Here is a 72,089-nt window from a genome sequence, read left to right as displayed (position 1 = left end):
CTCATTCTTCTGTTACTTACAGCATTTTTGTAAGTGGAAAAAGTTTCTAAGTCCAAAAAAATGCTGGTGTATTTTCCTTTTTTAGAGTGATAGGCTGCAAAAGTCCTTAAACATTTTTTTGGGTAACCATTTCCCCCCATACATTTTCTAACATATAGAACATAAACTATACACTGGGCTCATGTGTAGGGCAATATAACAAATTTATTTTCTTTATTAAGGTTCCCTGGATTTGCTGCAACATACACGTCCATTCAACTTTATGGGGCTGATTCACTAACTTCGAGTGAAGGATTCGAAGGTAAAAAACTTCGAATTTCGAAGTTTTTTTTGGGCTACTTCGACCATCGAATGGGCTACTTCGACCTTCAACTACGACTACGACTTACTTCGAAGTAAAAATCGTTCGACCATTCGATAGTCGAAGTACTGTCTCTTTAAAAAAAACTTCGACCCCCTAGTTCGCCATCTAAAAGCTACCGAACTCAATGTTAGCCTATGGGGAAGGTCCCCATAGGCTTGGCTAACTTTTTTTGATCAAGGAATATTCCTTCAATCGTTGGATTAAAATCCTTCGAATCGTTCGATTCGAAGGATTTTATCGTTCGATCGAAGGAATTATCCTTTGATCGTTCGATCGAACTATCTGCGCTAAATCCTTCGACTTCGATATTCGAAGTCGAAGGATTTTAATTCCTAGTTGAATATCGAGGGTTAATTCGTGAATCGGCCCCTATATTTCCCGCCCTATGCAAATTAGCCTGAGCGAAGACCTCTAACGAAGTTGCACTAGGCAGAATTGATCGATAACGCTTTGATTTGCTCTCATTTCCGATGTAATGCTAGCGAAAATTCGCCAGCGTTTTGCGCCCTGGATGCAACGTCGCATTTTAGTAAATTAGTGTTGTCTGAATGAATTTTCGCCTGGCAAAGTGTTGCGATGGCTGTGAAGTTTTGCAACTTTATGCAAATTTACCCCATAATTTATAACACCAAAGACACAGAACATGATTCTGGTCACTGGCACACTTTCACATCCTGTTAAAGGAGAACTAAACCCTAAAAAAGAATATGGCTAAAAATGCCATATTTTATACAGTGAACTTATTGCACGAGGCTAAAGTTTGAGCTTGTCAATAGCAGCAATGATCCAGGACTTCAAACTTGTCACAGGGGGTCACCATCTTGGAAAGTGTCTGTGACACTCACATGCTCAGTGGGCTCTGATTGGCTGTTGAGAAGCTAATCTTAGGGCTTGTCACTAATTATCCAGCAGAAAATGAGCTTCCCTGGCTGTAATATAAGCTGATGCTACAGGTTTGCTGATTATTCAATTCTGATGCTAATTGCACTGGTTTCTGTGCTGAAATGTAGTAATTATCTGTATTAATTACTAATCAGCCTTATATTGTGACATTTCTATTCTATGTGTACTGTATATTGTGAGTGGCTCCCTAAGCTCAGTAAGTGACAGCAGCACAGAGCATGTGCAGTGAATCAGCAGAAAAGAAGATGGGGAGCTACTGGGGCATCTTTGTAAACACAGATCTTTACTGCTAAAGGGCTGTGGTTGCCTTGGGCTGGTACAGAAGCACAAAACATCATGTACAACATTTCTAGCTACTTCTTTAGTTGCTGCTATTGACAAGCTGAAACTTTAGGCTGGTGCAATAAGTTCAGTATATAAAATATGGCATTTTTAGCCACATTCATTTTTAGGGTTTAGTTCTCCTTTAAAGCAGGCTATTTAAGGGCTGCTGTTGCCTTGGGCTGGTACTGAAGCCTCAAAACATAACGTACAACATTTATAGCCTACGGCTTTAATTCTCCTGTAACACCTTCAAGCTTGGATCACAGCAGGCCACAATATTTTCCCACCGAGTATCCTCTACAGCTAGAAACACTACTTTCTCTCTGCTGAAAAGGAAAAGGTTAGAGAAGACTCTCAAGACAAACGATTTACTAAAGATTTACCTTTCAGACTATCACTGTCTGGCTCTATAGATCCATTTATAATGGGACAATTGTTTTTTTTTTTTAATAGGGAACTGTCTGCCAGGAAATTTTGCAAAAATACCAAATGGGACAAATAAACAATATGCGCAAGAAAGGACTTAAAACACAACTGTTCTCACTTAGGAAAGTCCCTGGTGCCATATACGGATAAATACGATTTTCTGGCAGTGAATAGAGTCCCGCCAACACACTGGCAAGATTCTGCCATTATTGAAGCTGAAGGGAAAAATTAATCACACATAAAATGCAACTAAGCAAGTTATTGCTGATTCCCGTGCATTTTACTCGTTGCACTTTGTAGGCTGCAACCAACAGGACCTGCTTCACAGCTCTGGAAGTTGATGCTGCAGAATATATGGATGATACACAGATATGGGACTTGTTATCCAGAAAGCATAGGACCTGTGGTTTTCTGGATAAGAGGTCATCCCTTAATTTGGATCTCCATATAGGGTAAGACTACATGGACGTTTTCGGCACGATCAACGCGCCGTGACAAATCGCATGTGACGGAAATAAAGTAAGAAATAGAAATGTTGGATGAAGTCCCGGGGTTGATCCGACGCGTCACGACTGTCGGATGCAGACACAGCGTACAGCGTATGCATCCGACATTCGTGTCGCGTCGGCTCAACCCCGCGATTTCATCCGACATTCCTATTTCTTACTTTATTTCCGTCGCAATCGATTTGTCACATCACATACGTTTTGTCACAGAGCGTCGGATCGCGCTGAAAACATCTGTGTAGTCCTACCCTAAAGCTACAAAAAATAAAATTAAACTTTAAGTGGCAGAAGGTCAAATTTCGACGTTACTGTTTGTGAAATTTTTTTAACTTTAATAAATTTGAATGTACTCACAAGTCTATTTATGAAAACGTACGTCTAATATTTGATGCAATTTCCCAGTGCTCCGCCGCCCTAGTCCGACCCTGTTTAATGTACTGTTTTATTAATACAGAGAAAAAGAAAGAAAGTAAGGTTTACAAACAATCATTTTTTGCTTAAAATGGACTCAATGGGGCAAATTTACTAACCTCCGAAAATTCGCCAGCGACGGCTTAGCTCACATCGCAACACTTTGCCAGGCGTAGATTCGCCAGGACAACGCTAATTCACTAAAACCCGAAGTCGTGTCCAGGGCGCCGAATGGTGACGAAGCTGCGCTAGTGTTACTGCCCAAGCAAAGCGAATTAGCGCTAGTGTTGGCTAATTTGCATACAGTGTATAGTTTATGTGCCATATGTTAGCGGAAGCGGGTTACCCCAAAAATATTTTACACTCTTTTGCAGCCTGTCACCCTGAGAAAATAAAAAGACGGGCAGTGTTTTCTGGGACTTAGAACACTTTTCAACTAAATTTTGAGGACGTCCTATCGACTCCAGTGCACTTCGCCTGGTCTGAGGTGGTGAAGGCAAGTCTGGCGCAAGAGGTAACGTTCAGTAAAATCCGCATCGTAGTGAATTTGCGTAGTTACGTCCATTCACCAGAGCGCAAATTCGCCAGGCGTTAGTTTGTGTGAAGTAGTGCTAGAGTCTATCTCCTTCGCTAGCGAAGTTACGCCAGAGACCGTTAGTAAATCAGTTAAGTATCTAAATTACATTACGCTGGCAAATTTTCGCCAGCCCTTTAGTTAATTTGCCCCTATGGGAGATGGCATTCCCATACATACTGGGTTTCAAGTAGTGATGTGTGGGCCGACCCGATATCCGTGGGACTCGTGTGTTTAACTGCAGGTCGGTCAGGCTCGGGCCGACGCCTCAACCCCCCTTTTTGGGGTGTGTGTGGGTCCAGGTCGAGCTCTTCCTCCTGCTCTCCCCGCCCACCACCTTCAACTGCCAGCTTCCTTCTTTTAAGCCGCATGCCTGCTTGCCCTGCCCCTTTTGTGACATCATTGGTGGGGTCTCTTTGAATATTTTCACAAAGAATTTTCTTTTTTTTGCTTGAAAAATTTCGATTTCTTAGTGAATAAATGAAATACATCTGTTGAATTGAGGTGAATTTAGGGTAAAGTTAGAGGTGGAGATTTCAATGTGAAAATGGATAGAATAGCTCATTCTAAGCAACTTTTTAGTTGCCCTACATTTTTTCTTTCTTATCCTTTTTGCCTTCTTCTTCTGACTCTTTGCAGCCTTCAAAAATGGGGGGTCACTGACCAATTTAAAAAAAAAACGAATGCTCTGCCAGGCTACAAATTTATTGTTATTGCTATTTTTTACTGCTATTCAGGCCTTTCCTATTCATATTCCACTCTCTTTTTCCAACCAATGCATGGTTTCAACGGTAACTTAGACCCTAGAAACCAGATTGCTGAAATTGCAAAAAAAAAAGAAAAAAAAAAAGCTAAATAACTCAAAAACCACAAATAATAAAAACCAATTACAAATTGTCTCAGGAAATCACTCTCGATATCAACTTAAAAGTTAATTTAAAGGTGAATAACCCCTTTTTAACAAACATTGAAAAGTTCAGAATCAGAACACTGACCTGCAGGAATTCCTGATTTGGGAATGATTGCGTCTGCTGTTCTAGGTTCTAACCACATGGGGGTGGAAGAAGTTTTTACAGAATATCTTTCAGCAATAAACTACCCCGCAAATACAAGCCCCTTATAACATAAGACTGGGTTAATGGATACATTGTATTAAATGCTATATTCTTGCAGATCATAGAGCTATGGTGCACATGTGATGCTCACTTGACCCTGAGGAAGTGCCGATGCTATAGGCACGAAACGCGTAGGTTTGGAGCTTGCACACCCACTGTAACTATGTTGCCGCACTGTGTGAATGAATAAAGCCGAATTTTACTACTAAATATAACGTCTCCTTTGTGGACTGGTCAGCGCGGACAGTGAGTACTTATTTTTGCTTACAAGGTTTTTTGATATAGGCATTTTGACCTCCACTGTTCTCTGCTGCAAGGCAGTGTCTTTATGCTCTCAGACTAGAACATTTGTTCTATTAGTACTAACCAGGTATGCCCTTGTGGAGTTCCAGCACTTGTACCCCTGCCCAAAGTGAAGGGCCCTCGTCAGGGCAGGAACCAGGGGTAGACAAAAGAGGGACCTTTCTAGGGTACAACGTTGGGGGGAGACGCTAGCTGCTAGGCATGTACCCAGTGTTTATAAATGAGGCCCAACTGAGTCTAAAATCTCTTTAATGTCACTGAGATCATTTAAAGGGTTGGATCATCTTAAATTTTAAGTTTTAATTTTAAGATATTTTGATCTTTTTGACCACGCCCCTTTTATGACCACACCCTCTAACGGCAGTGTCCATTTTGCTAAATTTGGCAGGTTATGAAAGTTTGAACAAACTTCTGAAAGTTCTAAGTACATGTTTTAGGTGTACCTGACCTGTATCAACTCCTCGCACGCAGCCCTTCACTCAGCAGGTCTGTTTAAACTTCTTTTGCAACAGCGCCCTCTGGCTTTATGACCAGGTAGGATAAGGTAACGTTTCATAAGTGAAACTTGTCGGGCTGCACGGATTCTATTTTGCCTGCATGTCAGAGATTTTGGGGCTATTGACAAATCCTGATCTGATCATGCTAAAAGACCCGTGGCACAGAAGGGTTAAATTAAATGCAATCTGTGCAGTGTCCTTGGTTTTTCACATGATCTGGTAACCTTAAAGGTTGAGTAAACCTTTAAAATAAGTGATTTTCTTTTGTAATGTACATTCATTATTTGTTTATTTTTCATTTCAAGATATTAAGGGATACATGTACTGTTAATATGAAATGGTAGAACAGCGCCACCTGCTGATCAGTTTCCCTCCAGTCTGACCACCAAGTAGTCAAGGAAGTTGTCAGGAGAAAGAAAGAGGCTGCTCTGATGTTCTTCTGCTTAGGAAAGATGTGAGAAAGGTTTCTAATTTTATTCCTAAGCAGAAGAACATCAGAGCAGCCTCTTTCTTTCTCCTGACAACTTCCTTGACAACTTGGTGGTCAGACTGGTGGGAAACTGACAGCAGGTGGCGCTGTTGTAACAAAATTCATTCATATTAACAGTACATGTATCCCTTAATATCATGGAATAAAAACAAAATAAATAATGAATGTACATTGCAGAAGTTCTTAGAACAGCCCCCGCATCAATTTTACATTCACTTGTTTTAAAGGTTTTCTTATCCTTTAAAGGAGAACCAAACCCTTTATATTAAAATCCCCTACCCCCTACCCTACATAGACCCCCTCCCTGCTCCCCCCCAGACTAGGTGCTCCTTCGGGAAATGCCACTTACTCTTTACTTACCCCTCATTGCAGATTCAGAGGATCGGAGTTTATGGGCACCATCTTCTTCTCTTCGGTAATCTTTGTGAAGTACTGTAAGTGCCGCATCGGAGCATGCGCAGTTGGAGCAGTCTGCAGGTTTTTTAACAACCGCGAATGCGCTGAAAGTCGATGAAATTGCTGAAACACCGGAAGAATACCCAAAGATTACCGAAGAGAAGAAGATGATGCCTGCGAACTCCGATGCACTGAATTTGCAACTATATGAACATGAGTAAAGAGGGGCACCTAGGCTGGGGGCCTATGTAGGGTAGAGGGGTAGGGGATTTTAATATAAAGGGTTTGGTTCTTGTTTAAGATGTGAGTCACAGTTCTCCCAAAAGACTTCATTTTCTTAAATGGTCACAAGTCACATGACTGGGGCAGCTGGGAAATTGACAATATGTCTAGCCCCATGTCATATTTCAAAATTGAATATAAAAAAATCTGTTTGCTCTTTTGAGAAATGGATTTCAGTGCAGAATTCTGCTGGAGCAGCACTATTAACTGATTCATTTAAAAAAGAATTTTTCCCATGACAGTATCCCTTTAACTTTCAGAAACGTTGTGCATTTTTCTGGAATCAGTGCAGGAGATCAAAGAGAAACTTGGGAAGTTTCGGTAACAAAGCAGGACAGCGGTGACTGTCCCTCAGAAAGCAGGACAGTTGGGAGGTATGTTCAATGTCTAAATCATACTAAAACTTAATTCAAAGATGAATGATGCTTAAATGAACCTGAAAGGAGGAAAAACACATATGTACTGTAAGGGGGTTATTTGTTATGGAGCGATTTTTTCATGTCATCCGTTGTGAAAAAGTTGCGGTAAAAAAAGACGCCATTTTTTTTCGAGATTTATTATGTGCTGAAGCTGTTCCAACTCTAAATCTGAAGATCTAAATCCGGACGTATTCATGTAAAAGTCAATGGCAGATGTCCCCTTAACCATTTGAAGATATTTTAACCCTCACAAAAGTAGTTTTTGGGGTTTGACGCTGGTTTTTCTGCGAAAATGAAAATCTTTCGTCATTTTCTGGCATCAAACATGAAAAATGTGGTGTTTTTTTTGCACAACAACCCAAAAAAAGTCAATCTTTTTTATATATAAGTGCAAATCGTGGTTTTTAGTTTGATCTGGCTTTTTTTATTTAAAAAATCTGATTTTGATAAATAACCCCCAATGTGTTCTCTGAAGCAAATAGTGATGAAGTCATGGAGTCTGTGCAACATTGTCTGAAACCAAATAGTGGAAAGAGAAGCCAGAAGTAACCCAGATCTCTCTGTAGCCTTGTAATGCTGATCTTCAGTGACAGAAACGTAAATAAATATAGAGCTGTCTCGTTTAATTAAACTGTAATTGGAGAATTGGAGAACTGGTCATCACTAAATAAAAATGCTGCAGAGGTCAGGTTCACTGGCTACCAATTCCCTGAAAGAACTTGCTTCCACCCACTCATCCCACATAGAAATCTTGATTGTGCAGGCATGATGCTATCACTGGGTGAAGTCTTTAGTTATTGACTTCTGAGGTTGCTTTTTGGTTTCTCTTTTTTCCTATTTGAAGGGAAAATAATCAACACAGGACTGGAACAGTCAACTTCCCAAAGGACAAGAAACCAGTGCTTTGCAGTTGAGTTCATCCTATCCTATATAATAAAGTCCAAGCGTCTCTGCGTCCAGTCCCAGTCCCTGTGTCCGTGGAAATGCGCTACTGCGCATGTGCCCCACGGGTCCGAAGTCTCGCGAGAGTTTGCTGCAGCCCAGCCCAGCCGCCATCTTTATTTTACTGACGCGGGTCACGAGGTGAGGCGAGATGTCGTCTTTGTGCTGGATGGAGGGGAGAAGATAGTAGGGAGTAGAAAGCAGGTAACAGGGGGATGTGAAGTGTTCAGGGCTATGCTGCTAACCCCCCTGGCCACCAATGTTAACCCCCCCTGGCCACCAATGTTAACCCCCCCGGCCACCAATGTTAACCCCCTAGCCACCAATGTTAACCCCCCTGGCCACCAATGTTAACCCCCCTGCCCACCAATGTTAACCCCCCTAGCCACCAATGTTAACACCCCCTGGGCACCAGCATTAACCCCCTGGCCACCAGTGCTACAAAGGGGGCCCTGCCTACTAATGTTACCCAATCTGAAATGTTGGGAGATATGTGACGACATATGTTCTAGCGCCCGTTAATTTAACGGGCTTAATGTCTAGTAAAGTATAAATTTAAGGGAGCGATATATCTTCCTTGATCTTCCAACACTACCTAGAGCAATACTGCTGAACTCTCAGGTACCAAGTCACCATGAAGACAAAGGTCACCTCGACATTTACTAGAACACGGAGATACAGGGAACTACATGGAACCGGCAGTGTCATTTTATTGTTTTTCTTCTGTAGCACCTGCTTGAATTGCCTACTGATATCTGCAATGGGCCTGTTAGAGGTCACATTCATAACTGCAAGAGAAAACTCTATAATAAAAATAGCTACAATGTAATGATTGACAGCACTTAATGGGGCCAGCTTATTGGCTGATGAAAATTACACATCTAAAGTCGGAAATAATTAAAGACTTTTCAATGCCAATATGTGAAATGTTTCATAGGGATTAAAAATGCATATACCCTGACGCAAGCTTAAAGCCAAACACTGAATAAAAAGGACTAATTAATATATATGAGTAGGTTAAAATATATATGGTTTGATACTAAACGACTTCTAAATTGTACATCGCAGATATAATCTGGCAAAGTATCAGTGAAGGAGAAGCGGAGAAACGAAACTACTTCCACAAATGGGAAAGTTGGCAACACTTTGTCATGTTTTAATGATGGGCATTTTTAATTATTCAAGAACTGAGAAGCGTAATAAGAGTCACGGTACAGATAAACGATATTATCTTGGCTTCTTCCTTCTTATATGCCATAGGAAAAGTAACTTCCACCTTGACATCTTCTGAGAATAGAACAATTGGCCGAGCAGAGTTTTATCTGGCTGTAGCTGTAGGGTTTGTAATATTGATAATTTCATGAATCCTGATCTTTTTCCTATTCTGGCTACACTACTATCCATCAGTAGGACCTTTAGGAGATGTATCCAAGCTAGATTCCTTGTACCATTACTCCATACCATCATGTTTTTCCCAGCATGAACTTGCCGTATCGTGTAGCTGAAACAGTGATGTAAGTAAAAGTGTATAAATCTAATATTATATCCAAAAACTTCACCTCTCGGACTTTCATTAGATACAGAAGTTACGTAGTTGAAGTCCATCAAGTTCAACCCCTCCAAATGAAAACACAGCCTCATACACACACCCCTCCCTACTGTCACATAAATTCTATATCCCCATATCTATACTAACTATAGAGTTTAGTATAACAATAGCCTTTGATATTATGTCTGTCCAAGAAATCATCCAAGTCCCTCTTATAGTCATTAACTGAATCAGCATCACAACATCACCCGGCAGTGCATTCCCCAACCTCACTGTCCTCACCGTGAAGAACCCCCTACGTTGCTTCAAATGAAAGTTTTTTTCCTCTAGTTTAAAGGAGTCGCCTCTGGTGCGGTGATTAGGGATGTGCGGGTCGAGAATTTCTTGACCCACACCCAACCTTAACCGCACTCGGCCTGGCCCGCTGCTGCCCCTCTTATTATAGACCCGCGTCCGACCCACTCCGCAGGGATGTCACAAAAGGGGCAGGGCAGGCGCAAGTCTATAAATTTTGGAGCCGGAAGTGCTAGGTCACGGGCGGGGAGAGCAGGAGAAGAGTTCAACCCGCAACCCAAAGATTTTGTGCAGGAGTTGGGCCGAACCCGCTCAACTCTGTTCCACGGGTTTTGGTCTGGCCGCACATCACTAGCAGTGATCCTCTTTATGGGTATCCTCCCCTGCTATTTGTCTATAATGTCCTCTAATGTACTTGTAAAGTCTAATCATGTCCCCTCGCAAGCGCCTTTTTTCCAGAGAAAACAACCCCAACCTTGACAGTCTCCCCTCATAATTTAACTCTTCCCTCCCTCTAACCAGTTTAGTTGCACTTAGGGGCAAATTCACTAAGCGCCGAAGCGCCGAACGCTAGCGTTACTTCGCTAGCGTTACTTCGCTAGCGTTTGTCATTTTCGTTACTGCGCAAATTCACTAACGAACGCTGGCGTAGTTTCGCTAGTGTTACTTCGCACCCTTACGCCTGGCGAAGTTTCGCTAGCGACGTAACTACGCAAATTCACTAACTTGCGCAGTGTACTGAACGCTACCTTTTACGCTAGACTTCCTTCGCCACCTCCGACCTGGCGAAGCGCAATAGAGTAGATAGGGATTGCTTCAAAAAAAGTCAAAAATTTTTCTAAGTCCCAAAAAACGCTGGCGTGTTTTCTACATTATGCGTGATAGGCTGAAAAAGATCGAAAATTTTTAGGGGCTCCCCTCCTTCCCCCCTACATTTCCTGACTCGTGGCAACTTACCTAGACAGTGGGCACATGTGTAGGGCAAAAAAAAATTTTTATTTGCTGATTTGAAGGTTTCCCAGGCATTTGTAGTGCTGATACGTATTTCTCCATGGAAATTTGAATTTCGCGCCGTATGCAAATTAGCCTTCGCTAGGGTAACTTCACTTTACTTAGAGAATCAACGCTAGCGCAACTTCGCAACCTTACGCTACCCCTGAGCGCAACTTCGGATTTTAGTGAATTTGCGAAGCGCTGGCGAAACTACGGCTGGCGAAGTGTGGCGAAGTGCGGCGAAGTTACGCCTGGCGCAACTACGAACCTTAGTGAATTTGCCCCTTAGTCTCTGCACTCTCTCCAGCTCATTTATATCCCTCTTAAGGACTGGAGTCAAAAACTGCCCCCATACTCCAGATGAGGCCTCACCAGGGACCTATAAAGAGACAGAATTAGGTTTTCATCCCTTGAGTTAATGTCCTTTTTATACAAGAACTTTATTTGCTTTAGTAGCCACAGAATGACACTGCCCAGAATTAGACAATTTATTATCCACAGAAACCCCTAGAAACCTTTCTCAGTTAAGGAAACTCCCAAACACACTGCCATTTAGTGTGTAATTTGCATTTAGATTATTTTTGCCAAAGTGCATAACCTTGTTTTTATCAACATGGAACCTCAATTCCCAGATTGCTGCCTAATTTAAGATAAATAAAAACATTATGTGGCACATTTTGATTAGTACAGGGTTGCTGGAAGATCATCATCCAGCAATCCCCTACTCTTCAAAATAATCATAAGCAGGGCTGGAACTAGGGGTAGTCAGTAGAGGCACCTGCCTAGGGCACAATGTTGGGGGCGCTGGGCAGGTACCTGTTAAAGGGTCTTCTGTCTACCCCTAGTGTTTGTTTGCTCCCATCCCCTCTGTCACTTTCTCCTCTCTCCCCTCTGTTGCTGTCCCCTTCCTACCCTGCCCTCTGCCCTCCTCGACACATGTGCGCACACATAGGGGCGGTGGTTTTGGTGGAATATTGGTGTTGTGTGGGGAGTGTGGTGACCCGGTCCTGATCAAAAGGATAAACGTATAAAACTATTTGTTCCTCTGGTTTCAGCCCCAAGACTACACCATTGACAAATATGAAAAGGCCAAAGTGCAGGCTTAGGAAGTGTAGGGGTCTGTAAGGGAGACTTGCCGGTTCCTCTGTTCTGGTCTCCACACGCGGCACGTTCTGGCGCTGGAGTGTCGTAGGGGTGTGTTAAGGTCCTGCCTAGGGCAGCATTGTTTATGGAGATACCTTGGGCGGCATCGGACCTAAATACAGCCTTGCTTGGGACTACAGAAAAGATGGTGCTTGCTCTGAAACAAAGTGCACCAGGGGATTTAATGATTTTTTAAAGGAGTACAACCAGCTCCATGTCCTTTTCTATATGACTCATATAGTAATTTTTTAATGTGTCCTTCAATTATCCCATCGATCATGACAGTTCACATATATTTAAATAAACAAAAGTATATACCGATAAATGCGGCTCTCTTACTTCTTAAAGGGATACTGTCATGGGAAAAAACATTTTTTTCAAAACACATCAGTTAATAGTGCTGCTCCAGCAGAATTCTGCACTGAAATCCATTTCTCAAAAGAGCAAACAGATTTTTTTATATTCAATTTTGAAATTTGACATGGGGCTAGACATTTTGTCAATTTCCCAGCTGCCCCTGGTCATGTGACTTGTGCTCTGATAAACTTCAATCACTCTTTACTGCTGTACTGCAAGTTGGAGTGATATCACCCCCCTCCCTTTTTCCCCCCCAGCAGCCAAACAAAAGAACAATGGGAAGGTAACCAGATAACAGCTCCCTAACACAAGATAACAGCTGCCTGGTAGATCTAAGAATAACACTCAATAGTAAAACCCATGTCCCACTGAGACACATTCAGTTACATTGAGAAGGAAAAACAGCAGCCTGCCAGAAAGCATTTCTCTCCTAAAGTGCAGGCACAAGTCACATGACTGGGGGCAGCTAGGAAATCGACAAAATGTCTAGCCCCATGTCAGATTTCAAAATTGAATATAAAAAAATCTGTTTGCTCTTTTGAGAAATGGATTTCAGTGCAGAATTCTGCTGGAGTAGCACTATTAACTGATGCGTTTTGAAAAAAACATGTTTTCTGATGACAGGATCCCTTTAAAAGCAGGGCATTCTTCCCCTTTAAGAGCCGTCTGTAGGAAACAAAAAGATGATGGTTAATCAAAGGATACAGTGTGATCCACTGATAACACACGGACACAAAGTAAATGTCAAACTGATTTGTGTTCTCTTAGGAAGGGTTTCAAGTGGCAAGTTTATTTATTTTACTCTGGTGTGTCCAGTAAATCACAAAAGAGTCATTACTTTGCGGCCAGCATATTGGATATGACAGATAAACAGAAGATAAAAAAGATTCAGCTTGCCAGGGAGCTGGAAAATGATATCTGGTAGGCTCTTTTGTATTTAGCAAAGTGCAGCTGTCTCAGAGACAACAGATAGCAAGTGAAATGTTATTTAGTTAAAGATACAAAGGAAAGAGACCGGTTCCCTTAAAGTATCAGAAATTAATCAGTATAAGCCCAGCTGCATCTTTTGTTGCACCGTGGCCTGGTGAGGGTCATTTTCAGTATCAGATCCGACCGTAAGAATCCTCGAGTTTTTTGGGCCGCGTGTGGAGTGTCCCGACATTTATTGTGCCATGCCGATTGGACGTTCAGTAGATCGGACAGGTTAGAAGATTTCTGTCGGCTGCCGATAATATCTCTGCGTGTATTGCCGATCTGACGATTTTCAGTGGGAGACTGTCACCAGCTTTTGTCGGACATGAAACTTCGTACAATTGCTGTCGGGGGCAGAACATCGGCTGATCTGTTCTTTTATTACTTCATTTAAACTGAAGGTCGGGAGATGGGGATGTCAGATCATTTGTCCGATATTGCAGGTAAATCTGCACGTCTATGGCCACCTTTAGGTGCAATAAGAAAATAACTGACAGTTAGATACCTGTCGTCTTAGGGCAGAGACACACGCTCATAATCGGGGAGATTAATAGCCTGGTGACAAATCTCCTCTTTTTCGGGTGACTATTCTCCCCGAACTGCCTTCCCACCTGCTAGAATGTAAATCGCCAGCAGGATGGCACTCGGATCGATTTGTTTTCTGAAGTTGCCCGAGGTTGCCTCCCCCGAACTGCCTTTCCCTGCCTTCCTGCCGACTAGAATGTAAATTTCCGGCGGGATGGCACTCGGAGCACTTCATTTTCCAAAGTCGCCAGAAGTTGCCTCACAAGGAAACTTCGGGCAACTTCGGAAAACAAAGCACTCTAAGTGCCATCCCACCGGAGATTTACATTTTAGCCGGTGGGAAGACAGGGGAGGACAGTTCAGGGAGATTAGTCGCCTGAAGAAGAGGAGATGTAACGACCACGTTATCAGAAACCTTGTTCAGTGATATTACCTGCGGACGCACAGGTGAATCCTGTGGGTTCCGTTATTCACCGACGCCTCTTAGGGGCCCCGGGATTTCTGCTTTGGAAGCCAATAAGAAGTGCATAACAAGTTCCTAAGCGAGGTACCGGCAGGGATTAAGAGAAGACGTAGTTGAGGTCAGTCTGTGGCAGGAGTCGTAGTCGGGAATCGGGCAGAAGTCAAAACCAGGAATTCAAATCACAATCGGACACTTTGGCAGGAACAGATAACTGAAACCAGCTTGGGCACTTTCAAAATGGCGAAATTGGCCTTTTAAAGAAGATTTGGCGTCAATTTTCAAAATCCGGGCGCCTATCCGTGACATCATGACGCTCATCGTCAAATGACGGCGTCAGTGGAGCCGAAGACCCGGAAGTGCACACTTGGGCACCAGCAGCGGAGAGAAGTGCTAGGAGGTAAGGAATTCCGGCAATCTCCCAGCGCGTCTTACAGGTAGGGTTGCCACCCGGCCGGTATTTTACCGGCCTAGCCGGTAAAATACCCGCCAAGGCCGGGGCCGGTATTACAAATTTACCAGCAATGTAGCTGCCGGTAAATTTGTAATACAATTAAAAGGAGCCCTCGGCCTGCCCCCAATCCTCTAGAACTTACATTTTCTTTACTTTTTCAAGTAAAAAAATTTAAAAAATGTGGCAACCCTACTTACAGGAGGTTTGTCACCGAGCTACTAATCTCCCTGAATCTGAGCATGTGTCTCTGCCCTTATATTACCAAGCAGATATAGCTAAAAGGGGATTGGAGTGACTGGGATAGTCAGGGAATGTTGTTGGCATACAGTCAATGTATAAGCTACATCAGTAATGGAGGACAAGAGTTCAGCTGTCACTTCAAGTAAAACCTGCACATAGTAAATAACAGGGAAGAGCATTTTTTTTCTTATGAAGCCAGTCATTCAATAAAATGAGCCCAAGGCTACTATGCTGCAGTGTGGTAGCCCTTTATCAACTAAATAGGAGAAATCCAGCATGAAAAACATACATTTTACCCCATATGTGTGTAAATTGACAAGATTGGAATCTGTCACAATGCAAATGGGGCACATTTTGGCTGCAAATTGTTTATTTTCTTTCTAAATTCCACAAGTGCACAGTTAACGGTGGCCCTAGCATCAGGTGCTACTTTACAAGGTGAAGTGTTAAAGCAGTGGAATCCCATTCCATTGGTCATCAGGTGCCTAAATGAGAAATAAAGACCTGCTTGTTTTGGGGTAATGGGCATGTAAAGGCAAAAAAATAAAATCCCATTTTTACTTTCTTTAATGAAAAAGAAACCTATCTCCAATATACTTTAATTTAAAAATTTGTATCGTTTCTATAAGAAACCTGACTGTATGCAGTGAAATTCTCCCTTCATTTACTGCTGTGGATAGGAATTGTCAGACGGTCCCTAACTGCTCTGCAGGGAAACAATCATACTTATGAACAGCAGGGAGAGCCCCCGCCTTACTTCCCAGCCAAGCAGAACTCAAGCAGCTTTGTTTGTTTCCCTGTAGAGCAGTCGGCGACTGTGTAGAGATTTGTATTGGATTTTATTTTTGCCTTTACATCCCCTTTACTGTTTCCAACTCCAGCTGCAGGGACAGAGATCATGGAGCCAGATTTAAACAGATAAACTGGGATTCTATTTGGAGGATTATTTTGCTGCAGCCACTGGTTGTGCAGAGTTGGAGAAAGTTTGTATTAAACAATACAAAAACTATAAAATCCACATTAGATTACATGACAACACAGGACCCAGTGCAGTCTGTATATTCTGATTATTAATCAGTCTTGCTGTATCGGCTTCTGGCAGATATTATTTGACTTGTGCTGTTTTGATCATTTATGACGATCCCTAAGCAGCCCAGACCACACTGAGCATGTGCACAGTCTTGGTCTTGCAAAGATTTATAACAAAGTTACAAGATGGTGACCCCCTGTGGCCAACTTTGAAAGCATAAATCATTTGTTTGATTAGGCTTGTGGTGCAGTAAGTTCATGTTTATGTTTAGTATACAAAATACAGCATTTCTAGCCTTATTCTATTTTAGACTTTACTGCCCCTTGATATCACTGGGGGGTGCCAAATATGCTATGATTCTGTCTGAGAAGTATTCCAGACCGGTGCAGTTTTCTGCTAACAGGAGCACCAGCCCAGGGTATAAGGAGAATACCGGCCATATGGCAACCCTATTTACAACAAAGTGGATGCAATTGAGGTATTGTATTCTTACTGCATCAGCTGCAACTGTGTTGGGCTCAGCTTCAGTGGCAACAGAGCAACCCTGGAATTGTTGGGGAAAAAATCATGCATTGTGGATAAAAAAATATGGCAATTGTGGTGGAAAAGTGAACGGTGGTAAATAAATGACCCCCTATGTCTATGACTTTCTGTTTATACTTATATACTACTGGCTGGACCTAACTATTTATTTTCTCTAAGCCGTGTTAGTTAGATTATAAAGGCACGATTATAAAGGCATGGCTTTGGCGCCACCTGCTGTGCAATTCTTAAAACTACCTCTTCATCCAACCTCCTGAAGCTATTCCTATGGATCTGTCTTGTTGACTCCCAAAGTCCCGAAGAGCCAGTGTCGGACTGGCCCACAGGGATACCAGGAAAAGTCCCGGTGGGCCAAGGTATCAGTGGCCCCTCATGCTGCAGACATTTGGCCTATTTCATGGCCATTCCCTATTTCTATGAGAACAAAGTGGCTAAATAGATGTAATAATAGATTATAATATGGAAAGAAAAGGAGAATAGAGGAGTGAGGAAAGGAGGAATAATATTACTAAGAGTGGGCCCCTGGTCTAAGATTAATTGGTGAGCCCCTAGTCAAAGGTTTTTGGGTGGGCCCCTGGTGTCCCAGTCCGACACTGCGAAGAGCCAAAGTCCCAAAGCCACAAAAATACCCAAAACCACTAAAAGAGCCAAAGTCGAAGCCCATAAGCCGCAAAAAGACCCAAAGCCACGAAAGGACTTGAAGTTGAAGTCCTGAAGCCACAAGTTCAGTTCTACTGAACACCAATGTGTGTTTTTTATTTTATTAAACCCCTAGCCACCAATGTATTATTTTAATACTCTATAGGTCCCTTCCACCAATGTTTTTTTTATTTTTTTTATTTTTTAAATGTGTTCTGGGCCCCAATGTTTTTTTTAACTTGTAAGGGGGGCTCTGATGCATAGGTTTTTTTAAAAAAAAAAACTTTTATGGGGGCGATGGCACCAATGTTTTTTTAACTTATAATGGGGCCCTGGTCACTAATCATTTTTTTAACTTGTGGGGGGCCCTGACCACAAATGTTTTTGAATAAACTTTTATGGGGGGCCCTGGTGCCACAGTTTTTTTTAATTTATAAGGGGGCCGTCACCATCAATGGCTTTTTATAACATGTGTGCGGGGAAGGTTTACCATTTTTAGCGCTGATGTCTGTGTTGTCTTTTAACTGTGGTGTGGGGTGGGCAGGATCTGGGGTGGGGGTTTGGGTGGGTGGGGGTTTGGGTGGGCGGGTCCCAGAAATTTTTTTGTACAGGGCGCCGTGATTTCTAATTGTGGCCCTGAGTTCAGAAGGAAGGAAAAGAGAACGAATTTGATGATGCTCAGGAAAAAGTTCAGAAGCCTCAGAAGACCTGTCCCCTTCTCTTTCTCTTAAAGGGATGATTCACCTTTAAGTTATCTTTAAGTATGTTATAGAATTGTCAATTCTAAGCAACTTTGCAATTGACCTTCATTTTTTCTTTTTTATAGTTTTTGAATTATTCGCGTTCTTCTGATTCTTTTCAGATTTCAAGTTGGGGTCACTGACCCCATCTAAAGAATGCTACAAATGTATTGTTATTGCTATTTTTTTATTACTTTCTATTCAGGCCCTCTCTGTTTCATATTCCAGTCTCTTATTGAAATCAAAACATGGTTGCTAGGGTAATTTGACCCTAGCAACCAGCTTGCTGGAACTACAGACTGGAGAAATGCTGAATAAAAAGTTCAATAACTCAAAAACTACAAAAACCCTTTAGAGCAGTCGGCGACTGTGTAGAGATTTGTATTGGATTTTATTTTTGCCTTTACATCCCCTTTACTGTTTCCAACTCCAGCTGCAGGGACAAAGATCATGGAGCCAGATTTAAACAGATAAACTGGGATTCTATTTGGAGGATTATTTTGCTGCAGCCACTGGTTCTGCAGAGTTGGAGAAAGTTTGTATTAAACAATACAAAAACTATAAAATCCACATTAGATTACATGACAACACAGGAGCCAGTGCAGTCTGTATATTCTGATTATTAATCAGTCTTGCTGTATCGGCTTCTGGCAGATATTATTTGACTTGTGCTGTTTTGATAATTTTCGACTATCCCTAAGCAGCCCAGATCACACTGAGCATGTGCACAGTCTTGGTCTTGCAAAGATGTATAACAAAGTTACAAGATGGTGACCCCCTGTGGCCAACTTTAAAAGCATAAATCATTTTTTTTTAGTGTTGTGGTGCAGTAAGTTCATGTTTATGTTTAGTATACAAAATACAGCATTTCTAGCCTTATTCTATTTAGACTATACTTCCCCTATAAAGGGGAATAACTGTTTTAACACATCTCTCTCTGACCTACAGTTACAGAGAATGGCCAGCAGGTGGTGCAGTTGTTACACAATTTATTATATGATTGGCCCATATGTACAGTATGTCTGCATTAAGTAGAGCCCAGACTGGATTATGAACACAGAAGAGTTAATGGCACTTTGTGGGCCTCCTTGCAAAAACATTTCAGAGAGGCCTGGCGTTCACAGCAAACAATTTAATATATTAAATGCCAGTTAGGGCCTGGATATTCACTGACTAGGTTTAGTCAAGGGACATTTTCAATATGTTAAAATGTTGTTTTCTCTTTTGTGAATAATAGAATAAAAGTCTGGCACATTGAGCCTGGAAAGACAGAGCAGAGAGTTCAGTTCAGCCACTGCAGCTATTCTTGGTTTGGGCTCAGATACAGGGAAATAATCTAACAATTCAGATGTTATCAGTTTGGTTCCTTGACACCAGAGCTGTGTTTTGTTGGACAAGCATTGTTAGAGTTGACAGGTCTCCGTAAGCAACGAAAAAAACACGAATCTTTGGCTTTGGTATCTGGTGCGGATGAAGTGCTGGGGGTCAGGCTACACCGGGGATTTTGCTCTTTGCTTGTCTGTCACTCCTGTTCATTTCATTTAATCTGGAAGTGGTGCAAAGTAACTACAAAGAAATAAACATGTTATGTATTTAGGTTTATTTAAGCTCTTTCGGAGGAGACTAATCTCCCCGACCCTTATACAATGGGACAGGACTGAGAGCAAAAGCATTAAAGGATAAGTAAACCTTTAAAACAAGTGAATGTAAAATTGATGAGAGCGCTATTCTGAGAACGTTTGCAATGTACATTCATTATTTATTATTTTTTAATTCCAAGATATTAAGGGATACATGTGCTGTTAATGTGAAGGGATTTTGTTACAACAGCGCCACCTGCTGGTCAGTTTCCCACCAGTCTGACCACCAAGTAGTCAAGGAAGTTGTCAGGAGAAAGAAAGAGGCTGCTCTGATGTTCTTCTACTTAGGAAAAGTTTGAGAAAGGTTTTTTGCACAAGCCATCTGGGTAATCAGCACCAGCTCTGTAGTTCAGATTTTCTTGACATGTCAGGGCCAGAATAGTAACATAGTAACATAGTAAGTTAGGTTGAAAAAAGACACACGTCCATCAAGTTCAACCTTTTTAGTCTATATATAACCTGCCTAACTGCCAGTTGATCCAGAGGAAGGCAAAAACCCCATTTTAAGTCTCTCTAATTTGCTTCAGAGGGGAAAAAATTCCAAAATGGACCAGTCCCTGGATCAACTTGTACTATGAGCTATCTCCCATATCCCTGTATTCCCTCACTTGCTAAACACCATCCAACCCTTCTTATACCTATCTAATTTATCAGCCAGTACCACTGATTCAGGGAGACAATTCCACATCTTCACAGCTCTCACTGTAACAAACCCCTTCCCAATATTTAGATGGGAACTGCTTTTCTTCTAATCGGAATGTCAGCTGGAAAGACCTACTGGTAAATAAAGCATTGGAGACATTATTATATGATCCCCTTATATATTTATACATAGTTATCATATCTCCCCTTAAGCGCCTCTTCTCCAGCGTGAACATCCCCAATTTGGCCAGTCTTTCCTCATAGCTAAGATTTTCCCTTTACCAGCTTAGTTGCCCTTCTCTGTACCCTCTCTAATACAATAATGTCCTGTTTGAGTGATGGAGACCAAAACTGTAGGGCATATTCTAGATGGGGCCTTACCAGTGCTCTATACAGTGGGACCCCCTCCTCCCGTGACTCTATGCCCCATTTAATACAAGTCAAGACCTTATTTGCCCTTGATGCTGCTGACTGGCATTGCTTGCTACAGCCAAGTTTATTATCTACAAAGATTCCAAGATTACATGAAATATACAATATATAATGTAGAATGTTCATACAAACACCTAACCATCAACTAACCCAAAATCTCTTGTAGCCATATAATCTTCAATGAAAACCTGCCAAGTTCACCTGGTACCAAATTCATTTATTCACTCTGCTCTTCACCCTCTTCATCTTCTGGTCTCCAGTCTGATAAACACTGTGGCTTACAGTCCCAACTAGTGATGTGCGGGCCGGCCCGATACCCGCAGGTCAGGCAGGTTCTGGCCGACCCCACACTTCCATTTGCTCTTCTTCCTGCCACCTTGAACGGCCAGCTTCTGATTTCCGGCTTTTTTTTTTCCGGATTTTTTAAAGACGCACGCCCGCCCCTTTTGTGATGTCATTTTCAGGGTCTAAAAGGGATGTGGAGGAAGGGTGGGTTAGGGTCGGGTAAAACACATTATTAGTCCCAACCCTGAACTAGATATATAGTGATGGGAGAATTTTTTCACCTTGTTTCGCTGTGGAAATGAAGCCCATAGACTTGTATGGCGGCGTGCGTCATAAAAAAAAAAATTTGAATTTTTGGTGAAACGAAACGGGTCAAATTCGCCATCCCTATAGATATATTGTATGAACTGTTAGAAATGTGGTAAGTTTCTATGTTGCAGGACCTCATCTAGTTCTTCAGGGATTTGTGCATTCACAAAGGTGTGAGCAAATGTGCCTTTTGTGTATTTATTAAACACAAGCGTGTTAAGTGTGTCAGAACACATACTGTATAGTCACCTTATATAGGTTTTTTTCACATTTTTAACAATATATAATGACTAAAATAACCGTAGCTCTTCAGATCACAACAGTCCTGGATATAATGCTTCTTCAAGAAATCCTTCTACCCACTCTTAAAGGCATTAATAGAATCAGTCATCACAACATCGCCTACAATATATTCCACAATGTAACTGCCCTCACCGTGAGGAACCACTTACACTGCTTCAAATGAAAGTTCAGTTCTTCAAGGTTCAAGGTGGTGGGGATCTAGTTCATTGATCTTTTCTTCGGAAAAGAACATCTCCCACTATCTCTTCACAGAATACAACCCGGACCTTGACAGTGTTTCCTTAAAATGTAACTCTTCCATTCCTTTTACCAGTCTATTTGCACTTAGTCTCTGCACTCTCTCCAGCTCATCAATATCCTTCTTAAGGACTGAAGCCCAAAACTGCCCCCATACTCCAGATGAGGCCTCACCAGGGACCTATAAAGACACAAAATCATGTTTTCATCCCTTGAGTTAATGCCCTTTTTCTTACTTTATTTGCATGTTATGTTATCCACAAATAAACCTAAATCCTTCTCAAATTAGGAGGCCCTCAACACACTTCCAGACCAATTTAATCAGTAACCTTCTTTGTGATACTGTATCAAATGCTTTAGCAAAGTCCAAGTAGATCACAGCCACTGCCACCTCAATGTCCAGGCTTCTGCTCACCTCCTCATGCTGATACAAACTTATAGTATTGTGATTTGCAATGAAATTAAGTTTTTTATCTCTTATTGCCCTATCCAAAAGCTTTCCTACAACTGACGTCATACTACCAGTCATACAGTTCTCAGGCTCAGAATGTGATCGTTTTTAAAAGTGGTACCACATTAGCAATTTGTCAATCTCTCAGCACCGCCATGCCATACTTGGAGGAGCTGAGTAAATTGAGCAAAGAGGTTTGGCAGTCACAGAGCTAATCTATTTTAGTACCCTGGGATGAATAACATCCGATCCCGGACTTTTGTTTACGTTCAAGTGTTTAAATCTCTTCTGGATTTTATCCTGAGTCTCCCATATATTATTTAGTTATTTTATTGGGTCTATTAAGTTATTGGGTCATTGGGCCCAAGCAATTGAATTGCATTTGAAATCCCCCGCATAGGAACTATAGAACAAAAACCCCCACACAGAAAAAGATAGACTGACGTATCCCTCTTATGTAATACCCAGGAGCAGTAACCCATAGCAACCAATACAATGTTTGCTTAGAAACAGGCGACCAGTAAATGCTACCTGCTGATTGGTTGCCATAAGTGATAAGAAAAATATCAAACATTGTTGCTCATGTTACAAAAGTGAAATTACCAATTGTCCTAAATATTATTATTTTTGCCATGCTAAAAGGTGATCTTCCCCTTTAACAGTGCTGTGTTATTTTCTGTTGCGTTTGACACATCTGGGTTTTGTACATTTGTCCTATAATTTCATCAGCATCTCCCTCTCTCTTTTACCTAAATCAATTAAGAATGTCAATTAAGATGTTTTTGCCCAGCGCTGGTTATAAATCAGATTTCAGATTTGTCTGACTAAGTAGGGATAGGTTGAATGAAGGCAGCAATGTGCAACCTATCATGGACCCTGGACAAATATTGTTATAATTTTTCAAATATATATATATATATATATATATATATATATATATATATATATATATATATATATGTGTATGTATATGTATATATATATATATATATATATATATAATATATATATATATATATATATATATATCACGATCCAATGAGTATCCGCACTCCAAGGCACACTGATGAAGCTTATCCAGCTGGGGTGCACGGTTAAAATATATGTATTTAAATTTTCCGAAGAACCAGTACTCCCGTATATAAAAAATATCTGTTTTTATTTCTGTTGCATTCCAATGTTTCGGTCCCTGAGAAAGGTCCCAATAGGGACCGAAACGTTGGAATGCAACAGAAATAAAAACAGATATTTTTTATATACGGGAGCGCTGTATATATATATATATATATATATATATATATATATATATATATATATATATGTTTGGCAGTACACCTGGTTTTTATGCAACTAAAACTTGCCTGGAATTCAAAAATAATCACCTGCTTTGAGGCCACTGGGAGCAACAGCCAAGGGCTTGGGGAGCAACATGTTACTCACGAGCTACTGGTTGGGGATCACTGATCTAGAGTAGATTAAGCTACATTATCTGACATTGATTTTTTCAAAGAATGTATTCTTAGCAGGTCTGGACTGGGATTCAAAATAGACCCTGGTATTTCAGGTACACAGTCTCCAAACTCCAAACAGTTCCCCCACCTGCTAATTAAATAGTGACTGTCTACGGCAATTTACATCAGCCCACTGGCATTTGCCAGAACCCACAGATTGCCAGTCTAGGCCCAGGTTTGTGGAAAGGCCTCCAAGGCCCAGGCCCAGGGCAGCAGGATTGTGAGCGCAAAAAATGGGTGTTTCTATAAGTGTTCTGGAAGTCTGCACAAACACCAATAAATACAGTAGCTCAAACACACTAAGGTTGGTGGCAGATGTGGCTAGTGGGGGAGATTAGTCGCCCAGCAACAAACAGGCTCTTCTTCGGGCGACTAATCTCCCCTTAATGCCTTCCCACAGGCTAGAATTTAAATCGCTGGCAGGATGGCACTTGGAACGCTTCGTTTTCCGAAGTTGCCTCAAGAGGAAACTTCGTGTGACCACCGGTGATTTACATTCTAGCCAGCAGGAAGGCATTTAGGGGAGATTAGTTGCCCGAAGAAGAGCCGATTTGCTGTGCAATTCAGCTGATTAAATTGAGGAGATCTGATAAAAAATTCGTGCCCAAACACCCCCACAAGTTAAAAAATACTGGGATCCGCAGGAGATACAATCATTTTTTTTAATTTCCCATGTGCCAATCCCCATTGGTCAGGTCCCGATAAAAATTTGCACGATAAAAGGGGAGGAGACAGGGACGATAAACGGCATTGGGCCTAGGGGCGCCCAAGTATGTAAATCCGGCCTTGGGTCTGATTCTAAACTGAACTGAAAACTCTGTATATACATTTATTTCCACTGTTCACTTAGCTTTTAATCTCCAAATTCCTGGTAGAAGAAATCATGTTATCTTTACTTAAAAAATCATCTACTTTTATTTTGCTGGCCTTTCTGACCCAGGTAATGAATATGCACAATAAATCCAATAGGGCCACCTATTTCATAACCTTAGCAATTTAAAGCTTCTCTTGGAATATCAGATCTCCTCAATTTAATCAGCTCTATGGCACAGTAAAAAAAGGCTTTATTCCTCATGAGAGCAATGCCATTTAATCTTGTGCCAATCTCAGGGGCACGAGTGCATCATGGCACCAGCTGTGAACCAACTGAAGCCTTGTACCTTGTTCCCTCTGGGCACACATCTTATTCAGGGTGGGGAGCTCTTAGGGCAAGGCCAGACGTGGCGTTTTTGCGGCGTTTTTACGTTTCGTTTTTGAAAATGAACAGCCAGGCGTAAATACGCATAAACTGCACTACCACTGAAACTAACGGAAAACACACTATGGCAATTCACACAGGGCGCTTGCAAGCTGAAATCAGCCACAGGACGCCAGTATTGGCGTTTTGTAGCAGAAACGCCAATATGTCAAGAAACTACCAAATCATGAGATTATGGGATCTGCACGTTTGAAACCACACTTTGCGTAAATACACAGCGTATTTCAAATATGGCGCCCAAATTTAATGAGAACAATGAGAAGTGCATGTTGGGAAAAAAACGCATGACGGTCGCGTGTGGTTACAGTAGCGTATTTACGCGTGGCTGTTCTTTTTTAAAAAACGCTGCAAAAACGCCACGTCCGGCCTTACCCTTAGTGTAGGTTGTGTCCATATATTCAACAATTTACAATTAAAAAAACGCTGCAAAAACGCCACGTCCGGCCTTACCCTTAGTGTAGGTTGTGTCCATATATTCAACAATTTACAATTTTTTTTGCTGTGCAAAAAAAAAATTGTGCGACAAAAAAAGTCACCAAGACAAAAATGTTGCAGAGCCAAAAAAAGTCGCCATAAGAAAAAGTGCCCATTTTTTAGCAGTTTTGCAAATTTTTAGTGAAGCGAAATTGATGGATCAGAATGATGTATTCTATGGATTAGAATTTGTAATAGCTTTATAATAATACACAAAGATGGCATTTCCCTAAGGTTGTGGTAGACGTGGCTACTGGGGGAGATTAGTTGCCCAGCAGCAAATCGGTTCTTCTTCGGGCGACTAATCTCCCCTAAATGCCTTCCTGCTGGCTAGAATGTAAATCACCGGCGGTCGCACGAAGTCGCACGAAGTTTCCTCTTGAGGCAACTTCGGAAAACGAATCGTTCCAAGTGCCATCCTGCCGGCGATTTACATTCTAGCCTGTGGGAAGGCATTTAGGGGAGATTAGTCGCCCGAAGAAGAGCCTGTTTGTTGCTGGGCGACTAATCTCCCCCACTAGCCACATCTGCCACCAACCTTAGTGTGTTTGAGCTACTGTATTTATTGGTGTTTGTGCAGAACACTTATAGAAACACCCATTTTTTGCACTCACTGCAAACTCCCTTTTTAAAAAAGTGTTTTTAGGCTGCTGATTTACCCAGACCACTGTATTCCCAACTGAAGCAAATGGTCTATGTACTGATTTGGAAATATGTATCATTTCACCCACCACCCAATGGCCTGCCAGTTCTTTGCTCTGGACACCGCCCGACCATAAGGGATTCTGGGGAAGCTTTCAGCTTCGGAATTGAAATTTGGCAAGTCTGTGTTTAGAGAGGAACAGAACAAACCAGGCTCAGCTCATAGGAATACAATCAGCAGCTGAAAGGCAAATGAGCCGTAGATCCTGCCATTGGCCAGGGTTCCATCAATTGAATCATTGTTTATTCTTTTCTATAGTTAATTTCTCTTCCCTGTTCCTTCATTGTCTCCTGTTCCAAACTTTATGTGCTAGCAACACCTTCACACGTCTATTCTCCACCTCTACATTCTCCTGTTGTGTTTTCTTTCTTCTCTTCCTGCTTTCCATACTTATGTGCCTTCTCCTCCTTCACTTTTTTATTCTACTTTTCTTACACATCCTGGTGGGTGGTATGTAGCCTAATGCATATTTGGAGGGGTGATTTTGACCATACTGCCAACTATATGGACATGTTTGGTCAGTTGGGCTGTATATACTGATAATACTGTGATCCTGGTGGATCAAGGATTATCGGTCCTGATGGTATAGGTATAGGTGATATAGGTATAGGCTGAAGGTATAGCCCCTCATATATGTTAGATGTTTGTTTGGATAAGCCAGTGTATTTCCACCTTAAACAACATTTTATAGGATTGGTCTGGCCCCAGACCCATCCCCCCCCCGCAGACTGAAAATATTGCTCCTTGACCACCTCTGCCCCAATTAATAGAAGAAACGAAGAAGAAAAGTAGGTACTCGCTGGAGGGGAAGTAAGCAGAGGAAGGTTGCGATTGGCACGGAGGGGGCTCTTGAATTGGCAGGGGGGGTTGGGGGCCATGTGTGTGGGCCCTTGTTGCGGCCGCCCCAGGGCCCGATTTACATGGCGGGTGCCCCTAGGTCCATTCATCGCCCCTGTCCCCTCCCCTTTATTCGTGCAAATTTTCATCATCTGGACTGGAGCAATGGGGATTGGTGCACAGGAAATTTAAAAAAAAAAAAGCGCATCCCCAGTGTTTCTGAACCAATGTGGGTGTGGTTAGGCCTCCCCCATAAAGTCCTGCCGCCCTAGGCCCGGGCCTAGGTGGCCTTTCCACAAATCCAGGTCTGGGCAGCCCTAGTGTGCCCAGACCCCTCCAGTCTGACACTGACATTTTATACCAGTATAAAGCTCATTAGACCCCAAACTCTAACAACCATATATATATATATATAAAATTTTTTTTTTTTTTTTAATAAAATACCATTATTGGGGATTCACCGTATCCAGGATTCGGTTCGGGATTCGGCCAGGATTCAGCCTTTTTCAGCCGGATTCGGATTCGGCCGAAACCTTCTGCCCAGCCGAACTGAATCGGAATCCTAATTTGCATATGCAAATCAGGGGTGGGAGGGAAATCACGTGACTTTTTGTCACAAAACAAGGAAGTAAAAAATGTTTTCCCCTTCCCATCCCTAATTAGCACATGCAAATTAGGGTTTGGATTCGGCCGAATCTTTCGCAAAATGGTGGATTCAGTGCATCCCTAACCATTATATTGTGAACAATAACATCTCTGTTACAGGTATAGGATCCAGAAACCTGTTATCTAGAAAGCTCTGAAATATGGAAAGGCCCTCTCCCATAGACTCCATTTTTTTTAAAATGATTTATTTTTTCTGTGTAATAATAAATCAGTACCTTGCACTTGATCCCAACTAAGATATAATTAATCCTTATAGGATCCCTTTACATAATTATCCTTATTGGAGGCAAACAATGTTATTGGGTTTATAGGTGGTTTTATGGGAGGAGGAGCCGGGTGGCAAGTAAACGGAGACAAACATTTTGCCCATTTTTTTCAAACAGTTTTAACTGTCCTCTATATTTCTCCAGATAGAGAAATTTCTCCAGATAGAGAAATGAAATGCCTTTCATTTTCCTTTAAACAAAAAACCACTGCATATGGTAACTGCTGTTTGGATGCATAGAAGTTTCTTTAACGTTACTGGCCCTTTAAATGTGGGATGATTGCGTGCCAGGCATGTCTCTGTGGAATGTCAACAAAATTCCTGCTCTGATCTGAACTGAAGGAAGTTCTTTGTCCTTGTCTCTGATATGTGTGGGCCCTTCTTATATTACTTCTGCTTCACCCAAAATTAGTATTTGATGCTCCAGTGGGTAATATGGAACCTCCATAACTGATCATCTGAACAGAGAACTGACTTCACACCCTGTATTAAAGAGATGCTTCTCCTTTGGTAACTTTAAGGGGCACATTCACTTAGTTCGAGTGAAGGAATAGAATAAAAAAAACGTAGAATTTCGAATGTTTTTTTTTGGCTACTTCAACCATCGAATTGGCTAGTTCGACCTTCGACTACGACTTCGAATCGAACGTTTCGAACTAAAAATCGTTCGAGTATTTGACCATTCGATAGTCGAAGTACTGTCTCTTTAAAAAAAACTTCGACCCCCTACTTCGCCACCTAAAACCTGTCGAGGTACAATGTTAGCCTATGGGGAAGGTCCCCATAGGCTTTCTAACAAGTTTTTGGTCGAAGAAAAATCGTTCGATCGATGGATTAAAATCCTTCGAATCGATCGTTCGATCAAACTATTTGCGGTAAATCCTTCGACTTCGATATTCGAAGTCGAAGGATTTACATTGGGCAGTTGAATATCGAGGGTTAATTAACCCTCGATATTCGACCATATGTAAATCTGCCCCTTAGTATGTTACAGAATGGCCAATTCTAAGCAACTTTTCAGTTGGTCTTCATTTTTTATTTTTATTTTTTTATAATTTTTTTAATTTATTTGCCTTCTTTTGACTCTTTCCAGCTTTCAAATGGAGGTCACAGACCCCATCTAAATAAACAAAGGAAAAACAAACAAATGTTCTGTAAAGCTACAGATTTATTGTTACTGCTACATTTTTTTAATCATCTTTCTATTCGGGCCTCTCCTATTCATATTTCAGTCTCTTATTCAAATCACTGCATGGTTGCTAGGGTCATCTGTATCCTAGCAATCAGATTGCTGAAATTGTATAAAATTGTGGTAATTAGGGGGTGTGCTCATAAAAAGGGTGTGGTCAAAAATGTCTTGTCTCTCTTTCCATTTCCAGAATGTTGGAAGGTATGGGTCAACGACCCCCATTTGAAAGCTGAAAAGAATCAGAAGAAGAAGGCAATTAATTTAAAGGAATACTGTCATGGGAAGAAAAAAATTTTTCAAAATCAATCAGTTAATAGTGCTGCTCCAGCAGAATTCTGCACTGAAATCCATTTCTCAAAAGAGCAAACAGATTTTTTTATATTCAATTCTGAAATCTGACATGGGGCTAGACATTTTGTCAATTTCCCAGCTGCCCCATGTCATGTGACTTGTGCTCTGATAAACTTCAATCACTCTTTACTGCTGTACTGCAAGTTGGAGTGATATCACCCCCTCCCTCCCCCCCCCCCCCAGGAGCCAAATAAAAGAACAATGGGAAGGTAACCAGATAGCAGCTCCCTAACACAAGATAACAGCTGCCTGGTAGATCTAAGAACAACACTCAATAGTAAAAACCCATGTCCCACTGAGACACATTCAGTTACATTGAGAAGGAAAAACAGCAGCCTGCCAGAAAGTATTTCTCTCCTGAAGTGCAGGCACAAGTCACATGACATGGGGCAGCTGGGAAATTGACAAAATGTCTAGCCCCATGTCAGATTCAAAATTGAATATAAAAAATCTGTTTGCTCTTTTGAGAAATGGATTTCAGTGCAGAATTCTGCTGGAGCAGCACTATTAACTGATTCATTTTGAAAAAAAATTTTTTCCCATGACAGTATCCCTTTAAACTATAAAAGAGAAAAAATGAAGACCAATTGACAAGTTGCTTAGAACTGGCCATTCTATAACATACTACAAGTTAACTTGAAGGTGAACCACCACTTTAAATAAACTTTTAATATGATGTAAAACATAGGTCCCCAACGTTTTTCACCCGTGAGCAACATTCAGAAGTAAAAAGAGTTTGGAAGCAACACAAGCTTGAAAACTGTTCCTGGGGTGCCAAATAAGGGCTGTGATTGGTTATTTAGCAATAATGTGGACTGGCAGCCTACAGGAGGCTTTGTTTGGCAGTACATCTGGTTTTTATGCAATTAAAACTTGCCTCCAAGCCTGGAATTAAAAAATAAGCACCTGCTTTGAGACCACTGGGAGCAACATCCAAGGGGTTGGGGAGCAACATTTTACTCACGAGCTACTGGTTGGGGATCACTGATGTAGAGAGACCTATTCTGAGGCCAATTGCAATTGGTGATTATTTTTTGTATTTGTGTGGTTATGAGTTATTTAGCTTTTTTATTCAGTTTGCAGTTTCAGCAGTCTGGTTGCTAGTGTCCAAATTACCCTAGCAACCATCCCAAGCAACCATACATTGATTTGAATAAGAGACTGGATAATGAATACAAGACGGCCCAAAGGGCCCGGAGGTAGCGGTGTGAGTTACGGAGGAAAACCACGTCTAGAAAAGACAACAGTTTTCAGCCTTCATCGGCTATAAGATGTTATGAAGGTTAATCTATAAATATTATATAAATGGGATTGTACTTTGCCCTACATGGAACTGTTGTTGGTTTCGGTTGGTCGTTTTTTTTATGTGATTTAATAAATAAGCCGTGGCCTTTTCACCCAAGATATCACATGTGGTTGGTTTGTTATTTCTAAGGAAGGAGGGGAGAAGGTCGGTGTTGTTGGGAGGGACTGGCGCTGCCCCTGTCATTTCATTGCAGAGATACAGCAGAGTGGATGCGAGTGGATCAGCTTCAGACGGAGATAAGCTAAAGAAGTAAACAGAAGCTTCGGCTGATAAGAAAAAGTCAGTTATAACCAAAAACGTTCTACAGATATGTTTTGTTTTGTACAGATATGTAGGGTGAGGAACCTATTTATATAAAAGAAAGCGGCTGCTGGCAGGAAATATTTCATTTGCATTAGTTGGATATATATATATATAATACACAAAAGCCATGAATATCCTGTAAATTATATCCTTATAAACGGTGAGTAGTGATGTCATCAGTTATAAACGGTGAGTAGTGATGTCATTTCTGTCACATGACTCACTAAAACTTGTGTATTATAATAAATAAAGTACCCCCAGTTGTAAAATATGAGGATATTAGAAGTTACCTCGGAGTTCCATGACCTGTATAAAAACACTCGACCTTTGGCCTCGTGTTTTTATATGGTCATGAAACTCCTCGGTAACTTATAATATCCTTATATTTTACAAGAGGGGGTACTTTATTCACTATATATATTTATATTTATATAGAGTCCGTGGAGGGGTCGGCACTCACGTCACTCGCTTCCAACTTGCCTGGGGGCAGTGTCCAAAATTTTTTGAAATAACTATCCCACAAAAAAAGGTCCGCACTCTCAGGGCTTAAACAAAAAATAAAAATGTTTCATTAGCTAATAGACTAACGTTTCGGCCTCTCCGAGGCCTTTCTCCGAGTTATGATGGACACTCAGAAAATGCATTTTAGACATATGATGGCGGGAAAAATGAATTGTCTGAATGTCATCATCGTCATCATCACTGTGCGTCAAATAGTTACAACTCCACATATAAAAAAAATATTAATGCCTAACCAAAGAAAAAAAACACAGTCAGTTCAATTAATGTTTGAGTGTAGATGAAAGGTCTGTCTTAGGGCTCTTACTGACGAGCGGTTGAAGCTGCGCTCCCCTGCGTTCCGTTTTTATGCGTTCAGCCGCAGGGGAGCGCAGGAGTAGATGCATTTCATTTTTTTCAAAGGGGCTGTACCCACACAGGCGCATGTAGGCGCCAAACGCAGGAAAAATGCAGCATGTTGCGTCTCAACCTGCGTTCGGTGCCTACATGCGCCTGTGTGAGTACAGCCCCATTGAAAAAAACTAAATGCGTCTACTCCTGCGGCTGAACGCATAAAAACGAAACGCAGGGTAGAGCAGCTTCAACGCTAGTCTATAAGAGCCCTTAGGGATCCCTCCTTAGCGATAACTGGAAATACGATCCGTAAGGCGTGACTATTACGGTGCTCAGAAGAGGTCTGGTTTCTGTAATCTAAATTAACCATTATCTCTCCCTTACACAGCACACTCATTAGCTTTGTTGTTAACCCCTGTGAGTAATGTACCGTTGAGGTAACCAGTGAATCAACACTGTTGGGCTCCTAAAATGCCCCAAACAGGTATAAATAATATGTGTTTGTAACGTGCAGCGCCGATCCGCGCCTTTATGCTGCCTGAGGCGGCCTTCCGTTGCCGCCCCGACCCCTCCTCACAGCGCTCACATTTTCTGCGCAGGAGGGGGTCGGGGCGCTGCACGACGCTAGTGCAGAAAGCGCAATTGCGCTCTCTGCACTAAAGAGCCGAATTTCCGGGTTGAAAACCGGAAATTCGGCTCTTAGTTACCAGGGGCGGCATTTTTGCCGCCCTTGGTAACCAGGGGGGCACTGCCGCCTGAGGTGAGTGTCTCAACTCGCCTCATTGGTGGAGCGCCCCTGGTAACGTGACTCTAAGGGGCAGATTTAACAAGGGTTGAAGTGAATTCGAGGGAATTTTAGAAAAATTCGAAATTCAAAGTAATACTGGATACTTCGACCATCGAATGGGATACTACGACTTTGAATTTGCTTCGACTTCGATTCGAAGTAAAAATCGTACTGTCTCTTTAAAAAAACTTCGACTTCAATACTTGGCCAAATTAAACCTGCCGAATTGCTATGTGAAGCCTATGGGGACCTTCTACAAACTTTTTTAAAGTCTTTACACATCGACTAAAAATCCTTGGATCGTACGCTAAAATCGTTCGAATCGTCGGAACGATTTTTATTCGATCGTGCGATTGCCAAATTCAGTGAAAACACTTCGAATTCGATGTTGGAATTCAAAGTTTTTCTATTCGTTTTTTGTACTTCGAAATTCGACCCTTGATACATCTGCCCCTTAGAGTCACATTACAAACACATATTATTTATACCTGTTTGGGGCATTTTAGGAGCCCAACAGTGTTGATTCACTGGTTACCTCAACGGTACATTACTCAGGGGTTAACAACAAAGCTAATGAGCGTGCTGTGTAAAGGAGAGATAATGGTTAATTTAGACAACAGAAACCAGACCTCTTCTGAGCACCGTAATAGTCACGCCTTACAGATCGTATTTCCAGTTATCATAAAGGAGGGATCCCTAAGGGCTCTTACAGACGAGCGTTTGAAGCTTGCGTTCCGTTTTTATGCGTTCAGCCGCAGGGGAGCGCAGGAGTAGACGCATTCAGTTTTTTTCAATGGGGCTGTACTCACACAGGCGCATGTAGGCACCGAACGCAGGAAAAATGCAGCATGTTGCGCCTCAACCTGCGTTCGGCGCATTCCATTATCTGGAAACCTGTTATCCAGAAAGCTTCCAATTATGGAATGGACATCTCCCATAGACTCCATTTTATCCAAATAATCAAAATTTATAGAAATGATTTTTACTTTTTTTCTGTAATAATAAAACAGTTCTTTTTGTACTTGATCCCAACTAAGATATAATTAATCCTTATTGGAAGTAAAACCAGCCTATTGGGTATAATTAATGTTTACGTGATTTTCTAGTAGACTTAAGCTATGAAGATCCAAATTAAAGAAAGATCTGTTATCCGGAAAACCCCAGGTCCCGAGCATTCTAGATAACAGGTCCCATACCTGTATGTGTGTATATATATATATATATAATTTGTCTGTCTTAAATATATTGATAATGGGTTGAGTGCAGAGGACTCTTGTGTTTGACTATATATATATATATATATATATATATATATATATATATAATACACAAGAGCCATGAATAGCCCGTAAATTATATAGTGAATAAAGTACCCCCTCTTGTAAAATATAAGGATATTATAAGTTACCGAGGAGTTTCATGACCATATAAAAAACACGAGGCCGAAGGAAAAACTCTATGACTCCAGGTCATGGAACTCCAAGGTAACTTCTAATATCCTTATATTTTACAAGAGGGGGTACTTTATTTATTATAATACACACGTTTCAGTGAGTCATGGGACAGAAAAGACATCAGAACTCACCGTTTATAACTGATGACATCAGAACTCACAGTTTATAAGGATATTATTTTCAAGATATTCATGGCTTTTGTGTATTATATGCTAATAAACGGTGATTAGTGATGTCATCGGTTATAATCGGAGCTTAGTGATGTCATTTCTGTCACATGACTCACTGAAGCTTGTTTATTATAAAAAATAAAGTAACACCCTGTTGTAAGGATATGTGAAGTCACGTCGGAGTTCCATGACCTGTATATAGTCATGGAACTCCTTGGTAACCTATAATATCCTTATATTTTACAAAAGGGGAACTTTATTTACTATTAATACAATATATCTATATATATATATATATATATATATATATATATATATATATATATATATATATATAGATTTACTGTATATATATTTTTTTAAGCAGCTGGGCTTTCAGCAATACATGCTAAAATGCTTAGTGATGGGTGAATTTGTCCCGTTTCACTTAGCTGAAAACGGCGAAAAATCGGCGAAATGCATTGAAGTCAATGGACGTCAAGATTGTTTTGACATGTGTTAATTTCGGCACCTGCAACAATTTTTAGACCCGCGCTTATTTTGTCCAAAAGCATTAAAGTCAATGGACATCCGAATCATTTTGAAGCCATTTTTATGTGCACGACTTTTCTGACGCGTGCCCAATTTTTTTTGTCGTGGTGGATTGCAGAAAGTCGCCCTGAATTCGCGCCTGGCGAATTTATTTGCCCAATATGCTAATAATTATCTTTTTATCAACATATGACGTTCTGCCAGTTATGTATCATGTATATATAGATGTACACATACAGTACAAGTATCTACAAGTAGCACTATGTAACCACATACTGTACATAAATCCATTTCTGTCTCTTAAAATCCAAATTGCTCTGCTAATCCTCTCAGAATTCCCCCATCCTCCTCCTCTTTACTCTTTGTTTTTGCTCCTTCAGCTCATTCATAATGTTGACCAGTCGTGGAAAAATGACTTAGCCGAGGAGCTGAAATGGGAAACGTGTCAAAGTGAGAAAGTGCAAATACACTAGGATAGAGGATATATATATATTTAATGCTAATTATCTGTCCCATTTGCCTATACTGCTCTGTGTAAGTAGGATAAGTGGGGGATAAGTGTGACCCAGCCCAGGAAATGTCAGTGACCTAAAGCAATTCTGTATTTCCCGAAAAACTCTGTCTATATAAAAATAACTTTTGAGGCCCTCTACTATTCATCTTCCGCTTTGATTTGAAAATTTCTTCCTGGTTGCTATGGTAATTAATCCCTAGAAACTAAATATTAAATTCCAAGCCTGAAAGCTCCAGAGTAAAACTCTTTGGGTTTCTTCTGGCCGCTCCAGTTGCTCTCCACACTTTTAAAACTTTATTGGAAACATATACAAGCCTTGTACACACCAGCTAAACAGGCAAATGGGGCAGTACTATATATATATCTTTTCATGAGCTCCAGAAATGCTTGAGTGCGCTGTAGCCCTGTTTTTACCCAGAATTGAGCATACCCCATAATTCAAGCTGTAGAAATTCATATAGCTCTATATTATTTTGTATAAGTATCTATGGTCAAATTACCAGTCACCAAGGTGATAACAAAATATCTTTATTGTGTGGAATAATTACAAATTATATGCAAAATAATAATAGCCAGTCAATTTTACCCTTGACAGCCTAAAACAAATAATCTGTATGCATAAGTAAATATATAAAGTTTATGGGGCAGATTCATTAAGGGTCGAATTTCGAAGTAAAAAATACTTCGAAATTCGACCCTCGAATTGATATCCTTCGACTTCGAATATCGAAGTCGAAGGATTTAGCGCTAATCCTGTGATCGATCGAAGGATTTTTCGTTCGATCGAACGATTAAATCCTTCGAATCGAACGATTCGAAGGATTTTAATCCAATGATCGAAGGAAAATCCTTCGATCAAAAAAAGGTTAGCAAGCCTATGGGGACCTTCCCCATAGGCTAACATTGACTTCGGTAGGTTTTATCTGCCGAAGTAGGGGGTCGAAGTTTTTTTTAAAGGGAAAGTACTTCGACTATCGAATGGTCGAATAGTCGAACGATTTTTCGTTCGATTCGTTCGATTTCGTTCGAATTCGAACGAATTTAACCAATTCGATGGTCGAAGTACCAAAAAAATACTTCGAAATTCAAATTTTTTTCATTCGAATCCTTCACTCGAGCTTAGTGAATCGGCCCCTATGTGTATATGAGGTGCATGAGATTCATCCAAGTGTGTGTGTGTCTGTGTCCATCTCTCAGGGAGAGAGATCCTTCTGTCCCTCCAGGGAAGAAGAAAGCAAGAGAGCAAACAACCTTGTGTTCCAGAGTATATGCCTCCTTCAGGGCCTATACACCCAGCCCCCAAGTATCTATATATGGCAAGAGCATATGCTACAAAGCAGGCCTGGACTGGGAATTAAAATAGGCCCTGGCATTTCAGGTACGCAGAGGCCCACTCAGCCAACACTGAGGCCCAACCAGCCCCAACCAGCCCACTAAATACTGACTTTCTATGGCAACTTATAGCAGCCCCTCTGGCATTTGTCAGAACCCACAGATTGCCGGTCCGGGCCTGCTCCAAAGCCCAGTTCTTCCAAAATAACTTACAAGTATGTGTGAGTGAGTAAGACAGGTGTACATACATTATACTGTGGTCAGTATTACTTTTAAACTTTGTCAGCTAATTTCTACATTTCCCCTTCAATGTACCCTGTATTTCATTCACACATCATCATTTAATTTTGAATCTAAGTATATAGAAGTCCTTGGGAAGAAAAGTCTCAGATCTTCAAACATCTCCTGGAATCTGTGAAATGTCCATGTTGTAAATATAATTTAATAGCAATTTTATTATCATGTAATGAGATGGTAAACAGTGATAGGATATACAATTTAATACAACTATCCCTAAGCATAATTCTTTCACTCCAAACAAACTTTATTTCCTTCTGGATACAGCCAAGTTTTGGTCTCAAAACTTTCCATCACTCTGTTTTTGATTTCATTCAACTTTTTCATCCAATTTTTCATTTCTTAGTTCCTTCATGTCAAAAGTAGCTGAGCAAAGCCATGTACCAAAATAACACATAACTTGGCAACCATCTCCTCATGGACAATGCCAGGGACATCTCTTTGGAATCTTTATCCATTCCATGTAGAGCGTTCTTTCATTCTTTGGTCATGCAAGGTTCATAACAAAATACTACTTGACTTTCACTCATGGATGAATTACTGAGTCCCTGTAGAGAAATAAGGAACTACACCAGTTTAGGTCTTCCCGATGCCCTTTTGGGGCCCCGGTCTTTCTGCGGCTAAACCAATACAGGCCTGGCATTCTCTGGAATCTCAGAGCTATGCACAGTCAGTGACAGATGTAGCTTGGGTAAACTGTACTCCTTTAGACTTGGCTTGCGAAGGCTATTAGGATATATCAGTCAATTGATTTTCAGGTTTTTTAGCAGGCAGAGAGCAACACCAGGAGAAATTAAACAGTTGTTGAAGAATTTAAATTAACTCTCATCAGCTGATGAACATAGTTATCACACCACCTTTAGGGCTCTTACTGACGAGCGTTTTTACCTGCGCTTCCCTGCGTTCCGTTTTTCTGCGTTCAGCCGCAGGGGAGCGCAGGAATAGACGCATTACATTTTTTCCAATGGGGCTGTACTCACACAGACGCGTGTAGGCACCGAACGCAGGAAAAATGCAGCATGTTGCGTCTCAACCTGCGTTCGGCGCCTACACGCGCATGTGTGAGTACAGCCCCATTGGAAAAATGTAATGCGTCTATTCCTGCGCTCCCCTGCGGCTGAACGCAGAAAAACGTAACGCAGGGGAGTGCAGGTAAAAACGCTCGTCAGTAAGAGCCCTAAGAAGCCTTTAGCAGTGAGTCTTTTAGGGAAAAGAACCAACAGCTGGAATAACAGACAAAGATATACAAACACTTTAGAAAGGATTATAAATGTAAGCAGACCACCAAAGGGTATTGGCACCTTCCAATCATCCTCAGTTTGTCTTTCACTGAAATTTTACTCTGTGTTTTCAAATACCGTATATACTCGAGTATAAGCCGAGTTTTTCAGCCCCCCAAAATATGCTGAAAAACTCTACCTCGGCTTATACTCGGGTCAAGCGCAAAAACGGTCGCCGGCGTCTAAGAATAGTCGCCGGCGTCCAAGAATAGTCTCCAAGAATATTCGCCGGCTTCCAAGAATGGTCGCCGGCATCCAAAAACGAGACTCCGGCACCTGTAATGGGAGCAGAAACCCTCAATTTTTTGATTGAAACTTACCAGAAGCTGCTGCATTTCTCACCCTTGGCTTATACTCGAGTCAATAAGCTTTCCCAGTTTTTGGAGGTAAAATTAGGTACCTCGGCTTATACTCGGGACGGCTTATACTCGAGTATATACGGTAGTCCAAAAAAAATGAACATCCCTTTCACAATTTACAATCCAAATCCTTTTGCATCAATTTTTCATCAGTTCCTCTTGGGTGATGCGATTGCCTTCATTCTTGTTGCAGACAGATGATACTTCTCCTGTGTGTCCTCATCTATCCCTGACCTACACTGAAAATCAGTGTCACTAAACATATAAAAATATATGTAAACAATAAACCAATCACTGTATTACCATGTCATCCCATCTGAATATGTGCCATTGCCTGTAAAATAACAAAAATGAAACATAAGCTTTTCGTGTATTATATAAGTATACGATTATATGAAAACCTACATTATTGTCACTAATTAAAAATATCAACAAAGCAAATATAATAGGGGTACAGTACTGCAAGGGTGTCATCAGAAAAATCAACTTTGGTGAAAATATATCTTCATTTCACCCTATTGGGATATAAAACCATAATAATTTATACCTATAATGATGTAATTATAGAAACACATAACATATTGATTTTGTCACATATAGACACCTCCATTCATTCAAAAACTCAGAAATGATAATAAATCATTCATAATTAAAAAAACAAACCCATGTCTCTGACAGCATTAACTATAACACGTATCATGTTTCCTACAGATAAAAGTTTAAAACTATACACTATGGATGATTCGAACTTAAAGGGATACTGTCATGGGAAATATAATTTTTTTCAAAATGAATCAGTTAACAGTGCTGCTCCAGCAGAATTCTGCACTGAAATCCATTTCTCAAAAGAGCAAATAGATTTTTTTTATATTCAATTTTGAAATCTGACATTGGGCTAGACATATTGTCAGTTTCCCAGCTGCCCCCAGTCATGTGACTTGTGCTCTGATAAACTTCAATCACTCTTTACTGCTGTACTGCAAGTTGGAGTGATATCACTCCCTCCCTTTCCCCCCAGCAGCCAAACAACAGAACAATGGGAAGGTAACCAGATAACAGCTCCCTAACACAAGATAACAGCTGCCTGGTAGATCTAAGAACAACACTCAATAGTAAAATCCAAGTCCCACTGAGACACATTCAGTTACATTGAGAAGGAAAAACAGCAGTCTGCCAGAAAGCATTTCTCTCCTAAAGTGCAGGCACAAGTCACATGACATGGGGCAGCTGGGAAATTGACAAAATGTCTAGCCCCATGTCAGATTTCAAAATTGAATATAAAAAAATCTGTTTGCTCTTTTGAGAAATGGATTTCAGTGCAGAATTCTGCTGGCATAGCACTATTAACTGATGCGTTTTGAAAAAAAAAATTTCCCATGACAGTATCCCTTTAATGAAAACAAGGAACAATTACTGAATAGAGCTAAAAGAATGTTAGTACTTATTATCTTCAACTCCCAACTCCCTATTTAGGCAAATGCCAGGTTAAGATTATTAAATATAAATATTTTGTCAGTGGAATTATAAATATCAGAAGAATTATATCTTGTTTTATTTCTAATATAAATTGTAAAGTGTGTCTATATGTAGCATGGTTTCTAATGTATAAGCAATATTTTTGTATATAGCCAAACATTAGAAAGTAATTTTTTATATTTTATAGCTAGTGATGGGCCAGGCGCGGATTTGCGGTGAATTTGCGCGATTCGCCGCCAGCGAATAAATTCGCGAAACGCCTGCAAAAATTCGCCTGCAAAAATTCGCTGGCGTCAAATAAAATTTTCGCCAGCGTCAGAAAAAAACGGGCGCCGGCGTCAAAAACGTTTCACAAATTTTTCGCCCATCACTATTTATAGCCAAATGTTGTATTGGTTATAAGAAAGACTGGGAAGATTTAAAGGAAATACAGTGAGCAAGTTGAGAATGATTTTTTGTAGATTTTTTGTAAGTTTCAAATCAATTCGGTGCATTGTGGCACCAGCTCTGTTTTCCTGTCTAGATTCCAATCTACCCACCCCCATCCTTTGGTGTCATGTTATGTTTGTTTGTTTTTTTAACCAGAACAAAGAGGATATTTTGCTTCCACTGATCTAAATGTTTTAAATAGTAATATCCATAAAAGTGGACTGATGTTGATGTTTCATAATCAAATCAGGTTCACAAATGTTTAGATGTTGATTTGGTTTTTTGATTTGGTTATTCTAAATTGTAAGATTTGGCTCTAAAGGGCACACTGGTAATACTCAGGTTACACCAGGGAGTGATTCGCACTACTGTTCAACGAGAACATGGTGTTTATGTAATGAACATATGTCAGTTTGAAATATTTTATTTGGTTTTCACAATAAACCATAAAAATCAATATGATAACAAACAGAATGCAGAATAAGAAGATTAATACAATGACATATTAAACAGAATGTATAATTTACAATGAAGTGATATGTAAAATAAAATAGAAACTAACAAGAACTATGAACATGTCTACAGTATAGAAGTTGGGAAGTTGGGAATTCTTATTTCCTAAATACTGCATTATATTTCCATGTAAATTGCTAATAAATTTAGGGACACTAATTACAGTGATTTTTTGGTATATTTGCCAATGATGCAATTATTTCACTTACCTTTGCTGAATAAGTACAGAGCTAAAAGATTAAATACATCCTAGTATATGGGATTAGTGTGTTTCACATGTTTTCACATGTTTTAACAGAAAAAGATAACAAATTTAAGTGTGAGGCAGGAAGCATGGGAACAAAATCATTTGCTAGTGGGATTCACAGGAAAGTAAAGGCTAAGCTTAGACCCTGAGTGATTTGTAACAGGACATATACCGTATATACTCGAGTATAAGCCGTCCCGAGTATAAGCCGAGGTACCTAATTTTACCTCCAAAAACTGGGAAAGCTTATTAACTCGAGTATAAGCCTAGGGTAGAAATGCAGCAGCTTCTGGTAAGTTTCAATCAAAAAAATGGAGGGTTTCTGCTCCCATTGGAGGTGCCGGCGTCTCGTTTTTGGATGCCGGCGACCATTCTTGGACGCCGGCGAATATTCTTGGACGCCGGCGACTATTTTTAGACGCCGGCGACCGTTTTTGCGCTTGACCCGAGTATAAGCCGAGGTAGAGTTTTCGGCATATTTTGGGGACTGAAAAACACGGCTTATACTCGAGTATATACGGTACATGCTAAAAAGATACAATTCATAAAGGACTGAAAAAATTCGAGACCAGTAACTTTTTGTTTGTTAAATGAAATGTGCTCTAGCTTGTTTATGATTATTGTAGGACATGGATTCCTTTTCCACATGAAAGCATCATGGATAAAGAGGATATAAAGGAGAAGCTTTCTTGTTGCATGATATTTAGATTTGTGTGAAAATTATTTTTACGTTGGAAAATGTAAAGACTTAGGGGCCGATTCATCAAGAGTCGAATATCGAGGGTTAATTAACCCTCGATATTCGACTGGGAACTAAAATCGTTCGACTTCGAATATCGAAGTCGAACGATTTTGCGCAAATCCTGCGATCGATCGATCGATCGAAGGATTTTTAGTTCGATTAAATCGAACGATTCGAAGGATTTGAATCCAACGATCGAAGGAAAATCCTTCGATCAAAAAATCACAGGCAAGCCTATGGGGACCTTCCCCATAGGCTAACATTGACTTCGGTAGGTTTTATCTACCGAAGTAGGTGGTCGAAGTATTTTTTAAAGAGACAGTACTTCGATTATCGAATGGTCGAATAGTCGAACGATTTTTACTTCGAATCGTTCGAATTCGATCGAATTTAACCAATTCGATGGTCGAAGTACCCAAAAAATACTTCGAAATTCGAAGTTTTTTTAATTCGAATCCTTCACTCGAGCTTCATGAATCGGCCCCTAAATGTGCATGTTTGCATGGTAGTAATGTAATCAACTCTAACATCAACTAATTTGGTCTTTGTTGACTACACTATGCATTACTTTTATTTTTTTAGGTGCACATATGGAAATCCTGCGCAGGTCAATGAATTGGCAATTTTTTTTTTATAAACATACATGATAACGTAACGTATTGGTATAATTAGGAAAATATTTTTAAAGAGTGCTCTATATACATCTTATAAACCTTTGATTGTTTGGATTATTAGATGACCTGGCCAGTCATGTGATAAAATATTTAAAACTGTCAAAGATATATTGTAAGATTTATATGTTTAATAACCATGAAAGTTATGAATATGGATCCATCATTATTATTTGTATTATTATTTACCTTTCAAAGATTATCAATTGTAAATATATAAATTTAGGTTTGTTTGTTTATTATTATTGTTGTGAGGTATGGAGTCATGCTCAGAGTTGTTTTTTACAGGGAAAAAAGTAATGTCCATGAACTTTGTTCTGACATTGTCAGAAATCTAACCTGTAGTACTGTACTACTGCAGTAATATCATAGTAGTCAAAACCTTGAACTGGTTTCCTGCAGAGATGTGCAGTTCAGCAAGGGATTAGATCATTTAAGTACGAAATGTATCTAGAAAGATAGTATTATAGAAATGTCAATTTTTATTGACAGGATTAATTAAAGCATGGGGCAAATGCTGGGAATAGCACTTTATTTGAACATGCAACACTTATATCATACATGGATATCATTTGAGTGTTCTTGAGGGTACATATAACTGTGACTGATGTTTAAGGTGGTCTACAAAATGGAATACACGTATTTTGTCTATATAAAGTTATTTGATTTAATAACTAGGAATCTGAATAATTGGTTGGACACCTTGAGTTTTAAGAACGTCTTGAACAGATGGGTTTTGGTATCACATGACATGAGGTCACATAGCTGACCTTTGATAATTAAAGCTCATGAGAACGGTGGGACACATGTTTTTTATGAGATGTGATAATTATAAGGTATAATATATACGTGTTTCTGAGCCAGTTTTGACTTTATTCTTATAAACATTAAGGGGCAGATTCACTATGGGTCGGATATCGAGGGTTAATTAACCCTCGATACTCGACTAGGAATTAAAATCCTTTGACTTCGAATATCGAAGTTGAAGGATTTAGCGCAGATAGTTCGATCGAACGATCGAAGTATAATTCCTTCAATCGAACGATAAAATCCTTCGAATCGAATGATTCGAAGGATTTTAATCCAACGATCGAAGGAATATCCTTCGATCAAAAAAAGTTAGCCAAGCCTATGGGGACCTTCCCCATAGGCTAACATTGACTTCGGTTGACTTTTAGATGGCGAACTAGGGGGTCGAAGTTTTTTTTAAAGAGACAGTACTTCGACTATCGAATGGTCGAACGATTTTTACTTCGAATAGTTTGATTCGAAGTCGTAGTCGTAGTCGAAGGTCGAAGTAGCCCATTCGATGGTCGAAGTAGCCCGAAAAAAACTTCGAAATTCGAAGTTTTTTACCTTCGAATCGAAGTTAGTGAATCGGCCCCTAAGTAAAACAAGAAAACCTCAAGATAACAGTAAAGTGCTTTCATTCTTTTCATTTTAAAGTGTTTTCATTCTTCTTCTTGCCGAACGACCGATTTTAGGGAAGTCCGACCAATCCTTCGAAATTATTGTGCGGTTAGTGGGATTCGAACGATCGTACATCTTACGGCATTTTTCGGCCAACATCTGTCAGGTAATTGATCGGCCAGGTCAAAAAATCTTTGTCAGTCCCAGTGCAATGCATCTATGTTTGCAGGGCCAAGCAGGCAGCTCACCTTTGTTTTCCTGGCAAATTGGTCTTTTTAGTTGATGGTAAATACGTACGATCGTTACGAGAAGATCGAGGTCTCACGATCAGGATCTGATCTTTTAAAAATCTCAACATCTATGGCCAGCTTTAGTTTTTATGCATTTGCAAAAGGTTTGTTATTTCACTGTGAAGGACATTATTTGAATGTGAAATGTATTTAATACATACCTCCTAACATTTTGGAAGTAAAAAGAGGGACAAAAAATGTTTTTTTCATTTGTGCACTCATGACTTGTCATTCACACATCCTTCACTCACTGGTTCCCAAATTCCATTTGTTCACCAAGTCTTGAGGGATTAGGTTACAGGAAACATATGGAATGTTTTATGGGTAGGCTGGGGGAGGTGTATCTCACAGGTTTATATATATATAGGAATATATCCCTGGACATAGAGCAGTTTGCTGTCTCTCTCACACTGGACACACACACTCACACAATACAGACATACACAAAACTTTTACACAACATATTGATACATACATCTTTGTATTATTTTGGTAGGCTGTCAATAGAGTATTTGACTGGCTAAATATCTGATAATTTGTATGTATCTTCTGTAACACATTTTTACATATTAAATATACTTAAATATCACCTTGGTGAGTGGTGTTTGTTGACCATAGAACTTATACAAATTATTTAAAAAGACGGTAGTTTCTACACAAGCATAATTACAAGAGGGCCGGTGCAGAATTGATGATGGCTAGGGGAGGCTAAGGCTAGAGAAGTATAAGGCTAGAGAAGTATAAGGCTAGAGAAGTATAAGGCTAGAGAAGTCTAAGGCTAGAGAAGTCTAAGGCTAGAGAAGGCTAAGGCTAGGGGAGGCTAAGGCTAGAGAAGTCTAAGGCTAGGGAAGGCTAAGGCTAGGGGAGGCTAAGGATAGAGAAGGCTAAGGCTAGGGGAGGCTAAGGCTAGGGGAGGCTAAGGCTAGGGAAGGCTAAGGCTAGGGGAGGCTAAGGCTAGTGGAGGCTAAGGTTAGGGGAGGCTAAGGCTAGGGGAGGCTAAGGCTAGGGGAGGCTAAGGCTGCTAGGGAAAGCAAAGGCTAGGGGAGGCTAAGGCTAGGGGAGGCTAAGCTTAGAGCAGGCTAAGGCTAGGGGAGGCTAAGGCTAGGGGAGCCTAAGGCTAGGGAAGGCTAAGGCTAGGGGAGTCTAAGGCTAGGGAAGGCTAAAGCTAGGGGATGCTAAGGCTTAGGAAGGTTAAGGCTAGGGAAGGCTAAGGCTAGGGGAGGCTAAGGGGAGGCTAAGGCTAGAGGAGACTAAGGCTAGGGAAGGCTAAGGCTAGGGGAGGCTAAGGCTATGGAAGGCTAAGGCTTGGGAAGGCTAAGACTAAGGGAGGCTAAGGCTAGGGAAGGCTAAGGCTAGGGAAGGCTAAGGCTAGGGAAGGCTAAGGCTAGGGATGGCTAAGGCTAGGGAAGGCTAAGGCTAGGGGAGGCTAAAGCTAGGGAAGGCTAAGGCTAGGGGAGGCTAAGGCTAGGGGAGGCTAAGGCTAGGGGAAGCTAACCCTTCCCAAACCTGGCTGATAATAAAAAACTACTTACCTGTGGAAAGCATAGCCTAGGGGCCTCACACAGTGATGTAACTAGAGGCGGACGGGCCCTGGCGTGGGACGCGCTGCCGGGCCCCCCGCCCCCCTCCGTACACCCGGAAACGGCCGGGAATTGTGGCGCGTGAGCTGCCGGGGGGGCCCCGAGGGGGTGCGGGCCCTGGCCCAATCGCACCCCTGCTCCCCTGGTAGTTACACCACTGGCCTCACATGTTATTAATCCGCCATTAGTCAAATGCAGCTCCCCTATTCATTAAACACTGTCTCTTATTGTGTATAATGTGCCTGGAGTGTCAGTAGCCACAGTCATTCACTGTTTATTATGTGCTTGTGATGCCTCAACCCAATGTCTCTCACTATATGATGTACTTGAGGTGTCAGTTCCCCCTGTGCTTGGGGTGTCAGTTCCCCTTGTGCTTGGGGTGTCAGTTCCCCCTGTGCTTGGGGTCTTAGTTCCCCCTGTGCTTGGGGTGTCAGTTCCCCCTGCGCTTGGGGTGTCAGTTCCCCCTGCGCTTGGGGTGTCAGTTCCCCCTGCGCTTGGGGTGTCAGTTCCCCCTGTGCTTGGGGTCTTAGTTCCCCCTGCGCTTGGGGTGTCAGTTCCCCCTGCGCTTGGGGTGTCAGTTCCCCCTGCGCTTGGGGTGTCAGTTCCCCCTGCACTTGGGGTCTTAGTTTCCCTTTTTTTGGTTTGTCAGTTCACCCTGTGCTTGAGGTCTTAGTTCCCCCTGTGCTTGGGGTGTCAGTTCCCCCTGTGCTTGGGGTGTCAGTTCCTCCTGTGCATGAGGTCTTAGTTCTCACTGTGCTTGGGGTGTCAGTTCCCCCCGTGCTTGAGGTCTTAGTTCCCCCTGTGCTTGAGGTCTTAGTTCCCCCTGTGCTTGAGGTCTTACTTCCCCCTGTGCTTGGGGTGTCAGTTCCCCCTGTGCTTGGGGTGTCAGTTCCCCCTGTACTTGGGGTGTCAGTTCCCCCTGTGCTTGAGGTCTTAGTTCCCTCTGTGCTTGGGGTGTCAGTTCCCCCTGTGCTTGGGGTGTCAGTTCCCCCTGTGCTTGGGGTGTCAGTTCCCCCTGTGCTTGGGGTGTCAGTTCCCCCTGTGCTTGGGGTGTCAGTTCTCCCCGTGCTTGAGGTCTTAGTTCCCCCTGTGCTTGAGGTCTTAGTTCCCCCTGTGCTTGAGGTCTTACTTCCCCCTGTGCTTGGGGTGTCAGTTCCCCCTGTGCTTGGGGTGTCAGTTCCCCCTGTACTTGGGGTGTCAGTTCCCCCTGTGCTTGAGGTCTTAGTTCCCTCTGTGCTTGGGGTGTCAGTTCCCCCTGTGCTTGGGGTGTCAGTTCCCCCTGTGCTTGGGGTGTCAGTTCCCCCTGTGCTTGGGGTGTCAGTTCTCCCCGTGCTTGAGGTCTTAGTTCCCCCTGTGCTTGGGGTGTCAGTTCCCCCTGTGCTTGGGGTGTCAGTTCCCCCCTGTGCTTGGGGTGTCAGTTCCCCCTGTACTTGGGGTGTCAGTTCCCCCAGTTGGGATGTTAGTTTCCCCTGTGCTTGAGGTCTTAGTTCCCCCTTTGCTTGGGGTGTCTATAGCACAGTGTGCTACAGAAGCTACTGATCTCATATTATTAAGTGGTGGAGATGATGTGTCTTTACTCTCAGTGAGCACTAGATCTTACTCAAACCCGCCACTTCAGCTACTTCCAGGGTTCATCCTGCAGCCCCAATCTGGTGTTGAACTACAACTCTCCTTATATAGGCAAAGGCATTAAGTGGGTGTTTTTCTGAGAATAATCGTTCAAATGGGAAATTGAAGCTACTCCATGTCTGGTCCTTGCACTGTAGATAATTAGATTCCCAGTTTCCCCTTTGTTTTCCCAGTTCTCAAAGCATCAGTCTATTATGCATTAGGAATAATCACTACACATACCCATCTTGCTACTAGTGAGAGGCAAAGAAATGTCTTGTCATTTTGTTTATTTATTACTGGGATCATTATAAAAACTAGAACAGCTTCTTGTTCTCACCTACCTGTCACAGATATTACATTCTAGAGAGTTAAATATCAGTACACAGTACAGCACACTATTGCTCTTTCTTCTATAACCTGCCCTGTGATAAAATAAAAACAAGGAATGGGTTAAGTAGCCTCCCCAAGAACAAAAATCACCCTCCGCCTATGCCTGCCAACCCAAACCAGCTCCCCGCCTGAAACTCTTAGAATAACGATCACGCCCTGGTGGGCCCCAGACCCCCTATCAACAACACTCACACTAGAAGGTAGTAATGGCAACCTTTATAACACTATGGGGCAAATTCACTATGCGCCGAAGCGCCTAACGCTAGCGTCAATTCGTTAGCATTGTTCATTTTCGTTACTTCGCAAATTCACTAACGAATGCTGGCGTAAATTCGCTAGTGTTACTTCGCACCCTTACGCCTGGCGAATTTGCGCAACGGACGTAACTACGCAAATTCACTAACGCGCGCATTGTACTGAACGCTACCTTTTACGCCAGACTTCCTTCGCCACCTCAGACCAGACGAAGTGCAATAGAGTAGATAGGGATTGCTTCAAAAAAAGTTAAATTTTTTTCTAAGTCCCAAAAAACACTGGCGTTTTTTCTATATTATGGGTGATAGGCTGAAAAAGATCGATAAAATTTTTGGGGGCTCCCCTCCTTCCCCCCTACATTTCCTAACTCATGGCAACTTAACTATACAGTGGGCACATGTGTAGGGCAAAAAAAAATGTATTTGATGTTTTGAAGGTTTCCCAGGCATTTGTAGTGATTGTACGTATTCCTCCATTGAAATTTGAATTTGGCGCCGTATGCAAATTAACCGTCGCTAGCGTAACTTCGCTTCGCTTACCGAATCAACGCTAGCGCAACTTCGCAACCTTACGCTTCCCCTGAGCGCAACTTCGGATTTTAGTGAACTGACGAAACTACGCCTGGCGAAGTGTGGCGAAGTTCGGCGAAGTTACGCCTGCCGCAACTACGAATCTTAGTGAATTTGCCCCTATGTGTTGAGTGTAGTTTCCTGATGAAGGATTGGTCCTAATTCATACCCCCTTCTCCCCCAGTGATTCTACAGAGCAGAGGAGACTTTTAGGGGCATATGTATCAAGGGTCAGAATTTAATTTGAAATACTTCGAAATTCTAATTCAAAAAGACCAACTGAAATTAAGTCAAAGGGTTTTTTTTTGGTCCGTTTTCATTCCAATAGGTCCTTATTCAGCGAATTCTAATTGTTCGAATCAAAGTAATAGTGCATTCGATCAAATTCAAATCAAAGTTTTCCCAAAAAAAAGTTTGATTTTTCAAAGTCCACCAATTGACTCCAAATAGTTTCTAGGAGGTCCCCCATAGGCTAAAACAGCAATTCAGCAGGTTTTAGACGGTAAGTGGTTGAAGTCAAATTTTTAAAGAGAATTTTCAAATTCGAATCGAATTTGGACTATTCCCTAGTCAAAGTACACAACAAATAGCTTGAAATTCGAATTTTTTGAATTTGAAAATTCACTTTGATCTTTCATAAATCTGCCCCTTAGTAAATAGATGAAAATGTGAAACTCTCGTTCCTACTCTTGGTCTTATTCATCAGTCCTGTATTTTGTGGTTAAAAATGGCTGTGACCTTTCTAAATCAGTTTGCACACTTGTGTTTGAGCTGACCCCAGCTTGCTTGGTTATCAACACAGATATAGCTCGTAACATCTGCTATGGAGGATTGATAAGTAACTTCAGTTGGCTTGGTGTGGTGGTGGGGGCCAGGTTTGACAGATTAGGGGGTCTCATCTTCACTTGTTAATATGACACCAAGCAGTTATAAAGAGCTTTTCTTTAATATGAGAAAGAATGAAATGACAAAGAAAAAATAGTACATTGTACTCAAGAGCTTACAGTCAGGTCTAGCACCTCCCACAACCACAAGCCGAATTCAGTGCTGAAGTAACAGTCCCCAGCAGTGTCGTTTGGGAAAGTGGTCTCAGTTTGGGGGTTACAGTCAACTCTAGCCTACTTTCCATGAATATATTTATACTAGGGATGCACCAAATCCAGGATTCGGTTTGGGATTCGGCCAGGATTTGACTTTTTTCAGCAGGATTCAAATTCGGGCAAATCCTTCTGCCTGGCTGAACCGAATTAGAATCCTAATTTGCATATGCATATTATGGACGGGGAGGGAAATCGCGTGACTTTTTGTCACAAAACAAGGAAGTAAAAAATGTTTTCCCCTTCCCACCCTTAATTTGCATATGCAAATTAGGATTCAGATTTGATTCGGTATTCAGCCAAATCTTTTGCGAAGGATTTGGGGGTTTGGCCAAATCCGAAATAGTGGATTCGGTGCATCCTTAATTTATACTGCCTGAATATCAACTGTTCGGTCTATACAAACTGTTGCTGAAATGATCATAGCTGTTTCATAGCTCTTTTAATCACTTCCTAAACATCTGGGAGTGTCTGACTAATGGGGGGCTTTTCCCGCTTATAATTTGGTAGATCTCTGTGTGCTACAGTCATTGGCCCCACTGATTTGTCCCAGTACATTTGAGCCCACACTGGTCAATATTGCATTAAAAGTAAATTCCATGTCACACTGTGCTGTTTTGCTGGAGGCTCTGCTTTTTGTTGAACCCTTATCTCAGCACCCTGCCTAGTATATCACTACTTTTTCTGTTCATTATCTCGGTACGTTCCCAACCCATTAAGAATTACCGCCATCTTATCTGTGGAACTCCATCCTCTACATTTTTATCAACAACCTAAATTTGGAACCCCCTGCTTCAAATGTTTTTCAGCAATCTCTAACTGGCGACCTACAGTTTTGGCTTCTGCTACAAAGGACTTACCTGCTTTATGCAGAAAGATAGTGGCATTCACTTGTGTTGGTATTGTTGGTATTGTGATATTGGTGGCAAAAATCATTTAATAGAAGATGGTTACAGAATAAAAATAGACTCTGATGCTCACACGAGTTTAGGATCTTTGGATTTGGATGACTGTCAATGATACTTTAGGAGCTTTACCATTGTGCACTGGTAGGCACCTTGCACAGGACAATGGGCCACAAAATCAGACACCTAAAGGTGGCCATTAGGGTTGCCACCCGGCCGGTATTTTACCGGCCTAGCCGGTAAAATACCTGCCAAGGCCGGGGCCGGTATTACAAATTTACCGGCAATGTAGCTGCTGGTAAATTTGTAATACGATTAAAAGGAGCCCTCAGCCTGCCCCCAATCCCCTGGAAGTTACCTTTTCTTTTACTTCTTCTAGCGTCCGTGGCGTCCGTGGTGTGGCCCCACCCCTTTTGATGTCACGACCCGCCCCTTTTGCATCACAGCCCGCCCCTTTGTGTCCCCGCCCCCCAGCAGCCGGTAAAACATTTTTAAAAAGGTGGCAACCCTAGTGGCCATAGATGTAGAGTTCCACTCGTTTGGCGATGTCACCAAATAAGAGGATCTCTCCCCGATATGCCCACATTGAGGTGCGCGATATTGGGCTGATCGGATAGTGGGCCTTAGGGCCCAACGATCGGATCATAATGGATCCAATACGGGCAGATAGTAGGACCACATAAATGCACGGGATTTTTTAACCCGCCTGATCGAGATCTGGCCGACTTTTGGCCAGATATCGATTGGGGAAGCCCGTCAGATGGCCCCACACACGGGCCAATAAGCTCCCGACTTGGTCTGTCGGCATCTTTTATCAGCCGGTGCATAAGGGCCTTAAGGGATGGGTGAAGCCCATGGGGTGGGGGAGAATTTTTTACAAGGATTATGGAGATAAGCATAGGGGAAAACTGTGGAGTATAAAAGAGTGTAGAGAACCAAGAAGTTATAATGCATCTACGGTGAGAAGAAATAAAGAATAGAAAAGAAAATAAAGAGCAGAATATGAATGAGGGAGATAAAGGGAAGATTAAGACAAGATTACAGAGTAGTAATGTAAGAGGAAAGACATAACTGAAAGAAGTGAAGTAGGTTTGGGAATCCACCTGTGTCTATACAAGAAATGTGTGTTGTGCTGCTGCGCCATGTACAGCACTCACATTAATGAAGCGGGGAATTAAATAATTATGAACCTTTCTAGTGGCTGTGGTTTTTGATAATAATCGATGGTCATATTCCCCTGATCCAATCCGCCCTCCATCATCTAACCACAACAATCATTCACTGGATTGAGGTTCCTACATATCCAGTCCCTTCCAACCTCCTACTAATCAGTGTCTCGTTGGATTCACCAGAATATTCAAGCAGCACCACCCATTAAATCACTGCAATTCTCACAATCCTTTTAACTTAAGTGTTCTGTAGATAAAACTGCCAGGGTAGGTCTGACAGAGGTGAATATGGAGCACACTGACGTGTCTCCCAACATTTGAAAAGATCTGATCTGATTTCACCAGGCCCATTTTTAATATCAAGTCCATTTTACAAAATTTTGCAGGTTATGAAAATTTTAACACATTTCTGGGAGTTTTAGGGACATGTTTTATGTGTTCACCGTTTGAAGCTGTGAATCACAATTCTCCCAAGAGACCTGCTTATCTTAAATAGTTACAACTGTATATTTGCATAGCTTAAATGGTTACAGATACATCTAAATGCAGGCGCTAAGTATTATGGGCTCTCCGCCAAAAAGCCTCTTTGTATCTTTGTTTCTGGCGTCAGTGCAGGAGATCAAAGAGAAACGCAGGTTTTTTTAATAAAAATCAGGGACTTCCTGCTGAGCTGTCAAAATCGGGACTGTCCTGCAGAAAACAGGACAGCTGGGAGGTTTACTTTGAAGTGTTTCTTTTGAACTGTTTAATGCCCAGTATGCATAGGATTACCAGCGTGTAGAGACGTGAAGATGATTACAGTGTATTATTATGTATATATATATATATGTATATATTTCTATTTATAAATCGTTACTCTACTAATTATGAGCACATTACCAATGAGGAACTGTGAAAATGTAATAAAATTACTAAAAAAAAAAAACCACAACAAAGCCAATAAAATGCAATAAAGTAAAAAAGAATCAAGCAGTATGCAAACGACCCCTGTAGGGTCACAGGTAGAAAAGGAGAGTTTCCATGTGGCTGATGGCAAGGGGTCAGCTCTGGGGGCTAGTGTGGGTTCCTTATGTCCGGGACACTATTTAACCCACCCCACCCCCACCCTGTTGCTTAGGGGCAGAGGAACAAGGGAATGTAAAGGAGAAGCTTTAAAATCCAACCCTTGACTCCCCCACCCACACATCACAGAATCCCCAGTCTGTGTCACTGTGGTATTTCTCTGGCCTGATGGTATTCAAAGACATGTGGCATTTAAAGGGTTAATGTATTTGTATCTATTCGGAATTTTGCCTTTTATAGGCACGGGCACAAACAAGGGATATTTTTGTCGACAGGAAGGGACTTCGCTTCGCCGAGAAATATCTTTTCCTTTGCTGACCCCGAGAAATGGCAAATCTCATGTGATTTCACGTGAAGGTATTTTTGGGAATTTTGTCCATCCATACGTGAAGCAATGTGCAATGGTGACAAAATGTCCTATGTACCTTAGCCTTCACCATTTATCCCTTTATTTTATACTGGCTTTCTGCTGCTTTCCTTATGCTAAATTAATCTAAATTAATATGTATACTGTATTTCCTATTTGCTGTTATACAGATATATCTATTATATACAGTATCTATATATAGATACCAGGTGCTGGTAAATAAAGTGACATAGTACCGCACTCAATGGGAAAACTTGTAGATTTATGGAAAAAAATCCGACGATTCGAACACCAACTCTGCTCTTTCTCAAGGATAACAAAATTATTTGTTATCCTTGCAAAAGAGCACAGTTGGTGTTCGAAACGTCGGATTTTTTCATTAAATCTTGATTTTTTCACAAGTATTCCCGTTGAGTGCGATACTAAGGGGCCCATTTACTTAGCTCGAGTGAAGAAATAGAGGAAAAATTTTTGAATTTCGAATGGTTTTTTGGCTACTTCGACCATCGAATGGGCTACTTCGACCTTCAACTACGACCTTCGACTTCGAATCGAACGAATAGAACTAAAAATCGTTCGACTATTCAACTATTCGATAGTCGAAGTACTGTCTCTTTAAAAAATTCTTCGACCACCCTAGTTCGCCACCTAAAACCTACCGAGGCCAATGTTAGCCTATGGGGAAGGTCCCCATAGGCTTCCTAACAATTTTCTGATCGAAGGAATGTCCTTCGATCGATGGATTAAAATCCTTCGAATCGTTCGATTCGAAGGATTTAATCGTTCGATCGAACGATTATTCCTTCGATCGTTCGATCGTAGGAATAGCGGTAAATCCTTCCACTTCGATATTCGAGGTCGAAGGATTTTACTTCAACGGTCGAATATATTTGACCCTAGGTAAATGTGCCCCTAAGTCACTATATATATATATATATATATATATATATATATATATATATATATATATATATCATCATCATTTAATTATATAGCGCTGTCAAGATACGCAGTGCTTTACTGCAGTATATATATATATATATATATATATTGTGTATGTATATAAATATATATATATATAAATACACAAAGCATCAAAAGAACCACACTCATAGGACTTGATTTAATTCAAAAACATGTGGTTTAATTCAACGTTTCGGCTCTTGACTCAGGCCGTCATCAGGAAGTGCTTGAGTTAATAGCCGAAACGTTGAATCAAACCACATGTTTTTGAATTAAATCAAGTCCTGTGAGTGCAGTTCTTTTAATGCTTTGTATATATTGATGGATTTGTAACCAGCCCCCAGGCAGTGACTACGCTTTGGAATTTTGAGAGCACCAGCTTATAGTTGGATACACATATATATACACACACATATACCTTACTTCACTATGTTAATGTTACTATAAATACAGTATCCATTATCCAGAAATCATCAAATTAAGGAAGGGTCGTCTCCAATAGACTCCATTATAATCAAATAATTAAAGTTTTTAATAATGATTTCCTTTTTCTACAAACAGTACAGGTATGGGACCTGTTATCCAGAATGCTCGGGACCTGGGGTTTTCCGGATAATGGATCTTTCCGTAATTTGGGTCTTCATGCCTTACGTCTACTAGAAATTCATTTAAACATTAAATAAACCCAATAGGCTGGTTTTGCCTCCAATAAGGATTAATTATATCTTAGTTGGGATCAAGTACAAGCGACTGTTTTATTATTACACAGAAAAAGAAAATCATTTTTAAAAATGTGGATTATTTGGATAAAATGGAGTCTATGGGAGACAGCCATTCCTTAATTCGGAACTTTCTGGATATCGGGTTTCCGGATAAGGGATCCTATACCTGTACTTTGTAGTTGATCCAAACTAAAATATAATTAATCCTTATTGGAGGCAAAAACAGGCTATTGGGTTTATTTAATGCTTATATGATTTTCCAGTAGACTTAAAGGATCAGTAACATCAAAAAAAAATTTAAAAGATTTGTTAGTATACTACGGAAAAAAAACACCAACACATTAAACATTAAAATCACGAAGTCTATATTAAGAAATAACTTACCGAAACTCCGCTTGCGCTCCTCTTCAGAAAAGGCGATTGGGCCATCCAATGTGCGGCGCTCGATTTCGCCTTCCTTATAGGAGATAGCCAGGGAGGAGAAATTGAGCGCTGCACGATGGATCTGCGCCCTGTCGCCTTTTCTGAAGACGTAAAAAAAGACTTTGCGATTTTAAAGTTTAATATGTGTTGGTGGTTTACTAACGAATTTTTTTTAAAAACATGTTGATGTTACTTGTCCTTCAAAGTATGAAGATCTAAATTAAGGAAAGACCCTTTATCCGGAAACCCCCGCTCATTCTGGATAACAGGTCCCATGCATTCGCTATGGGGCAGAGACCTCTTCCCTAATCTTTTATTCCGTATCTTTATTTTTATTACTGTATATATTTAATTTTACTTTGTTAATCCTTCTGCTGTACATACCTTGTAGCAATGAATAAATACATCATACACATTCTGTAACTCCCCTGCGCCGAAATATACATAAAGATATACACACTTGCGGTACATACTTTGTAGCAATATATATATATATATATATATATATATATATATATATCTATATCTATATCTATATATATATATATATCTATCTATCTATCTATATATATATATATATATATATATATATATATATATATATATATATATATATATATATATATATAGACACATACACTGTGCAAAATATTGTGTTACTATGTAAATAAAGGTATACTCATAGGCTGGACGTCTATATAAATAAACATACTCTGCATATTTACTGTGTTCTAACCATTAACTGTGATATTTTAAGTAAAGGCAACTTTAATTCGAGAGAAAAAAGCTGCTTCCCTTGTAAGGGGCCCCAGCACCGAGCCCCCACATCCTGCAGCTAAGTAAAAAAAATGTTAATTATTTCCAGATTTCCTCTGATTTATGTTTATTTGTATCCGTCAAATGATATTGTTCTTTTGCAGATGTTTTAACTTCAGAGTATTACTGCTTTAGGGTAGGACTACTTGGGCGTTTTCGGTGCGATCAGACGCGCTGCGACAAAACGACTGCGACAAGTCGCATGCGGCAAAATTAAAGGAAGTGAATGCATTGTCGCAGACTCGCATGGTGTTGCAGCGTTGATCTGACGCAACACAACTGTCGGATGCAGACAACAGTCATGCCGGATCGCGCTGAAAACGTCCATGTAGTCCTACCCTAACCCTTACCTCGAAAATCAAACTAATATTAAATTCTATTAGGCATATGGCTCAGTGGCAGACACCCTGCATGCCCTGGGTCCTATTAGTAGCCACTGCCAGTTAACGTGGGTCTGTGTAACGAAATAGGTAGGCGTTGTCAGTCTGGAGGGAGGAGTGGAGGGTTGGAGAAAATTAATGAAGAGCAACACAAACACAGAGAACAGGGCAGACCTCCCACTACAAAGAATTCACTTCATCAACCCGGTGGAACTCTACTACTTGCTTAGGTAAGAGACCGACTCTTTCATTTCCTTTTTAAGAATAATCTCCGTTTTGTGACGTTCCTTTAAATAATACATATATATGTGTAGGTAAAGGTTCGAAGGATTAATCCGATAGTGGAACTAATATTAGATGTTCCCAAATATGTCCACTGAGCTTCGCTACAACTGTTGCTCAAGTGCAGCACAGGTTGTATGTAGTGCAGGTATCGTATCCGTTATCCAGAAACCCGTTATCCAAAGTCACGTAGACACCATTTTAATCAAATAATCCATATTTTTAAAAATGATTTCCTTTTTATATGTCATAATAAAACAGCAGCTTGTACTTGATCCCAACTAAGATATAATTAATCCTTATTGGAAGCAAAACCAGCCTATTGGGTTGATTTCATGTCTACATGATTTTCAAGTCGACTTAAGGTATGAAGATCCGAATTACAGAAAGATCTGTTATCCGGAAAACGCCCGAGCATTCTGAATAATAGGTTCCATGCCTGTACAATGAATACTACTTGCTTTTCTGTTTGCCACATTTGTTCCATTCGTGCCCCTTTTGTTGTTTAGCGGTTATTGTAGTTCAATAACAACTGGAGGGCGGGGGGTGGGGGGTTATACAAGCTATTTTATGGGGTGTGTTTTTGAAAAGGGAAGCATCAGTCTCTGATTAATTACTATAGCTTACCGCCCTTACTGTACTAATATTCCAACTGTATTTTTATTGCCACCCTTTGTCCAGGATGGAGGGTGTAGGAATTAATTTGTTACTTATACATTTTTAGTGTTACTTGTCCTTTAATTTGCTATAATCCATGCTGCCTCAATGTAAACAATGGAACTCCTGTCCCTTTCCCGGCAAACATCGACCTTTTAGTAAGAGGAGGCGCTTCACTTAATTACAAGCAGAGCTGACTGCTTTTCAGAGCCACTTTGTTTTTAAAGGGTCCCCTTAGAGGGGAGGCTGGACAACCACAGCTGCAAAGTCTATGATAAACTGGATGTAAAAGTGATTCTTCAAGCCAATTATAGGTACAACGGACAAAAAAATTGGAAATGTTTGAATATTTCAGATAGGTGAGTTCAAACATTCCCTGATCCTGCAGAGCTAAACCCTGTAGGACGGAGTTCCCCACATTTTCCTTTAAATTAGGGATGAACCAAATCCACTATTTTGGGTTCGGCCGAACGCCAGAATCCTTTGCGAAAGATTTGCCCGCATACTGAACCGATTCCAAATCCTAATTTACATATAAACATTTTTACTTCCTTGTGACAAAAAAGTTGCGTGATTTCCCTCCCCGTCCCTAATTTGCATATGCAAATTAGGATTCGGTTTGGCCAGGCATAAGGATTCAGCCGAATCCTGCTGAAAAAGGCAAAATCCTGGCCGAATCCTGGACCAAATCCTGGATTCGGTGCTTTCCCTACTTTAAATGAACTGCAAACTGCACTACTTCTCAGCACCATGTAGCTTAGTCCATGCAAACCAATGCACAAAAAGTTTTGGAGTTTTCGATGCATTTTAGATCTAAGAACAGCACTCAATAGTAAAAATCCATGTCTCACTGAGACACATTCAGTTACATTGAGAAGGAAAAACAGCAGCCTGCCAGAAAGCATTTTTCTCCTAAAGTGCAGGCACAAGTCACATGACCAGGGGCAGCTGGGAAACTGACAATATGTCTAGCCCCATGTCAGATTTCAAAATTGAATATAAAAAAATCTGTTTGCTCTTTTGAGAAATGGATTTCAGTGCAAAATTCTGCTGGAGTAGCACTATTAACTGGTGTGTTTTGAAAAAAAACATGTTTTCCGATGACAGGATCCCATTAAGAACGTTTTGTTATATTTAGGGTAGGAATGCACTGAATCCACTATTTTGGATTCGTCCGAACCCCCAAATCCTTCACTAAAGATTCATCCGAATACCGAATCCGAACCCTAATTTGCATATGCAAATTAAGGGTGGGAAAGGGAAAACTTTTTTTACTTCCTTGTTTTGTGACAAAAAGTCAAGAGATTTCCCTACCCGCCACTAATTTGCATATGCAAATTAGGATTTGGATTCAGGCCTGTTGAAAAAGGTAGAATCCTGGCCGAATCCTGGATTCGGTGCATCCCTAATTTAGGGTCTAACTGTCTCTTCGGGTTTCGGGTCAGTGACATTTGAGGTGTACCCCTGGCTTGTGATAATGAAAAAATTTAAATTTCACTGCTCAAAAATTGACACTTATTGGTAAACTTGTTTTGGCTTTCAAGGGATGCTGGGAGTTGTAGTTGGAAACAGATGATGCCTTTTGGAGTGCAACACAGTAACGTGTTGGTGGATGCATTGTTCTACCCTTTGGAAATGCAGATACATTATTTTGACCAAAGATTTCCCCATGTCACTGGTATATCCATTACCAGATTTGTTATCAAGGTAACCCTATTGGGAATCAAAATGCCACCCCACAACTGTCATCCACTGCTTGTTTAAGTCTCAGCCGTTGTGTTTTGAATGTTCTCCAAATATATCTCAGCCTCAGAACTGATGTATTTGCATAGATTTCAGCTATGAGAATAAAGGGCAAGTACAACACACAACAACAGTTGTAAAATGTGTTTTTTGGTTTATGGTATATTAGTATAATGGGAAACAGTCATGCTGCTTTTTTTTTTTCCTGATCAAAAGGATCACATTCCTACCCACAGCTAGAATGTCGGGCATTAAAATTCCCTGACATGATTAACCATAACCATCACTGTCAGTATGGACCATGATCTTTCAAGTCCAGGATTTGTAATTGAAAATAATTTTCTCTTGACCACACCCACTTCCAGTAAGTACCACACCCCTTCAGGTCTGTAATATGTGGACATCGGAGTATGTTAAAGGAAACATAAACCCCATTCCACTGTGATTTTTAAAATATGGGTTGGGAATAAAAACGGTTGCTATACTGTTAAGGGTGGGTTGCCCTAATTCAAAGCTGAATTTTCTCTCGAGTGCTGGTTAATTTTCCATAGAGAATGCTGCCTTCCTTGCCCTCAATTCAAAGAAATTACAAAACAGCCTTATGCATTTCATGCCAAAAAGGGGAACTTAGAAAAAAACATATTTATTTAGCAATCTCGTTCCTTTAAAATAACTGTTACAGTTGAATATAGCTAAAAATGGCATATTTTACATAGTGAACTTATTGCACGAGGCTAAAGTTTGAGCTTGTCAATAGCAGCAATGATCCAGGACTTCAAACTTGTCACAGGGGGTCACCATCTTGGAAAGTGTCTGTGACACTCACATGCTCAGTGGGCTCTGATTGGCTGTTGAGAAGCTAAGCTTAGGGCTCGTCACTAATTATCCAGCAGAAAATGAGCTTCCCTGGCTGTAATATAAGCTGATGCTACAGGTTTGCTGATTATTAAATTCTGATGCTAATTGCACTGGTTTCTGTGCTGCCATGTAGTAATTATGTGTATTAATTACTAATCAGCCTTATATTGTGACATTTCTATTCTATGTGTACTGTATATTGTGAGTGGGTCCCTAAGCTCAGTAAGTGACAGCAGCACAGAGCATGTGCAGTGAATCAGCAGAAAAGAAGATGGGGAGCTACTGGGGCATCTTTGGAGACACAGATCTTTACTGCTAAAGGGCTGTGGTTGCCTTGGGCTGGTACAGAAGCACAAAACATAATGTACAACATTTCTGGCCACTTCTTTAGTTAGGTTTCAGTTCTCCTTTAAGTGCCTGCTTGCTCGTGTTCCTGGCTAAAAACCTGGAATGGGGCATGCTGCAAATATATACACTTTTATTCTTTCCATCTTTCTAATTTCTCATTTCTAATTTCCAAGTAAACCAGTGACAGGTAATTGTGAACGTTCGCATCACTTGTCATCGCCATTGTCTATCGTGGGCAGAGCATTTCCTCTTCTGTTCTATGGGAAGCGATGACAAGTGGGGAAGGGTGGTTTGACTTCTGCAGTTCTCCCTGAAAGCACAATGGTGTCTAGAATTCCAGGGGTCCCATAGGTCTGAGCTAGCTGTAAGTGGGCAGATATTGGCTGTGGACTCAGACCAAACCACCACTGACTTATGAGGGGGAACAATGTTGATTCCAGTGCATATCTGATCAAAGGTCTTTATGATATCAATAAAACTAACCATGCAGGGCCAGATAAAATCTGCCAACTCAAGCCCCTCAATACCAAGTATGGCAGCTTATGAGCCTATCTATGGGGGAGGTCCTTCTGGTTGGTATCTTAAAAATTAACTCAGAGGAGTCATCTGATGGTCTCTGGTCAGTTCTAAGCAGAGCAACTTGACCAAATGTTAATTAGAAGTGTCCCTAGCTATGCCCCAGCTGAATAGAGTTAGTAGACAAACAATTAGATGCGGCTCTTCTGCAAAGCGAAAAAACCTGATGAAAAATCCCTTTCTTGTAGCATGCAGCCATCCCGGTAATGTTGACTTAATTGTATTATTGTGATATTGTTGGAGTAACGCTGAGTGCAGTATTCCCCATTGAGTGCCTCAGCTACAGCCTCACTGCACATACGGAGACTGTTTTGTTGAATCTGAACACAAAAGGAACATGTTCTTTCTGGCCCCAGAAAATGCACAAAACAAGCATTACCTAACAATGAAAGGAATGAATCTCTTTTATGTATAAAAGTCCCTTTAGTAGACTTGGGTCGACTCATTTTCTACCACTTTATGTCTCCCCTACTCTTTTATTGACCAACGTATACCCCTTTTCTTGCTAGCCTTCCGTTATGCCAAGTTTTAGAGCTACCAGCCAATCAAAAGCCTCCGACAAAATATCATTACCCCACAGATCCCTGCTGTGTTAAACATGAGTGGTAGCTGTGTCCTAAATGTTTTCAGAACCCCAGTAGGATATGGGTAGGGGTAGCCAATCACAGACGCCTAAAGATAAACTGCAGGACATTGGAGGCTCATTTTTGTACCTCCCGTTGCATTTCCTTGCACGCATCCTATAATGTCACTGCTCAGTTCCAAATGGAGAACGTATAATACAGGCTTAGTAAAGCTGCATGTTCCAGTAATTAGTAGAGGAGCACGTCATGCAGAACTATAGCAAATCAATATTTAGTCTTCCCTCCTCTTCCATATGCTTCAGTTCCCCCTTATAGGAGAAGGAAAGCTCCAACCCAAGGAAGGTGCCAAGGCTTGTTATGACTTGCCTGATAAACCTGGCTGGTATTCATGTTAGCAAAAACTGCACCGGCCCAGGGCACTTATGAAATAATAATCCTCTTCCTTCCTTCTTCTTTCGTCTAAGGGGACAGAGGTAAGGGGGTCCGGGAAGGGGGGCTGGGGAGCCCAGAGGAGGGGGGTGCCTATGGTGGAATCCCCAGAGGCCCTTGGGGCCTCCATTCCAATGCTGTTCATGAGGCCCAAGAATTAAGACTATAAGTATAATTAAATATTTTTACTGGATATACCCTACCTACAAAGTGGTGATTACCAACCAACCAATAACAGAGCTGCTCTATTTATCTCAAAGTTAGGGATTCTCTGAATTCAAGCCTTTTTTGGCAGGATTCAGCCGAAATCCAAGAGCCAGGCTGAACCAAATCAGAACCCTATAGTGTATTGGCTTTTTCTGCCTGTGTGCCAGGACACAGCACTGCCAAAGGTTCCGATTTAATTGGTTGAACCCATTTCAAAGGATTTAGGGGTTCGGCCGAACCCTGGACTACGGGCTTCCCTACTTAAAACAGAAAATAAATGAATTGCGCAAACACTTACTAAGGCATTGATACCCCTGAGAACACAAGTATTAATACACATAATCCCTACTCAGGTATGAGAAGCCGTACAAAGATAGACATTAACACACAAGCTTCATCATAATCTAAGTCTACAAAAGGAAAGTATACAAAAACAAGGGTGTTCTCGTTACAAGAGGTGCAGAGAAAAAAATTGTGGTGGGGCTGCTGCTGAGGACTATACAGAAGGTGCTGAGAGTTGCGGCAAGTAGTTAAGGTGCAGGCAGGCGGCAGGGTGCATCATTATGGGGCAGCTGGAAAGACCTACTGGTAAATAAATCATAAGAGAGATTATTATATGATCCCATTATATATTTATACATAGTTATCATATCTCCCCTTAAGCGCCTCTTCTCCAGCGTAAACATCCCCAATTTTATATTAGGCAATTGTTTTTTTCTTCCCAGGTTACACCCATACCCAACTGTGCAGCTACATGCCCCCAAACCCCTGCCCGTTGCTTTACTTCTCTATTCAAATTGGGACATCTGTGAGCTATTCTATAATGTCATATGACTGCGGTACCTCCAGGCACATACGGAAACCCTGTATCAGGTTATATCAATGAGAATTATTTGGTGTTTTTTTTTTTTTTTTGTATCCAGGAAAAACCTGATATGCCGAAATCAGTTTAATACTGAGTCAGCTTTATGTGTGATACGGAGTTCCATTATTTGTATAAAATATGACCACCCATGTAATATCCCTACGGCTGTTTTTGTTCTATGACTCACGTTACTCCCACCAGGGTGTAGAGCTTTCAACCCTCCTGAATGTGACCCCCCTCCCTGATCACTACACAAAGTATCTACAGTGTAAAGCTTATACACATCCAGATAATGGATCATACCATTCCCTTCTCCCATTCTCTGAGCCACTCAGCAGCTGCTTCTCATTTTGTTCTTTGTTTATACAGGAGGGCTGACATGTTGTGGCCAGATGGCCTGAAAATTCCGGTAAATGGTGGTGAATGGGTGGGGTCCATTGGTAAACATTCCCCTGTCTCACTTCTCTGTCACCACAATGGGGCCAGAACAGCTCAAGGGGGGCTTTTTATATGCAGTTTCAAAGCGAAGGAACTGGGGGTTTAATGAAGGGATTTCTTTTTCGCAATTCAGCCAAATCTGAGCCTTTTCCAAGCAGGTTTCTGCCGAACCCAAGTGCCAGGGCCAGGCCCGGATTTGCGGCAAGGCCGCATAGGCCCGGGCCTAGGGCGGCAAAAAAATAGGGGCGGCATGCCGCCCAGCCGCACTATGGGGACGCGTGCGTCTCCATTCAATTACAGCAAAACGAAAAAACGCCGGCGCGCTGGGAAGGGGAGGTGAGGTGGGCGCTAGGACAGCGCGGCCGCCTGGTCGGACTGCGCGGCCTAGGGGCGCCGCACATTGAAATCCGGCGCTGGCCAGGGCCGCCATCAGAAATCGCAGGGCCCCATACGATAAAATCTCCTGGGCCCCCTGGGCTGCGCCCACCGCAAGCCCCACCTACAGGTCCGCCCTCCCCACCACACAGTAAAAAAACGAAAAAAATATTGGTGGCTAGGGTTCCCACATGTTAATAAAAAATAAAAAGATATTGGTGGTCCCCCCATAAAAAAACATTTGTGGCCAGGGCCGCCCCATTAAAATAATGGTGGCTAGCACCCCACATGAGAGAAAAAATTCGTGGCCAAAATTGGTGGCCAGGGCCCCCCCCCGCCACTTTATAAGAAAATTGGTAGCCAGGGCCCCTTAAACGTCCATGCCTTCCTGAACTCAGCAGCTCTCAGAAAGATGGGGACCCGGCTAATCAAGTAAGTGTGGCGTGGCCGGGGCCCCCCTTACCCTTGGGGCCCCCTACAACTCTCCCCCCCTGTCCCCCCCCCTGATGGCTGCCCTGCAAGTGCCATATTGAACTGAATCCGAAACAAACAACAGGCCTTGTATGTTTCATGGGGGGCATACAGTGTCGGACTGGGCCGACGGGACACCGGGAAAAAACCTGGTGGGCCTCCGGCTCTTGTGGGCCAACCCAGATCCACACCTTCTTTCTGCAGTGACTGCCCAACAAAGGGCAAAAACATTGCGTGTGTGCATACACAGCACAGTGTGCCGGCTCAGAAAGGGAGGACGGAGGGGGGCCTTTGGACAGCAGCCCCGGTGGGCCCCGGGCCCCCCAGTCCGACCCTGGGGGCATAATCAGCCCCACTAAATTTCCATTTTTAAAAATATCCCATTATAAAGACTGGGGAAGCACTGTAGTGTCAAATTGAAAGTACAAATAGCTAGTGATGGGCGAATTTGTCCCGTTTCACCAAAAAATTCATAAAAAACATTGAAGTCAACGGGTTAAAAATTATTTTGACACGCGTCAATTTTGACGCCCGCGACAATTGTTATACGTGCAACTATTTTGCCCAAATGCATTAAAGTCAATGGATGTCTCCAAAATGTTGACGCATGACAATGTTTATGCGCGCGACCATTTGGACGAAACGCCGAAATTCATCGCGAATATGCGCCTGTCAAATTTGTTCGCCCATCACTACAAATAGTAACAGCTAATAAAGTGCAGCAGTCGAAACCAAAGTTGCACAAGGCCAACCCCAGGAAGGACGGTGGAAATTCCCATACAATGATGGGGCAGCATTATCCTACATAGAAGCCTTTGCTGAAATTAAATATATTTTAACCCAATTAAACCTGGGATAAAACCAATTTTTTTTTAACCAGATATTTTACAGTTAGTTACCGAGTCCCTGGACCACATAGAATGTCTGGGGTCCCAGACTGATTTGAATTTGGTTAGGAAAAGCTGAGCCATTCCAGTTAAACAGAGTCCATGAAATCCACATTTCTGTCTCTACTGATTTCATATTTACTAAGGAATTGGGAAATGTCTGCCATGTGTTTCATATTCATGTGATTGGGAAAAGGATGTGGGGGAGGAAAGGCACGGCGAGCTCTGCAGTTTTGCCAGACTTTTTGGGGCAAAAACTGGAATTTTTCGTGGGAAAAAAAACTTACATTTTTATTTATACCTCAAAGCTACAATAACCCCGAAATCCGAAAATCTCAGACTTGTCGAGGTCCTAAATAAATCAATGGGAGTGGCACCAATCTCGATTTGAAGATATCAAATTGAGATATTTGCACTGATTTTAGCTGGAAAATCTGAAAAATTCTCAATTATTGTGAAGGCGGCTGTACTCACACAGATGCATTTAAGCGCCAAACGCAGGTGGGACGCATCATGTTGCATCTGGCAGATACATGCGTCTGTGTGAGTACAGCCCCCCCTTACTCCTGCGCTTCCATGTATTGCGATTTCTTCCGTTCGGCCGCAGGGGAGCGCAGGAGTAATGCGGGCTGTACTCATACAGACGCATGTAAGCACCAAACGCAGGTGGGACACAGCTAGTTGCATTTCACCTGCGTTCAGCGCATACATGCGTCTGTGTGAGTACAGCCCCCCTTACTCCTGTGCTCCCATGTATTGCGCTTTCTTCAATTCAACCGCAGGGGAGCGCAAGAGTAAGGGGAGGCTGTACTCACACAGACTCATGTATGCGCTGAACGCAGGTGAAATGCAACATGCTGTGTCCCACCTGCGTTATGCGCTTACATGCGTCTGTGTGAGTACAGCCCCCTTCACAATAATTGAGTGTGTCTACTCCTGCCCTCCCCTACAGCTGAATGTAAGAAATCGCAAAGCAGGGGAGCGCAGGAAAAACCGCCCGTGTGTAAGAGCCCTTAGCGCTCAACGGATCTGACTGTTTTCTCAGGCACATTTAGCTTGGGGAGAGACCAAATTCCATTAACTTGCTTATGGAAAACAGCTCCCCCGGGACACAAATATAATGCTTCATATCTTTCCATTCTTGTGGATAACCCTAAAAGGGACAGTAATGTGCAGCCAATTCGTTTTACATCGACGAATGATCTCATTCCTTTTACAGACTGGTTAGATCAATAGCTTTCACTAGAGTGAGTGCAGGAACCCTCGGCTCGCCCCTCTCCCCCACTGCATGTGTTGCCTTTACTCTGTTATGTCCCAACTCTGCCTCCTGCTAATATTAATTCTATTTCATTAAATATAAATATTGATACAAAAAAAATATACTCACAATCAGTACAGCTAAATGGTTACTGAATACACATTACAGTAATAAGAAGGATCTGCTTATTCTCTTGTATATTTCCTTATGTTCCATTGCTTGACAGGACTTGTGATTGCCAGTAAGAAAACCATGAAGAGCGGTGGATCCCCCCAACCTCCGGCCTATGACAACCAGCAAGAGACCAGAGATTTTATGGTTCTCTCCCCCCAAACACAGTCCACGGTGGTGAATATCCAGCCAACTGAAGAGCCCCAAAGAGATTACCTGGTGTGGTCCATTTTCAATCTTGTCCACTTCAATTTCTGCTGCTTGGGATTGCTCGCCCTTGTGTTCTCCGTCAAGGTAAGAACAGACATCGCATGCTGCCATCTAGAGCGAGTAGTCGGCAATAGAGCCTGTATCGATTGTGCATAGAGCTGGGCGAATTTGTCTGCGAAAAATCTGCGAATTTCCTGCGAAATTTGTGAAACAGAGGAAAATTCACGAATATAAAACACCTGCGTCAATTCTGATGGTGGCGTCAATTCTGACGCCAGCGTTAAAGTCAATGGACGTCCAAATAATGTTGACGCGCGACGGTTTTGATGCAATCGACTTTTCGGCACGCACCCAAAAATTTTTGACGCCGGTGAATTTTAGTGGCAGTTTCGCGAATTTTTTCGCCGGCGGAATTTCGCCGTGAATTCGCCCATGCCGAATTTATTCGCCCAGAAACAGCAATCTTTTGGAAACAGATCCGCACACACACAAAATGATGCAGTAAGGGGGTTGACCCCTTTTATTATGCCACCAGAAAGTAATAAAAGGGGTCAACCCCCCTTACTGCATCATTTTGCATGTGTGCAGATCTGTTTCCAAGCGATTGCTGTTGCTAGGGGACCTGGCCGGGCCAACGGAGGACCAGCACCTCCATTGCAGTACAATTAAATTAAAGGTGTGCGGTGGAATAATTAAATTGAATTTATTCGCCCATCACTAAGGGGCACATTTATTAAGGGTCGAATTTCAAAAACGTAGAATTTCGAAGTAATTTTTGGATAGTTGGACCATCGAATAGGCCAAATTCGACTTTGACTTCGATTTGAAGTGAAAAACTTCGACTTCGAATATCGAAGTACTGTCTCTTTAAAAAAGTTCGACTTCGACACTTCACCATCCTTAACCTGCCGAATTGCTGTTTAGCCTATGGGGGACCTCCTATACCCTACTTGAGTGTTTGGGCAAGTTTTGAGAAATCAAAGGATTTTTGGTAAAATCGGTCGTATGATTAAATCGTACGATTTTAAAAATCCTTCGACTTCGAATGTCGACCTACCCTATTCGATGGTGGAATTTCGAAGTTTTTTGCACTTCGAAATTCGACCCTTGATAAATCTGCCCCTAATTGTGCCGCTTTTACATACAGTGCATCGTTTTCTCTTTGGATTCCAGCATAAGGCAAGTGATTAAAGGGGTGGTTCAGCTTTGAGTTTTAGTATGATGTAAAGAGTAATATTCTAAAAACAATTTCTAATAGGTTTTTGTTTTTTAATACTTGTGTTTTTTAAGTTATTTAGCTCGGTCTGAACTGCCCTAGCAACCATGAATTGCTTTGAATATGGAATATGCATAGGAGAGGGACTGAACAGAAGGAAAAGCATACCTCCCAACTGTCCCTTTTTCAGAGGGACAGTCCCTCTTTTGACAGCTCAACCCGCAATCCCTCATTTGTACTGGAAAGTCCCTCTTTTCTCTGCACTGAACAGCTAGAAAAAGAAACACAGTTTCTCACTTAATTGGCTTTTAGCAGAGAGCCCAGAACAGCTAACAGGTGCAAATAAGATACTTTGTAACAATTTTGAGACACAAAAACACAGTTTAGATAAGGAGAAATATTTTCAAACTTTCATAACCTGCCAAATTTTGTAAAACAAACATGGTAATTAGGGGGTGTGGCCACAGAAAGGGGTGTTTTGTACTTACAAAATGTTGGGAGGTATGGGAAAAGCAATAAAGTCAGCAAAGATAAATAGCAATAACTATTTGTAGCCTTACAGAGCATTTGTTTTTAGATGGGGTCAGTGACCCCCCCTATTCGAAAGCTGGAAAAAGTCAGAAGAAAAAGGCAAATAATTAAAAAACGATAAAAAAGAAATAAATAATGAGAATCAATTGTCCTGCTGCCATTATAAAAGATGTCTGCCTTGTTCTCCCTCTCTCCTCTCACCTGCAGTCACGGGATCGCAAGCAGGTCCGAGACACGAATGGGGCCAAGCATTACGCCTCCACATCCCGATCTCTCAACATCGCCACCACCGTCCTTAGCATCCTCTGTTTCATCATCTTTTTCATACTGTTTTTCACGGGAATATTTGCACACAGAAATTAGGCGATGGCAGATGAGTTGCAACGGAGAAGATGCTCGATGATCGGCACGGAATTGGGTCTCATTTTAAACTTCATATAAATTTACTATAAGCGCATCGTGACCAGAGATTCCTTTCACATTATTCACTGTCATTCCTGGTCTTCTCGGGCAGCAGATTCCCACCATACTGATTTCGTTTTAGTTCTGCTACGAGCACACAATGTCCCGCTCACTTTACTATTGTGTTGTTCCCTTATATGAGTATTTTATTGGCAGCTATGTAATTACATTTATACCCGTTGCCAGTGTCGGACTGGGATATCAGGGGCCCACCAGAAAACCTTAGACCTTCCAAATTATTATTCCTCCTCTCAACCTCTCAACTAGTGATGGGCGAATTTGCGCCATTTCGCTTTGCCGAAAAATGAGCGAATTTCGCTGGAAATTCGCGAAATGGTGAAAAATTCGCTAAACGGCGCCGGCGTCTCGTTTTTGACGCCGGCGCCCGTTTTTTTACGCCGGTGTCCGTTTTTTCGGGAAAATTTTTTGGACGCCAGGCGAATTCGCGCCTGGCGAATAAATTCGCCCATCACTACTCTCAACTCAACTTCTTTATTCTCCTAGTCTTTTATTATCTATTTACTATACTCTTTTTTTCCTTTATTAATCCTCTTTTTTCCCATAAAGAAATAGGAAATGACCATGAAATAGGCCAAATGGTCAGAAGCAAGAGGCCCACTCACACCTGGGCCCCCCGGGACTTTTCCTGGTATCCCAGTGGGCCAGTCCGACACTGCTGCTGCTTCTCTTTTATAGCTTCCCCTCTCCTGCCAAAAATATAACCTCACCCATTAGCAGCGCCATTTAATCCTTAGCCATAGATAATACCCCTATGTTAGCTTACTCTGCTTCTGATTTTATTTTGCTATTTCCTTATTGGAAAAGATGTGCCATGTTATTAAAGAATTAAAAAAAAAATATTGCTTGGTTTCTGAGTTTGTTTTTTGTACAAGAAAAAAAAAAGTCATTATTTTTGCTATAGGGAAATAAAAGGAAGAATCAGGATTTGGCTGTGCATGTAGTAATTATGTGTATTAATGACTAATCAGCCTTATATTGTGACGTTTCTATTCTATGTGTACTGTATATTGTGAGTGGGTCCCTAAGCTCAGTAAGTGACAGCAGCACAGAGCATGTGCAGTGAATCAGCAGAAAAGAAGATGGGGAGCTACTGGGGCATCTTTGGAGACACAGATCTTTACTGCTAAAGGGCTGTGGTTGCCTTGGGCTGGTACAGAAACCCAAAACATAATGTACAACATTTCTAGCTACTTCTTTAGTTAGACTTTAGTTCTCTGTTAAGTCACTTTCTGGAATCCTGTGTTATCCATGTGCCCATTAATATTACACCGGAGGTAACGTTTAATCCTCTTGGCCTTTTGTGCATTTCCTGTTTGTGATAATTTATATCTTATTTCCTGTTTTCATAATTATATCTCAGTTGGGATCAAGTACAATCTACTGTTTTATTATTACAGAGAAAAAGGAAATCTTTTTTAAAAAATTGGATGATGGTAACAAAATGGAGTTTCATAATTCGGAACTTTCAGGGTTTCCGGATAATGGATTATTAGATATAATTAATCCTTATTGGAAGCAAAACCAGCCTATCAGGTTGATTTAATGTTTACATGATTTTCTAGTCGATTTAAGGTATGAAGATCCAAATTACGTTAAGGTCCATTATCTGGAAAGCCCAGGTCCTAAACATTCTGGATAACAGGTCCCATTTTTCATATTGGAGAGGATCAACACAAGCACTCTTTTTTGCATGGTTACATTTCCACATCTCAAAGCCCTCCAAAGGGCCGACTCTGTGTTGTCCATCTGTCATTATAAAAGATGTCTGCCTTGTTCTCCTTCTCTTCTCAACTCTCCCTTCTTACCTGCAGTCGTGGGAGCATTTTGGAGACACAAGTGGGGCCAAGCATTACACCTCCACATCCCGATCTCTCAACATCCTCACCACTGTCCTTGGCAACCTCAGTGTTATCATCGTACGCCTCCTTTTTTTCTTCGGATTTCTCGAAGTGGCTCCTTAGGTGATTTATGCATTGCAATGGAGAAGATGCTTGATGATCGTTATGGGGATTGGTCTTATTTTAAACCTTGGGGAAAGTTACTACAGGCATGGGATTCATTATCCGGGAAACCAGCTATTGGAAAGCTGTGCGTTATGGGATGGCCATCTCCCATAGACTCCATTCTAATCAAATTATTACATTTTTTAAAAATAGCCTTTTTCTGTGTAATAATAAAACAGTAGCTTGGACTTGATCCCAACTAAGATATAATTAATCCTTATTTGAGGCAAAACAATCCTATTGGGTTTAACGAATGTTTAAATGATTTTGTAGTAGACATACGGTACGGAGATCCAAATTACAGAAGATCTGAGAAAACCCCCAGGTCCTGAGCATTCTGCATAAGAGATCCCATACCGTTAGAAGAAGAGTTCATTATTACTAGTGATTTTTTTCCCTGTTTAAGCCATTCCTGCTCCTCTCAGTTCAATCAGCAGTTTCCTACCAAACCGTCAATGTCCCACTTACTTTACAATTGTAGAGTCCACATTGTTCCTTGTCCACATTGTATTTTATTGGCTATGTAATTACATTTATACTTATACAAAGATACAATCTCACCCGCTAGCAGCACCATTCAATGTTCCATCATAGTTATAGTCATTGTCTGCTGTTTTATTTTGCTGTTTGCTCTAGGGATGCACCGAATCCAGGATTCGGTTCGAGATTCGGTCAGGATTCGGCCTTTTTCAGCAGGATTCAGATTCGGCAGAATCCTTGTGCCCGGCCGAACTGAATCCTAATTTGCATATGTAAATTAGGGGTGGGTAGGGAAATCACA

At 41.4% G+C, this 72,089-nt stretch overlaps 1 protein-coding gene across 2 annotated transcripts; it reads left to right on the top strand.

Moving 5' to 3' along the window:
- The first annotated feature begins 30,938 nt into the window (after positions 1 to 30,938).
- On the top strand, positions 30,939 to 69,710 carry ifitm1.S (interferon induced transmembrane protein 1 S homeolog). 2 transcript variants are annotated; one of them, XM_018260116.2, is made up of 4 exons: positions 31,013 to 31,029; positions 56,807 to 56,946; positions 66,921 to 67,159; positions 69,030 to 69,710. In XM_018260116.2, the coding sequence occupies exons 3-4, from the start codon at positions 66,947 to 66,949 to the stop codon at positions 69,183 to 69,185; spliced, it is 369 nt and encodes a 122-aa protein (XP_018115605.1). In that variant the 5' UTR covers positions 31,013 to 31,029; positions 56,807 to 56,946; positions 66,921 to 66,946; the 3' UTR covers positions 69,186 to 69,710. The 2 variants fall into 2 exon arrangements, with proteins under 2 accessions (XP_041416819.1, XP_018115605.1); XM_041560885.1 differs by lacking the exon at positions 56,807 to 56,946 and having other exon boundaries at positions 30,939 to 31,029.
- The last annotated feature ends 2,379 nt before the right edge of the window (positions 69,711 to 72,089 follow it).

The sequence above is a fragment of the Xenopus laevis genome, chromosome 4S (assembly GCF_017654675.1).
Source record: "Xenopus laevis strain J_2021 chromosome 4S, Xenopus_laevis_v10.1, whole genome shotgun sequence".
In the NCBI taxonomy this organism is placed as follows: domain Eukaryota; kingdom Metazoa; phylum Chordata; class Amphibia; order Anura; family Pipidae; genus Xenopus; species Xenopus laevis.
The sequence above is the reverse complement of the archived record's forward strand: the minus strand, read 5'-3'. Positions and strand labels throughout refer to the sequence as shown.

Bases quoted from the DNA above. Each gene is read 5' to 3' on its own strand.
- ifitm1.S (XM_041560885.1), top strand. From the start codon at position 66,947: ATGAAGAGCGGTGGATCCCCCCAACCTCCGGCCTATGACAACCAGCAA. The intron at 67,160-69,029 runs GTAAGAACAGAC...TCTCACCTGCAG, and splicing joins CCCTTGTGTTCTCCGTCAAG to TCACGGGATCGCAAGCAGGT.